Here is a 71,482-nt window from a genome sequence, read left to right as displayed (position 1 = left end):
AAAACAGAAACTTTGTGCTCACGAGATTAGCTGCCATTTTTTACAGAAGAGTGATTTTAAGTTGATTATTTTTGAAGAAGATTAATAGACAAATTCCTCACGTCCACCAATTTATTTCATAATTTTTGGAGTATAAGAAGTATGGTTTCTGTTCAGATCATTACAGACTGTTCTGTTTCTGACAGATTCTGTTTTCATCGCATAGTCTGCTTGTTTTCTAGTTTCTATGGCTTATATTTCTCAATATAAATTGTAGAAATGATATGGTACAGTAGGCATTGTGTGGGAACAACTATGAACCTTGTCTTTGACAGTACCAAAGTGAATGGTTTTCTCTTTATCATACTAACCTATCTCACGAAGTTCCGTTAAGTTTTGTGTGATTGAAGTTTTCAAGCTTTGAGTGAGATATCGATATGAGGAGAATAAGGAGTGGAAAGGCCCTAAGCTTGGGGATGCCCAAGGCACCCCAAGGTAATATTCAAGGAAGACTCAAGCGCCTAAGCTTGGGGATGCCCCGGAAGGCATCCCCTCTTTCGTCTTCAAAACTATCGGTATACCTTACTCGGAGCTATATTTTTATTCGTCACATGATATGTGTTTTGCTTGGAGCGTATTTTCAATTTTACTTGCTGTTTGAATAAAATCATTGGATCTGAATTATTGAATGAAAAATAATCCTCCCATGGCTAGTTAATTATTTGACTACTCAGTGTTCTTCACTTATACCTTTTGGAGTAGTTTGTCATTTACTCATGTGCTTCATGAATATCCTATGAGTAAATGGTTGAATGAATTGAATTTCATAAATCTGAATTTATATATGTTTCATATGCTTATAACATGGGGAGTAATGACTTCACACATAATGAGTATAGGTAGTAAACTTATTGAAAGTTAGCAAATGTAGAATTGCTCACTTGAACAATTCATGAAAGAATATTGAAGGAAGAGATATTTCACATATAAATATACTATCTTGGACATCTTTTGTAATTGTGAGCACTCATTAAAATATGACATGCTAAAAGGTTGATGTTGGACAAGGAAGACAACGTAATGGGTTATGTTTTCTTATATCCGAAATAAAGTATATTGTCATGGATCATCCAACATGCCGAGCTTGCCTTTCCCCCTTATGCTAGCCAAACTCTTTGCACCAAGTGGAGATACTACTTGTGCTTCCAAATATCCCTTAAACTAGTTTTTCCATGAGAGTCCACCATAAATCCTTCAAGTAAGTTGTCATCGGTGCATGCAATAAAAATTGCTCTCTAAATATGTATGATCTATTAGTGTGAAGAAAATAAGCTTTATACGAACTTGTGATAGGGAAGAAATAAAAGCGACGGACTACATAATAAAGGTCTTTATCACAAGAGGCAATATAAAGTGACGTACTTTTGCATTAAGATTTTGTGCATCCAACCATAAAATCGCGTGACAAGCTCTGCTTCCCTCTGCGAAGGGCCTATCTTTTACTTTTATCTTCTACCTTATGCAAGAGTCATGGTGATCATCACCTTTCCTTTTTACACTTTTTTCCTCAAGCACTTTGTGTTGGAGCGATCCGGATATATATATATATATATATACTTGGATGTAGGTTTTCATGAGTTATTATTGTTGACATTACCCTTGAGGTAAAAGGTTGGGAGGCGAAACTATAAGCCCCTATCTTTCTCTGTGTCCGATTAAAACTTTGAACCCATAAATATCACATGAGTGTTAGCAATTGTGAAAGAATAAATGATAGCTGAGTATGTGGAGTTTGCTGAATCAAACCTCTGACATAGACCCTTCCTGAAAATAAGATGAATTGCAATTGTTTGATGACTAAGAGCACTGTTTGTTAGTTTTCAAGAAAGTTTATGATCTATACTTTAACATGTGAATATCTTGTTACTTGATCATGAAAAAGTTTTACGAGATGAGCTACTGTTATGACATGTATTGATGCTAGAAAAAGTGATTGAAATTATCATTGATCAAACTTGTGCACTTGCTAGCAAATCACATTTCATAAATTATTTCTTTTATCATTTACCTACTCGAGGACGGGCAGGAATTAAGCTTGGGGATGCTGATACGTCTCCAACGTATCTATAATTTATGAAGTCTTCATGCTATTGTATTATCAACCTTGGATGTTTTATATGCATTTATATGCTATTTTATATGATTTTTGGGACGAACCTATTAACCTAGAGCCCAGTGCCAGTTTCTGTTTTCTCCTTGTTTTAGAGTATCGCGGAAAAGGAAAACCAAACGGAGTCCAATTGACGTGAAACTTGACGGGGCTTATTTTTGGACCAGAAGAAGGCCACGGAGTCAAAGAGTTGCGCCAGAAGAGTCCCGGGCTGCCCACGAGGGTGGGGGCGCGCCCACCCCCCTGGGGGCGCCTCCCTGCCTCGTGGACAGCCCGGAGACCCCCCTGACTTGTTCTCGATGCCAACACCTCTCATATATACCCAAACTTCCAGAAAGAAACCTAGATCAGAAGTTCCGCCGCCGCAAGCCTCTGTAGCCACGAGAAATCAATCTAGGCCCTCTCTGGCACCCTGCCGGAGGGGGCCATCATCACCGGTGGCCATGGAGGAGGATCCCGGAGAGGCCATCATCGCCATGAAGGCCAAGGACCAGAGGGAGACCCTCTACCTATCCAGGGGAGGCCATGGAGGAGGAAGCACAAGGGGGAGAACCTCTCCTCCTCTCTCTTGGTGGCACTGGAGTGCCATCGAGAGGGGAATCATCGCCGCGGTGATCGTCTTCATCAACATCACCATCCTCATCTCTTTTACGCGGTCCACTCTCCCGCACCCCGCTGTAATCCCTACTTGAACATGGTGCTTTATGCCACATATTATGATCCAATGATGTGTTGCCATCCTATGATGTTTTGAGTAGATATCCTTTGTCTTTGGGGTGATTGGTAATCTAGATTGGTACGCGTTGTATGTTTTATTTTGGTGTTGTCCTATGGTGCCCTCCGTGTCACGCAAGCGTGAGGGATTCCCGCTGTAGGGTGTTGCAATACGTTCATGATTCGCTTATAGTGGGTTGGTGAGTGACTGAAACACAAACCCGAGCAAGGGTGTTGTTGCGTATGGGAATAGAGAGGACTTGATGCTTTAATGCTATGGTTGGGTTTTACCTTAATGATCTTTAGTAGTTGCGGATGCTTGCTAGAGTTCCAATCATAAGTGCATATGATCCAAGTAGAGAAAGTATGTTAGCTTATGCCTCTCCCTCATATGAAATTGCAATGATGACTACCGGTCTTGTTAACAATTTCCTAGGACAATTTCGCACACCGGTCCATCATTATTCCACACTCGCTATTTATAATATTTAGTAATATATTCTAACTTTATGATAACAGCACCTACTTTTATATTTTAGCTCTCTAATATCATACAGTTATCCTCTTCATACCCACAACGTAGTTTTAATTCTCGTTGCTAGTTGGAAGCAAACGTTCGATGTACGTAGAGTCGTATCAGTGGCAGATACGGCTTGAGAGAATATTGATCTTACCTTTAGCTCCTTGTGGGTTCGACACTCCATACTTATCACTTCCACCTTTGGAAATTGCTACGATGATTCCTTGCACTTGGGGATTATCAGATATCCTTCAAAGACTAGAGACTTGTCAGATTCCATTAGAACAAGGCAACGATATTTTCCAAATATCACAATCATGTTCAAATCACAAAGCATTGAGACAGACATTAAGTTGAAACCAAGGGATTCAACAAGCATCACTTTATCCATGTGTTGAACCTTTGAGATTGGAACTCTACCTAGACCCAATACCTTGCTTTTACTAGTGTCAGCAAATGTGATGTGACTCTTGTCAGATGGACGTAAGGTTGAGTCCATGAGAAGACTTCGATCACCAGTCATGTGGTTAGTGCAGACACTATCCATAATCCACTCAGAAGCCTTTGGTATCGTACCCTACAGTGCAGTTAGGGGGATAGGCTTCACCAAGGGAAATCTGAAGCATAAACATTTGATGGACAAGCATATTATGAAAGTTCAGATCCTGGTTAGGGTAGATAGGATGACTGTCAAGGAAACCAGGAACAAAACACATAGTAAGACCATTTGGGCATTTTATCTTGCGCCTCTTAAGATGTTTTAGTTCCCAGCAATAGCATCTGATGCCATTGATTTCTGGCTGGAGACCTTTCCCTGCAAAAGAGAGTTAAGTTTTCTTAACCACCCAGATTTTCACGGGTGGCTTCGAAGCAATGAGTCTAAGTGTAGCATCTGAGAACTTCGGCTTTGGAGCCCTAGCAAATAGCCTTGCAGGAGGTAAATAATACTCATATGAATAAGTAGAATAGTTTTTGGTCTTATGAACATAGCAGTTTAACGAAACACGCTCAAATTCATAAATCTGATTATGATTTCCCTGCAAAACATTGGCATTAGGGTGACTCTGTTGAGTCCTCTGTCTGTATGAGGCCTTTGGACCATATGAAGCCTTTGGTCTGTGGTTTGTCTTCTTCCTTGGTGGTGTCATGATGACATTCACCTGAAGATTCTCAAGACAACTTTTGGGTACCCAGATCTTCTTCAAAGGTGGCCCATTCCTGCAGTTAGTACCAATATACGTGGCAAACACTTCACCATTCTGATTCTTAAACTGTTTATAGTTTGCATCAAAGGATTCATCAATGATAATCGGATTAGCGCAGGTGAAGCCAAATAAGGTGGATGGATCCACTGAAGGTCCCTTTGTAGCAACCCATGTGGTTTTGGGGTACTGCTCAGGCTTCCAGTAAGAACCATCAACATTCATTTTCCTCTCAAACGCAACACCCTCTTTCCTAGGGTTCCGGTTCAGAATCTGCTTATTGAGGACATCACATAGTGTTTGATGCCGTTTGATACTTTTGTACATTCTTGTCTGAAGCAATGTCTTCAGCCTGGCATTTTCATCAGCAATAGTAGTGGCATCCTCAGCAGAGGGGTTAGTTACCACATCAGCAGTCGAAGATATTGCAACAGTAGCAGGAGTAGAACATTCAGCAACAGAATTAGCGTTATCACGCTCAAGGCGTTTTAGACATGGTGGTTCGAATCCTTCTTGAGCGGAACTGATCTGTTGAGCGCGGAGTGACTCATTCTCCTTTTGAAGATCTTCATGACCCGTTCTCAAGTTCTCAAGTTCTTGCTTCCTTTGAAGATAATCGTAGAAAAGCTTTTCATGAGTTGTTGAGAGCATTTCATGATGACTTCCAAGTTCCTCGTACTTAACATGAAGATTTTTTATGTCTTCAATTAAGGACTGAGATCGGGTCATTTCTGCGTCCAACGGGTCATCGCTTTTGTCTAGCAATTTTTGAATATGTTCCATGGCATTCTGTTGTTCAGTTGCAATTTTAGGAAGTGTTTTGTAGCTAGGTTTAGATTCACAATCAGAGTCATCTTCACTTGATGTTTGAAAGTAAGCATCGCGTGAGTTTACCTTGGCACTGCGTTCCATGAAGCAGTAGGTAGGAGCAGAGTCGTCCTTGTCATTAGCATCAGCGTTGGTGACGGAGCCATTGCTTCAGTGTTGAAGATGGACTTGGCAACGTAGGCTGTAGCTAGAGCCATACATGCAACGCCAGAGTCGGACTCCTCCTCAGACTCCACCTCTGCCTCCTCAGAAGCAGACTCCTCCTCTGAATCCATCTCCTTGCGAACAAAAGCACGAGCCTTGCCCAGATGAGCTATTCTTGTATGATGAAGAGTTGGACGAAAACTTGGAAGAAGACTTTGAGGATTTCTTCTTCTTGACATCATAATCATATTCCTTGCTCTTCTTCTTCTTCTTGGTCTCATTGTCCCACTGTCGACACTCAGATATGTAGTGACCGGGTTTCTTGCACTTGTGGCATGTTCTCTTCTTGTGATCACGAGTGGAAGCTTCATCATTTCTTGAGCTGGATCTTGAAGACTTTCTGAAGCCTTTCTTCTTGGTGAACTTCTGGAACTTCTTCACAAGCATAGCAAGCTCCTTTCCAATGTCTTCAGGATCCTCAGAGCAGCTGTCAGATTCTTCTTCAGAAGAGGAAACAACCTTTGCCTTCAAAGCACGAGTTCGGCCATAGTTGGGACCATAGACATCTCTTTTCTCAGATTGCTGGAACTCATGTGTGTTGAGCCTCTCAAGTATGTCAGATGGATCGAGAGTCTTGAAGTCAGGGCATTCTTGAATCATCAGGGCCAGGGTGTCAAATGAACTGTCAAGCGATCTCAGAAGTGTCTTGACGATTTCATGCTTGGTGATCTTAGTGGCGCCGAGTGCGCAAAGCTCATTTGTGATGTCAGTGAGGCGATCAAATGTGAGCTGGACATTCTCATTGTCATTTCTCTTGAAGTGGTTGAAGAGGTTTCGAAGAACACTGATCCTTGAGTCTCTCTGGGTTGAGACGCCTTCGTTGACCTTGGAGAGCCAGTCCCAGACTAGCTTCGAAGTTTCCAGAGGACTCACACGACCATACTGTCCTTTGGTCAGATGACCACAGATGATGTTCTTGGCAGTAGAATCCAGTTGAATGAACTTCTTGACATCAGCAGGGTGACACCTTCACCGGTCTTGGGAACACCATTCTTGACGACATACCAGAGGTCGACATCAATGGCTTCAAGATGCATGCGCATCTTATTCTTCCAGTAGGGGTAATCAGTGCCATCGAAGACAGGGCACGTAGTGGAGACTTTGATTATCCCTGCAGTCGACATAGCTAAAACTCTAGGTGGTTAAACCGAATCACACTGAACAAGGGAGCACCTTGCTCTGATACCAATTGAAAGTGCTAGTTATCGACTAGAGGGGGTGAATAGGCAATTTTTATGAAAATCTTCAAAACATGGGAGTTTCGAAGACAGACAATAGAAATGAACCTATTGGTATGCAGCGGAAGGTAGACTACACTAGACAAGCCATAGTCAAGTAAGCAATGAAGTGAAAGCACGAAGACTATTAGCAGCTAGGTAGTATGGATCAGGATGGAAGAAAGTATGAAGTCAAACAACAACAGTCTTCACACAGTGAAGTCAATCAGATCATGCAGGCAGGCAATGACTTCACGAAGACAAACTGTAAGTAAGGAAAGGTAAGAGATAGAACCAGTTGCTTGGTGAGGACAAGGATTTGTTGGACCAGTTCCAGTTGCTGTGACAACTGTACGTCTGGTTAGGGAGGCTGAGATTCAACTTAGAAGACCGCATCTTCACCTTATTCCCCTTGAGCTAAGGACACTTACTCTCGCCCAATCACTCTGGTAAGTCTTCAAGGTAGACTTCCAAACCTTCACAGTTCACTAGTGATCCACAATGACTCTTGGATGCTCAGAACACGACGCCTAACCGGCTGGAGGATTCACAGTCCTCAAGTGTAATAAGTCTTCAGATCACGCGGACAGAAAGACTTCAGTGATGCCTAACACTCTTTGGCTCTGGGTGTTTTGGGCTTTGTCCTTGCAAGGATCTCTCTCTCTCTCTCAAATGCTTCGGAGGTGGGTTGCTCTCAAATGAAAAAAAGCCGCGCACTAACTCTGAGAAGCCACCAATTTATGGTGTAGGGGTGGGCTATTTATAGCCAGGAGGCAACCCCACCTGATTTGTCCGAAATGACCCTGGGTCACTAAGGAACTAACACGTGTCCAACGGTCAGATTTCAAACACACGCGGCAGCTTGACTTGGGCTACAAGTAAAGCTGACTCATCCAGCTCTGAATAAGATTTCCTCTCATTGTCTTCGCTCGAAGATATAGGATTTGGTTGAGAATCACTCTAGTCACTTTGACTTTGTTCACTTGGACCCCACTTAACAGTGCGGTGGTTCCTATGACTCAACAAAGAAGAAACGAAAACTACGAAACAACTATGTCTTCGCACTCCATAGTTTTCATGTGAATGTCTTCTCGAGTCATAATCTCCGTTGTGAATATCTTCACAGACCACCATTGTCTTCAATGTCTTCACACATTTTTAGGGGTCATCTCTGGTAGGAAAACCGAATCAATGAGGGACTACTACCTGTGTTATCCTGCAATTCTCACAAACACATTAGTCCCTCAACCAAGTTTGTCGTCAATACTCCAAAACCAACTAGGGGTGGCACTAGATGCACTTACAAGTATACAAACAAATAAGCGCATGGCAACCTCTGCTTCCCTCTGCGAAGGTCCTATCTTTTACTTTTATGGAAAGAGTCAAAGTTTTTCTCCTATTCCTTTTTATTTTCTCCTTTAGCAAGCATCATGTGGTGAGGAAAGATCTAGGCACATATGACCAGTTCAATATAGATAGCATGAGTTATTATTGTTGACATCACCCTTGAGGTGAGTACGTTGGGAGGCGAAACTATAAGCCCCTATCTTTCTATGTGTCCGGTTGAAAAGTTTTGCTCATGGGTACGAGGTGAGTGTTAGCAAGCATAGAAGACTATATGATGGTTTGAGTATGTGGACTTGCTTAAAGGCTCCGATACGTGACCCTTCCTGAAAAGATGATGAATTGTAGTTGCAAAGTTGACTGAGAACATAGTTTGTTGGTTTCTAACAGAGTTTTTGCTTTATACTTCGATTGTGTGATGAACTATTACTTATTCATGAGAAGTATATGATAAAAGTCCTATGTTTAACTTTATTGTTGTTATAATAATCAACATGATCCTTCTATGTCCATATTTGTTTTTATCGACACCTCACTCTCAAAGCATGTGGACATGTTTTTCGATTTCGGTTTTTGCTTCAGGACAAGCGAGGTCTAAGCTTGGGGGAGTTGATACGTCCATTTTGCATCATGTTTTCTTACTGTTATTTATGATGTTTTTATCCATAATAATGCTTTTTGGAGTAATTCTAATGCATTTTCTCTCATAATTTGCAAGGTACACACCAAGAGGGAGAATTCCAGCAGCTGGAAATCTGGACCTGGAAAAGCTACGTCAGGCTACCTATTCTGCACAACTCCAAACAAGCTGAAACTTGACGGGGAATTTTTATGGAATATGTAAGAATTACTGGAGAAAATAACTACCAGAGGGGGCCCACCAGGTGGGCACAACCCACCTGGGCACGCCAGGCAGCCCAAGCGCGCCCTGGTGGGTTGTGCTCACCCAGGCCCACCTCCGGTGCCCATCTTCTGGTATATAAGTCATTTTGACCTATAAAAAAGAGAAGAAGGCTTTCAGGACGGAGCGCCCTCGTCTCGAGGCGGAACTTGGGCAGGAGCACTGCTGCCCTCCGGCGGAGCGATTCCGCCGGGGGAACTTCCCTCCCGGAGGGGGAAATCATCATCATCATCATCACCAACAACTCTCCCATCTTGGGGAGGGCAATCTCCATCAACATCTTCAACAGCACCATCTCATATCAAACCCTAGTTCATCTCTTGCGTTCAATCTTGTTACCGGAACTATAGATTGGTGCTTGTGGGTGACTAGTAGTGTTGATTACATCTTGTAGTTGATTACTGTATGGTTTATTTGGTGGAAGATTATATGTTCAGATCCATTATGCTATTTAATACTCCTCTGATCATGAGCATGTTTATCATTTGTGAGTAGTTACCTTTGTTCTTGAGCTGACGGGAGAAATCATGTTGCAAGTAATCATGTGAACTTGATATGTGTTCGATATTTTGATAGTATGTATGTTGTGATTCCCTTAGTGGTGTCATGTGAACGTCGACTACATGACACTTCACCATATTTGGGCCTAAGGGAATGCATTGTGGAGTAGCAACTAGATGATGGGTTGCGAGAGTGACAGAAGCTTAAACCCTAGTTTATGCGCTATTCTGTAATGGACCGATTGGATCCAAAAGTTTAATGCTATGGTTAGAATTTATTCTTAATACTTTTCTCATAGTTGCAGATGCTTGCGGGAGGGTTAATCATAAGTAGGAGGTTTGTTCAAGGAACAACACCTAAGCACCGTCCACCCACATATCAAATTATCAAAGTAGAGAACACAAATCGAACCAACATGACGAAAGTGACTATATGAAATTCCTGTGTACCCTCAAGAACGCTTTGCTTATCATAAGAGACCGTTTTGGCTTGTCCTTTGCCTCAAAAGGATTGGGCTACCTTGCTGCACTTTTGTTACTACTATCGTTACTTGCTCGTTACAAATTATCTTGCTATCAAACAACTCCACTACTTACAACTTCAGTACTTGCAGACATTACCTTACTGAAAACTACTTGTCATTTCCTTCTGCTCCTCGGTGGGTTCGACACTCTTACTTATCGAAAAGAGCTACAATAGATCCCCTATACTTGTGGGTCATCAGCCCCCCCATGGGAGTCCGAATTGGACAAGAGGAGGGGGCGGCGCCCCCCTTTCCTTCTCCTCCTCTCTCTCCCTTCCCTCTTTCCCCCTCCATGTGAAGGAAGGGGGAAACCTACTAGGACTAGGAGTCCTAGTCGGTTTCCCCCTTGGCGCGCCCCCTAGGCCGGCGGCCTCCTCCCCCCTCCTTTATATACGGGGGCAAGGGGCACCCCATAGAACATCGATTGTTCTCTTAGCCGTGTGCGGTGCCCCCCTCCACAGTTTACTCCTCCAGTCATAGCGTTGTAGTGCTTTGGCGAAGCCCTGCGCGGATCAGATCACCATCACTGTCATCACGCTGTCGTGCTGACGAAACTCTCCCTCGACCCTCTACTAGATAAAGAGTTCGTGGGACGTCATCGAGCTGAACGTGTGTTGAACTCGGAGGTGTCGTACATTCGGTACTTGATCGGTTGTATCGCGGAGACGTTCAACTACATCAACCGCGTTAAACTAATGCTTCTGCTTTCGGTATACGAGGGTATGTGGACACACTCTCCCCCTCTCGTTGCTATGCATCTCCTAGATAGATCTGGCGTGATCGTAGGAAAAATATTTGAAATTGCATGCTACGTTCCCCAACAGAGGGCATCTTATGGATCTAGAAATAAAGATGGCAATACTTAGATCTTTGCTTTATGCCTAGCTAGGGGCGTAAAACGATAGCGCTTGTTGGGAGGCAACCCAATGAATAAAAAAATTGTCGTTTTTTCTGTTGTTGAGTGTTTGCAAAATTATGCTACTGTTATGATAGTGTTTTTTATGTTTTAATTAGTGTTTGTGCCAAGCAAAGCCTTTGGGATCATGTTGGGTGATAGTTGCTTTGATCTTGTTGGAAAACAGAAACTTTTGCGTCCGGTAAAATAATTTCAAAAATCACAGAAGCGACGAAAAATTCTGAATTTTTTACACAAGATTTATATTCAAATTGCCCATGTTTTCCTATTTTTTCAGAATTTTTGGAGTTACATAAGTATTCAAAGTTTTCAGATTGCTATAGACTCTTCTGTTTTTTACAGATTCTGTATTCTTTGCGTTGTGTGCTTATTTTGATGAATCTAAGGACTCTATCGGGGGGTATGAGCCATAGCAAAGTTGGAATACAGTACATATAATGCAAGAATAAAATATGAATGGGTTTCCAACAGTAATTAGAGTAGTGATTTGCTTTGTTATACTAACGGATCTCACAAAGGTTTTGTTGAGTTTTGTGTGATTGAAGTTTTCAAGTTTTGGGTGAGATCATGATGGATGAAGGAATAAGGAGTAAGAAGAGCCTAAGCTTGGGGATGCCTGTGTCATCCCAAGCTATTATCTAAAAGAGAAGCAAGCAACCAAGCTTGGGGATGCCCGAGTGGCATCCCCTCTTTCTTCTAACGACCATCGGTATTTTACTCGGAGCTATATTTTTATTCGTCACATTTCATGAGTTTTTCTTGGAGCGTCTTGTATGATATGAGTCTTTGCTTATTTTGCTTTTTATTTTGTGTCATCTATCCTTGCTGGACACACCTATTTGAGAGAGCCAAAATTATGCTATGACTTGTTAGAATTGCTCTCTATGCTTCACTTAAATCTTTATGAGCTATGTAATTGCTCTAGTGCTTCACTTATATCTTTTTTAGCACGATGTGCTTTAGTATTTTTGAAGAAATGCTCTCATGCTTCACTTATATGTATTTGAGAGTTAGTAAATTTTTTAAGACATTCTCTCATGCTTCACTTAAATTATTTTGAGAGAAGAAAATTTTTATGCTCATGTTCTTCACTTAGATTTGTTTGAGCTATCAAAAGCAACATAGGGAATTAGTCCCAAAGTGATAGATATTCAAGAGGGATCTAATAAAAACTTTCATGAAGATCATTGGAAAAAATAAACTTGGTTCTTTGTAATAGTTTTGCGATATGATGATATAATATGTGAGTCATGTTGATGAGTAATTATGCTTTAGTAAGAATATTGATGTTAAGGCTTGTGATTCGCTATGCAAGCATGAAAGTCAATAGTTATGTAATGAAATTACATCCTACTTATGGTGCATTATTCGGTGTTAGTTATGCTTAATGCTCGCTTATGAGATTTTTCATTTCTTGGTTGGATGCTTCTCAATCTTTTGCTAGCCTTCATTTGCACTAAGTATGATCACTACTTGTGCATCCAAAATCCTTAAACCAGTTTTTGCCATATGAGTCCACTATACCTACCTATATGCGGTATTCTTTTGCCATTCTAAGCAAATTTGTATGTGCCATCTCTAATCTTTAAAATAAATTCCTTTTTTGTGTGCTCGTACCGCTCATGAAACGGTAGGGGGTGGCTGATATTTTTCCATACTAGATGTGTTATTCTCAAGATGAGTGTTTATTCACTTGTCATTTGCACGAGAGTACGACAAAGGTGTTAGGGATGCCCGGTCCCGAAATGAAAAATGAATTACTTTATGTTGTCAAATAATAAATTCCTTGGAAAGTGTTGGTATGGACGGCACCCGTGGATTCGGTTAGCCGTGGAATGTGAAAGTATGGTGGAAAAAAGAATAAACTTTTTTTATGGGAACCGCCTATGATATATCTAGCATGGAAAGTATTGGGAACTACTCGATCGTTTTCATTGACAGGAAAGGCATGCCACCCAAAATGTTTTATCTCTATCTTTTTCTCTTTGAGCTCTAGCACCTCTACAAATCCTTACTTCCTTCTGCGAAGGACCTTTCTATTTACTTTATGCATTTTTTATTTGAGTCTCCATCTTCTCTTATAAAGCACCAACTAAGGGGCACTATGATCGTACTTGAGCATTGGGTGTAGCTAATATGCGAGTATGTTTCATGAATGGATCAATGATTGAGCATAATGGGCTAGGGATAACTTGTTTTAGTGTTGATATTTTGAAAGACATGGTTGCTTGTTGGTATGCTTGAGTATTGAAATCTTCATGTCAGAAGTAGACTATTGTGTTGAATCATATAAAAGTCCAAATGTCCATGCTACAAATAAAAGAATATGTGATGAAAATGTTAGGCAACATTTCACATCAAAAATTCTGTTTTTATCATTTACCTAATCGAGGACGAGCAGGAATTAAGCTTGGGGATACTGGTACGTCTCCAACGTATCTATAATTTTTTTAGTGCTCCATGTTGTTATATTATCATTCTTGGATGTTTTACAATCATTTTATAGCAACTTTATATCATTTTTGGGACTAACCTATTGACATAGTGCCTAGTGCCAGTTGTTTTTTGCTTGTTTTTTACTTCGCAGAAAATCAATACCAAACGGAGTCCAAATGTGGCGAAACTTTTTGGAGATTTTTTTCTGGACCAGAAGACACAAGTTGGGCCAAGGAAGTACCAGAGGGGGCCCCCAGGCACACCCTGGTGGTTGTGCCCACCTCGGCTGCCTCCCGCACCGCCTCTTTGCTCTATAAATACCCCAATATTCTAAAAACCCTAGGAGAGTCGACGAAACACAATTTCAACCGCCACAAGTTCCAGCAACCACAGATCCAATCTAGACACCATCACGGAGGGTTCATCATCCTCATTGGTGCCTCTCCGATGATGCGTGAGTAGTTCATTGTAGACCTACGGGTCCGTAGTTAGTAGCTAGATGACTTCCTCTCTCTCTCTTTTGATTCTCAATACAATGGACTCTTGGAGATCTATTTGATGTAACTCTTTTTGCGGTGTGTTTGTTGGGATCCAATGAACTTTGAGTTTATGATCAGATCTATGTTTTTATCCATGGAAGTTATTTGAGTCCATTGATCTCTTATATGCATGATTACTTATAGCCTCGTATTTCTTCTTCGAATCTTTGGTTTAGTTAGGCCGACTAGATCGATTTTTCTTGCCATGGGAAGAGGTGCTTTTTGATGGGTCCGATCTTACGGTGCTCAATCCCAGTGACAGAAGGGGAAATAACACGTATGTATCATTGCTATTAAGGATAACAATACGGGGTCTATTTCTACATGAATAGATCTTGTCTACATCATGTCATCGTTCTTATTGCATTACTCTGTTTCTCCATGAACTTAATACACTAGATGCATGCTGGATAGCGGACGATGTGTGGAGTAATAGTAGTAGATGTAGGCAGGAGTTGGTCTACTAATCTTGGATGTGATGGCTATGTAATGATCATTGCCTGGATGTCGTCATAATTATTTGAAGTTCTATAAATTGCCCAACAGTAATTTGTTCACTCGTCGTATGCTATTTTTCTTGAGAGAAGCCACTAGTGAAATCTACGGCCCCTGGGTCTCTTCCTTCTCATATTTGCCTTCGAGATCTATTTTTATTTGCTTTTATTTTCAGATCTATTAATCCAAAAACCCAAAAATACCTTGCTGCAATTTATTGTTATTTATTTTTTTTCTCGCATTTCCTAGAGATCTATTTATCCAATTTACTACAATTTTATCTATCTTTTGACCCGGGAGGGATTGAAAACCCCTCTTTTACATCGGGTTGCAAGTATTTGTTCTTTGTGTGCAGGTATCGTTTACGTAGTGTTGCGTGGTTCTCCTGCTGGTTCGATAACCTTGGTCCCATCACTGAGGGAAATACCTACCGTAGCTGTGCTGCATCATCCCTTCCCCTTTGGGGAAATACCGACGTAGTTCAGGCCGCATCAAGCCCGCGTGTACGGCGGAGGCATCGCCCTCTCACTCCGGGCTAGGGATGCGCGGGATCCCCGATCTCGTGGATGAGGCCCCGATCTATGGCAACAACTCAGATCTGGCCCACGGCAGTCTCCATGAGTGTGGCGGCATGTCGGCCGTCCGGTTCCTTGGGGCGGCCGTGGCGGTAGCCTGGCTATGCTCTGCCTAATCTAGGGTAGAGGGTGATGGATCTGGGGCGACGGCCCCTAGGCTGGCCTCCTCGTCCGGGCATGGCGGGGCAGGTGGGCTTTCGGGGATCGGATCGGTTGGCTGGTGATCCTCTAGCGGTTTGGTGTCGTGGCGTCAGATCTGGTGGTTCCCCTCCCTCCTGCTGCCTCTCTCGTCGTTCCAATGGTTCGCGGCTGCAGGCTCCGGTGATGGTGAGCTCCGGTGGTGTACTTTGGGTCCGAGGGAAACCTTCGGCGGTCTGGTCGGCCCAGCGGCGGCGGCGTCCATGGGTGTCGCTTTCCTTCATGAAGGCGCAGCTGAGGGCCCAATCTACCCACCCCGATCTCATGCCGGGCAAAAACCTATAATCCTCTTCGAATTTGGCGGCAGCGGTGCTTTCACGTGGTGACCTTCCAGGAGGCGTCGTCAGGGGCTTGGGGCTCGGTTGGGAGTGTAGAGGAACTGCAGGTGGAGGGGATGGGACCAGTGGCAGCCGGTGGTGTTCGCGAAGGAGGTGCGACGTTGCTTCTGACACGTCGACAATGGCAGGTCCCAGTGGCATGGAGCAGCGTGGTCTCGCTGCTGGGCGTGTGTTGATGAACGAGTGCAGGATGGCGGCGTTGTCTGGTGTGGTGGTGGCGTCAACGGCAGCTAGACCGGGCAAGGTTGATGCGTCAGTACAGCTCTGAAGATGTACTGGTGGCAGTTGGCGGCGGTGGCCTCTGAGTGTGCGCCGGACCGGTGGCTGCCCCATACCCGGTAGCTGGCTTGGTTGGGGCCTCAGATCTTACATGTTAGGTTTGGCTGCGAGGTCTATTTGGTATTAGGCCCAGACTATCAGCATCCCTTCATCAACTGGATAGGATTAGCGGCAGATGTTGCCTAGACGGTGGCTTCAGTCTTACTGATGTATTACTTTGTAAGGTCTTTCATGAATAATTAATAAAGTGGCTACATGCATCTCCCAGATGCAGAGGCTGGAGTTTTCCTCCTTTTCCTAAAAAAATACAGATTGCACGACCCAAACAGCACGGCCACATCCCTTACCCTTGACCTTCCTTGGAATCGGAGAGAACAGAGGGAGCTCCAGTCAGATGGAACGAAAGAAAACGCTCGTGCAGAAAAAAGAGGCCAAGCGTCCGAGGGCTGGCTCAGCATCAATGCAAAACGCCCGGCGATCGGAATCTTGTGGCGATCCAATCTCTTCCTTCCTTTCCTTTCCTTAATATACTCCAGTAAGTAGTACTCCAATTGCGTATCCTGGCGAGTGACTTCAACATCCCCGACCTCTTCCCGACGTGGACCACTGTGCTGGCCAAGCTCACCGGCATGAAGCGCAGCCTGCAGGGCATCCACAAGACGATAGACGCCATCCTGCAGGGGATCATCGACAAGAGGAAGGTTGTCCGCATCGAGAAGATCAAGGCCGGCGCCGAGAACGTGGACGAGAGATGGCATGGAAGATGTCGCTTCCTCCTAACATTTTTTTCTCTGGCAGCTTATGCAAGGCCGTCTACCCTTTGGTATCGTGGAAAAACACAGCCACCTATGAGGCCATCAGCCCCTTGTGGTTCGGCAGGAGGAAGAGCACATTGCACAAAGAGCGGAGGGCGCAGAGCAGCACGACAGAGATCACACGGCCAGTTTTTATCCAGCTTCGGGCCGCCGCGAGACGTAAACCCTACTCCTGCTTTCGTGGATTGATGAGGGGATCGTGGAGACGCAGCGCTCTAGCCCGGCAAGGTGGCCTCGGGACGAGAGCAGTTATGCGCGTATGAATGTACAAGGGTCTGAATCATTTCTATGGTTGCCACAACCCTCTTTTTATAGATCAAAGGGTCACCACAATGGCAAATCAGTCATTGTGTACTGATTAGATATCAAACAGTGCTATCATACCTAACTCTGCACGCAGGTCAGGGCGCATTAAATACGCCGCTTAGTGTCACATCGTAGCGCAGCCCGGCAAGCCTTGCCGGGCCGTTCGGCCACCTTCTCGTCTGCCTGCGTGACACGTCTCTGGACTGGTGTCATTTGGAGGTGATTTCCTTAGAAAGTGGCTGCCACGTGCCAAATAGCAGCTACTTAGCCACTTGGGGGGCTCGACACCGCACCGATCGGTGACTTGCGTTGCTGTGAGGTGGAGTAGTGGAGTCTTGGCGGGGTAGTCCGCCCTCATCGTGCCCGACAGGCCTGCCGGGACAGTCTTGAGACTTGCCTTCGGGGCAACTTCGACCTCGCCAGGCTCGCATGTCCGGCAAGGGAGGTTTTTCCTTAGTGGTATCTTGCTCCTTTAGCTTGACTTGGTTTTCTTGATCCGCTGATCTCTTCTGCTTGGTCTGGTCTTGGACGTTGCGACCTTGGTATTAAGCCTGTGTACAGTCTAGGCAACATGCCGGGGTTTGTTGCACCGACATTTGGTGACAAAGTATTGAGACGGCATGGACCGGGAGATGGCCAATGTCCTCTCTGCGAGGTGGCAGAGGACATGAAACTATTTTTTTTTTCTTTGGGGCGTTGTCCGGACGCATATAGTGCCATCGACGCTTGTTCTGGCAGAACAGGAGGTTGATATGGATTTCCATTGGGACGCTAGCTTGGACCCTTTAAAGACATTAAAAATAAGCTTGTTATGGATCATGTTCACCTAGCTCGGGGATTGATGCTATGTATAAAATGTAGGGTTGTAAGCAGCTATGGAAGCCCAACGACTAATGCTATTTATAAAAAATATGTGATGTCATGTAGCTATGAAAGCCCTGGGGAAAAGACGTGACTAGCCGGACATCAACGCGCTAACAAGGAACTTCAAGGCGTTCAGCTTCTCGACTTCAGATTGCTACCGCCTATCCTCCATGAAACCTAGTTTTGCCCCCAACGTAAACTATGTTTGTTTTCCTTTTTCTTTTTTTTAGAACATAGACGTCAGGGATGTCCAGCTTTAAATTAATAAAGCCCTCAGCATAGGCAGCGTGCACAACAAGACTACCAACAACCACAACCAAACTAGTCTTCCGGGGTCCCAGACACACCATAAAAGGAACCGGCGTAGGAATAAAGTGCATTACATGGCGTATCCAGCCAAACAAACGAGCACGCAGGCTCGGAGGAAACACGTCCAAAAGGGGCTACCCATCCCTATGAGGGAGCGGCAGAGGGCGGCGTGGCTCGAGACGCCGAGTAGACGGTGCGAAGGCGTGCAAGAGCATGACGGTGGAGATCAGAGTCCTGTTGTCTTTCCAGCGGGGCCCATTGCTGCAAGAACAAGATGCATTTGAAGATTACGTCAGCGGGTGAGAGGGGAACACTCCATCAATAGTAAACTTGTTACGAATATGCCATAAAGCCCATAACATGGCCACCGCACATGTCCACATGACCCGGCGCAAAGAGCCCTGGACCAAGGACAAGGATGACACGAGCTCAGAGCGGGAGCGTGGATCCCAATCCACACCCGCGGCCTCATGGACCGCGCTCCAAGAAAAGCGCGCCAAAGAGCACCGGAAGAACGCGTGGTCAGCATCTTCCGGGACACCACACAAAGCACAAGGTCCGGAGGCCGGGCCATTGCGCTTGGCTATATTGATAGAAGTAGGGAGGCGATCTTGGCAAAGTTGCCAGAGGAAAACCTTGATCTTGAGAGGAATTCGAGCCTTCCAAAGCCCCGTGGCAGCCATAGGGACATGGCCGCGGGACAGCTCTCTATAAAGGGAATTGACGGTGAACTTGCCAGAGCCCGAAAGTCTCCAGGAGACCGAATCCGCGGTGTTCGACAAGCGCACGTCCGCTATCTTAGCCCGTAGGCGATCCCAATCCTCCATCTCCGGCCCCGAGAGCTCCCTTCTAAAGTAGATAGGAGGCGGGGAGGAACATAGTGCCGAAGCGAGCAGTTGGTTGGGCTCGACAGCGAGTGAGTAAAGTTGGCCAAACTCCGACCAAAGAGGTTGTTGGCCAATCCAAACGTCATGCCAGAAACACGTGGAACGACCATTATTAACCGAGAACCTCGCGCCCCTGGCAAAGAAAGGTTTTAGGGGTTGGATGGAGTTCCAGAAAGGAGACCCATGGGATGCTGCCTCAAAGAAATTCCCATCAGGGAAGTATTTGGCACGTAGGAGGTCCATCCAGAGGCCGGTCTCTCCCTGAGACAACTTCCAGATCCACTTACACATGAGTGCAATGTTCATCAACTTAGAGTTGATGATCCTGAGGCCCCCGGGGGCTTTAGGTCTACAAACGGCCTGCCATTTAACCATATGGTATTTACATTTCGGTCCCGCTCCTTCCCAAAAGAAACGGGCCCGCGGAGTGTCCATTTTGGTGTGGACCCCATCAGCCAGCAAGAATAGCCCCATGGAAAACATAGGTAGGGACGAGAGGCTGGAATTAGTTAAGATAAGTCTAGCCCCTGAAGACATAAATCGACCTCTCCATGGACAAACCCGGCCCGCCACCTTAGTGTTGAGAGGTTCCCAATCGGCAATCGAGCATTTCTTCTCTGCGATCGGGAGGCCGAGGTAGGTGAACAGAAATTTCCCAAGTTTGCAATTAAGCAAATTGGCTACCCGCAGACTTTCGGCCGCGTCCATCCCTATGGACACCACTTCACATTTGTGGAAGTTTATTTTGAGCCCAGACATAAGCTCAAAGCACAGTAGAATGGCCTTAACCGTTGCGATACTGTGTAAGTCCGGCTCGAAAAGGAGGAGTGTGTCATCCGCATACTGTAGGTGTGACACGCCTCCTGGGATCAGATTGCCGACCACTCCCCTGATGTGGCCGGCAATACGAGCTTTGTCTAGCATGGCGCCCAGGGCGTCCGCCACAAAGTTAAAGAGCAACGGCGAGGCTGGGTCCCCTTGACGCAGCCCACGCTTGTTGCGGAAGAAGTTCCCTACTTCTCCATTCACCGCGATCGCCGTTTGGCCCCCCGAGACCAATAGCATCATGCAATGAACCCACACCGACGAAAATCCTCGGTCTAGGAGGACTTGTTGGAGAAACTCCCAGTTCACTCGATCGTACGCCTTCTCAAAATCTAATTTCAAAAGAATGGCAGGCTGTCGAGTGCGTTTGAGCGAGTGAACGATCTCTTGGAGGGCCAACGGCCCCTTCAAAATGTTGCGACCACGAATAAAAGCCGACTGGTTCCTACTAATAATACGATGAGCTATCGGAGACAAGCGCGTAGAACAAGCCTTAGAACAGATTTTAAACGGGACGTTAATAAGCGCAATGGGACAAAATAGTCTAATACAGTCCGCACCCTGTACTTTGGGGATCAGAGAGAGAACCCCAAAGTTCAGGCGAGAGATATCTACACTACCACGCATGAACCCATTACATACATCGAAAAATGGCCCTTTGAGCACTTGCCAAAACCGTTTAAACATCGCCACCGGCCACCCATCCGGACCAGGGGCGGTTTCTGTTTTCATCCCAAGAGCCGCCACATCAATCTCCTGGGGGAGGAAGGCCAGCCCCAGGCCCTCATTTTCCTCGTCCGTGACCCGCAACGCCGGATCCCAAACCTCCAGCCGCAGCCGAGCGCGAGACTGCTCCCTGGAGCCCATCAGTTGGATGTAGAAATCGTAAATGTGACGGACGATGTCCTGTTGGCGCAAAAGGAGCCCCTGCTCGGATTGCAGTCTCAAGATGGCGCACTTACGGCGTCGGCCGTTAGCGTAGGCATGAAAATACTTAGTGTTCGCGTCACCCTTGAGCGTCCACTTGATTCCACCGCGTCTACGCCAGTACTCCTCCTCTGCTCTAAGGAGGGACTCGACTTGGGCTTCTAATGCATAGCGCTGAGCCCAGTCTTGCTCCGAGAAACCCTGCGCATCCGCAACCGCGTCCATACAAGCCAAGTCCGCGGTCAAACGCGATTGGAGCAGCTTATCCTCGCGGCCCTGGTTGGCCCCCCAACCTTTGAGAGCCGCACGCATGCCCGCCCCTGCGGCAATCCAAAACTCCATTGGCCCGCGCGTGTGCCCGATCCGGGCGACGCATGTCTCCCATTTGGAGAGAAAGATTTGCTCAAAGTCCGGAGATTCGAACCACGCGGTTTCAAAGAAAAAACGAGGGCTACGTTTTAACCTTTCCTCCCCTGAGGAAAGGATTAAGGGGATGTGATCCGACCCGATCCTCGTTTCAGCGTGTAGGGAGCACATGGGAAATAGCATTTCCCACTCCGCGGACATAAAAACCCGGTCCAGCACAGACCGCACCGGCGTAAGCTGCTTGTTGGTCCAGGTGTAGCGTGCGCCCACGCGAGCCACTTCCCTAAGGGCCATAGATGCTATCGCATTATTAAACAAGGACACCCTTGTCCAGTTAATGATCCCGTTGTTCTTATCCTCTCCCGAACGTATTTAGTTGAAATCGCCACCCACTAGTAGTGCCAAGTTACGCACACCCAAGGTCGCAACCTTCTCCTGTAGTTCACCCAAAAACTCATGCGAGTGTGAGTGGTCGGCCGGGCCATAAACCACAATAACCTCCCACGCACGAAGGGTCGCGTGGTGGCGCACGTGTGCCGACAAGAAGAATCTACCGGCATCCCAAGACACCACCTCGCAGCAAACTTGGTTAATGCCAAGCAGCAGGCCCCCCGAGTGTCCCACCGCCGGCACCCAATGCCACGCAAAACGTTCGAGCGGGTCGACAGCTAGCAGGTCCCGATGAGAAAAATCAGCCTTGATGGTTTCCTGCAAGCCAACTACGTCGATCCCCTCTTCACGTATGAATTCTTTCAACTGGGTCCGCCTCCCAGCATGGCCGAAGCCTCGGATGTTCCAGAAGATGAAACGCATTATATAATGCGGTTGCGAAGGCGGATACCTCGAGCGGTAACCGCTTTGGCCACACGCCGTGTCTTGACAAGACAACGGGTTGAGGGGGACGGCGCAGCCCCTGCTGCTGTGTCCTCCTGATCGAGCCGCGCAACGGACAACAGAGAAGCCCCTAATTCATCTGCTGCTGGCGCAACGCGGGCCGCCGCTGCCTGGGCGAGCGCGGCCTGCGCGATTTCCTTCGAGCGAATGAGAGAGAAGTGCTGGAAGGTTGCCCTTGGCGCCTTTAGAGCGCGAGCTTGCCCTCTCCTGCGACGCCGGAGTCGCCACCACCGCCTTGGATGTCTTGGTTGTGGATATGGGCACCGTCTTGGTCACCTCTGCCCGAAGCGCATCAGAGGAAGGAGGGGGGACGGTCGTCGAGGTACCGCCAGCCAGACCCCCAGGAGAGGCCAGCGCCATCACCACCGGCCGGTGCGAGGCAGGCGTGCCCGCACGGACCGATGGAGGGCTCGCCGGCGCCACCGGGGGAGTCTTGCGTCCCGCCGTCTTCTTGTGGAGCCGCGTCCCACCGCCATCGAGGCCAATCGCAGGCATGGTTGAGCGCGTCGCGAATGCACGCACCCCACCCACCTCTGCAACCACCGGGGAGACGAGCATCGAGCGTCCCTCCGAGTCACGGGAAGCCGAGACTCCCTTGTCGATGTCGAGGCCGAGCGACATGTTGGAGCCATACTGGTTGAAGTACGTTTCGTTGCTACCCACTACCACTTGACGCTCCTCCTGGTCCTTCGCAGCCCCCGCAGCTGGAGCCGCGGCCTCGAAATCCTTGTCCTTGATACCCAGCTTGTCCCAAGTCGCTGTATCGATTGAGTCATCACCCATGCTCGTGTCACGATCCTTATCCTTACCATCCGGTCCCTTGTCCAAGCTAGCAGGGGGAGGGGGAGGGGGCGCAACACCCTGCAGATCGTCCACCTCGGCCTCCAACTGAATGGTGAAACCCTCACTGTTGAACCACAATTGGACATACCCCCGAAGCTTAACCGGGGAGCGACACGCGAACCGCATCCGCACCGGACCGAGCCCCACTAGCGACGCCTTGTCCACCTCCATAGGGCGCCCAATCATCACGGTCCCGGCCATGAGGCGATCCACGCGGCGGTGCTTGGGCGGCACACCCCACAGCTTGACCCACACATCTGGCATGATCTCGGCCTTGGGCTCCTCCGGGAGAGATTCCTTGATTTCCGCCATGATGTCGTTGAGGGAGAGGTACAGCTTGCCGCTGCGAGTCGCCATCCGCAGCATGGCCTTGTTGGGGAAAACGACCGAGAACATGTTGTCACCGATGGCCGTCACCTGCCAGTCCCACTCCCCCTCGAAGAGGTGGGGGAGCTCCGCCTCCAAGATGGGGTCCGACGGCTTTCCGGGCGCCGCCGAGATGACCGCAGCGTCCGCCACCAGCGGGGCGCGAACCTCCTCGCCCTCCGTCTCCACGAAAGGCAAGTAGAAGAATCCCTCACCGGGGATGGCGTTGCCCATGATCTGGAGCATCAGAGGTCACCCCGCGTGGGGCAGTGCGCTGACGCATGCCCCTCCTCATGGCAGACGACGCAGAGGGGTTTGAAGTGGCACATGTTCTGATAGTGGCCCACCCGGCCACACTTGAAGCACTCCGGCCCGTCGGACTCCTCCACTGGAATTGGGGCATCGGCCGAACCCTTCGAAGCCGACGGCCCGGCCACCAGAGACAGCTACGCCGAGCCCTCCCCCCCTTTTGCTTCTGCTTCTTGGCTAAAGGATCCCCGATCCATTCGCCGCTCGGAGGAAGCCGGGACTCCTTCCTCTTGTGCTCCTTCTTCTGCTCAAAACCCCGACGCCGGTACTCCTTCTTCTTCTTCTTGCGCTCGCGCTCCTCCTGCTTCTTCCTTTCTTCCTCCGCGAGCCACCAAGGAGGCGGTGGGCCCCAGCCCCCCTCCTCCGCGGGGGGCGCCGGCACCTTGGATAGCGCCTTCGCCTGCAGATCTTGCTCCCGCTGGCGCTCAGCCGCCGGGATCGGAGGCGACATGGGGGGCTTCTCCATGCGGCAGGATCCCATCCGCACCGCGGTCGCGAACGAGCAGGTGAGAGGGGGAGGAGGGGCGGAGCGGAGCAGGCGACGAGCGCGATGCCCGAATCGCCGCACTTGCGAGTGGGATGCGGGAAACCCTAGCGAAAGATCTTGGGCACCCTTTGGCAGCCACATCCACTTATAAAGGGGAGGGGGCGGCCGCTCATCCACCACCGCACTGGGCCGGGGCCTAATCACAGGCGTGCACAAGGCCAACGGGCCAGGCAGGTCAGGCCCAAGCACTCGGGAGCGCCCCTGCGCCCCCACTGGCAAAGAAACGGGCGGGTCACCTGCTGGGCCCCCCGGCCCACGCCCTGGTAAACTGGGCCACTCCTCCAGGCCCAGCAGAGGATCAGGCCCGATCGTCGTCGACAGCGGAACCCTAGCCTGGACCCGCGGCTCCCTGGCAGGGGCAACCCCGCCGCCGCCGCCGACCCCTGTCGACGCCGTCGAGCTCACCGAGTCCGAAGGCGGCACAGCCGGCACCAAATCACGGCGCCCCACCTCCAGTAGGACGCACGAGTGGCCCTCTGGGCCCGCATCCACACCCCTTGGCGGTCGCCAGATCTGCGACGCCAGGCGGCGCCCGCCATGCCCACCAGGAGCAAAAGCACGCCGGCGACCAGCCACGAAGGAGCCCCAAGCTCCTCCGCATGAGCGACATAGTCACCCACCGAGCATGCCGCACGCGGCCTCGGCGAACCACCACCACTTACCTGGCTACTTACCTGGTTGGCCTCCTCATCATCGTCGTCGGAGTCGACCCCCGAGCGCCCAAAACCTGCTGCCGGAGGGGGACGGGTCGGGGGACCGCCCACCGGCCAGAGCACACCACCGCGCGCGCCCCTCGGCAGGCCGAACCGCCGTCCAGCCGTCCTCCGCCGCCAAGGGGATCCCCCCGCCGTCGCCACCGGGATCGCCTGGCCGTACGAGAGCCGTTGGGTCACTCTCCATCTAGAGGCCAGACTAATCTCTCGGTGGACGGATCCTGACCACCACACTTTGTTTTGTTTTCCTTTTTCTGTGGACCTTTATCTGTGGGGTTGATCAAACTTTGTATCATTATTATCGTGGCTTTATTTATAAAGCGAGGCTAAAGCCATTTTAGTAATTAAACAGCAGAAACATAGGCCGTTCTTATTATAAGGCTGAAAAGAATTTATGCATCTTATTATCCTTTAGTAGGACACGATATGATACATATACCATTCATCAGGTCTCAATGGCAACACCAGGCACCACGGTCTTCATCACCCCATGCTTGTTGCTACCTCCCACAGCGACTGTGTCCTGCTCGTAGGCTGAGAGATGGACTCCAAGCGCTGCTCTCCCAGAGGGGTCCAGGTTTCCAGACCACTGGGCATCCCACTCTATAGCCTTGGCTGTGCTGCACGCCACGCTTGGCCCGCCTGGCACCGTCAGGATGGCCGAGCTCTGAAACAAGATTGAGCAATCAACATTGCTACAATGGTATTGAACTATTCGTGTTGTTTTTCAACTTGTTCTATTTAGTCACTCACCTGGGGGAAGTACCTCTCGAAGATCATCCTGTAATAGTAGGCCTCTTTAGTTGTTGGGGTGTTGTGTGGGTAGATGAACTTTGCATTGGACATCATCTTATCACTCACCTGCATTCAGTGATTTCATTTCATAGAGGTCAGATATTGCAGTCACATCTTCCTATCAAGGAATGCATTAGTTTTGTCGAAACAAACATCATAAAGAATTCTTCAAAATAAAAAAATTGTTCATTTACATTTGATGCTGCATGATCCTTCAGGCCATCAATCCAGCTATACCCAACACCATCACTAAACTGCTCCTTCTGCCTGTACAGAATATGCTACATGTATAAAAAAAGAACCTGTTAATAACTCCACTACTCCAACTGGATCTGACTGAAGTGTATAAAAATGTTACCTTCGGCAGGAAGGGTTGCTCCTCATCATCGAACGCTTTCCTCAGTATCCATTTCTCAATTCTTCCAAGATCAGGCCGGATCTGTGTCATTAAATTTAGAAAACAATGCAGTCCATTCTTTCTAACTTCCCATTCGTTTGAAATATTTTTTTGACGCGTATTCTTTCGAAATGTTTTGGGCTTTCCCCGTGAAATATATTTTTTGTGCTTACCATCTTCCATTCGGGATCTATGCTCATAGCCTCATCGATGAACTCCTTGTCCAAGAATGGCACACGAACCTCAAGGCCCCATGCAGATGTTGCTTTGTTAGCCCTCAAGCAATCGTACTGATGGAGAGCTTTAATCTGTAGAGCAATTTTATGTCAGAGCAGAGTGTTATTATGGTTATGTCCTATTCTTTCTGCTCCTCTGAAACGCTTCTACTTTAAATACCTTCCGACATGTTTCCTGGTGGAACTCCTCCTTGTTAGGGGCCTTGTGGAAATACAAGTACCCTCCAAAGATTTCGTCGGCACCCTCACCAGAGATGACCATCTTGACACCAAGCGCCTTGATCTTGCGTGACATCTGGAACATCAATGTGCTTGCCCTGATCGTCGTCACATCATATGTCTCAATGTGATATATCACATCTTCAATTGCATCGATGCCGTCCTATAGCAATTTATGCAATTAACATTACTGGTTGCGTATTGTGATCAACAAATAAGCTACGATCGTTATGCCTCTTAGTAGTAATATCGTACCTGAACTGTGAAGTTGAACTCATGGTGCACGGTACCCAGGTGATCCGCGACCTCCTTTGCAGCCTTGAGATCCGGTGAGCCCTACAATATAAATTAAGATAACAGCATGGTTGCAGGTGCTATTACTTTGAAACTTCAATAAACATGCACATGTTCCTTTCAGTTCCAGACCTCAAGCCCAACACAGAAGGAGTGGAGCCTAGTTCCCCAGCGCTTTGCAGCCTTTGTCCCTGCGAAATGACGGGCTGCGACAGCCGCCACCAGTGATGAGTCGAGGCCACCGGAGAGGAGGACACCAAATGGAACATCTGTCATGAGCCTCTTGATTACAGCCTGAATGAAGAGCATGAATTTAGAAGAATCATGACCATGAGTCCTAAATTTGGTCACTTCTCTGTTCTTCCAAGATATTAGTGTGGTTAGTTGAGTCGGGTATAGTTTGCAACCTTTTCAAATGCCGATCTGAGACGCAGTGGGTCATAGGGAACCGAGGGGATGACCTCAGAGAACCAAGGAGGGTTATACCATCTCTTGAAGCACTTTTCTTTGCTGGAGTAAAGATTACCAGGCGGGAAGATCTCGAAGTGCTCACAATCATCGTTTAGTCCTTTCATCTCCGAAGATATCCACACTGAACCTGACAATTTTACAGAGATGTGCATGTTTAGTAACACAGAGCAAATGATAGGTTTGCTTCATGAAAAGATTCCTCAACCACTTTTGATGCTATACCATCAATTCCCCAGCCAATGTAGAGAGGCGTGACACCAATGGCATCACGAGCAGCAATGAAGCTCTTATCTCGTGCGTCAAGCAACACGAAGGAGAAAACACCATCCAACATGTCAATGAATCTTTCTCCGTATTCCTCATACTATATATCAAAAGGGAGAAAATAGTCAGGTCATGCTAAACAAAAAGAATGCCACTAAGAGCTGTACATTTCTCCACCTTTCCAAAGTTCTACTTTCTTTTTAATCATGCAAGAATCTAAAAATGGAGTTCTGGCTCTGGTGTGCACGCACTTACATGATTAGAGAAATCAGGAAAAATAGCAAAAAAAATGATTTTTTTAAACAAACCTGATCGAGTGTCCTACCCACCAAGAAATCACACCCGTGGTTAGGGATGGACCAAAACCTCATAGCTCGCAAGCATAATGAATGCTCAGTAGCTCGGGTCATTAAACTTAATGAGCATAGCTCAGGGCCAATCACCGCTAGTTTCAGCTCGTTAAACTTAATGAGCATAATTTTCCCTTAATGAGCTTAATGAGGAGTTAACGAATTTCACGAGCAGCTCAGCTCGTTAATACAACACAACACATATTCTTAAGTTAAGCGGCAACATTTCATGGCACACCAACCCATCAACTCCATCTAATTGACCCAACTCAACCCATAGGAGACAAGAACTAGTGTACCTCCACATCTGGTCACTTTCTTCTTGCATAAAAAACACACAGTAACTGGAGCAAAAGGGGTTATTGCATGTCAAGTACTTACGAGCCGATCATAGTTTTCTTGTCGTTAAGCTTAACGAGCCGAGCATTTTCAAACCATTTTAGAGCATATGTTTTTTTTTCATTTTATCCCGGTACACAATGGATGTCATTTTTTCATGGAAGTCCACAGTGGATATAGAACACTCATCATATTTGTTTAAAAAATCAGAATTGTTTAATTCTTTGTTATATTTTAAAATCTTACTCGTCATTCAGGTGCACCGATGTATATTCGCCAAGATCTTCCTTTTATTAAAATTGTAATCAACAGATTAGAGATATAATGGTCTAGCACTTAACTTTTATTTCGCTGATTAATATACGAAATTAACCTCAAATTAGGATGTATAGAGATTATCCGGATTATCTTTGTGTTTCTGTGCTAGAAGCTACGGATTCACCAAACTTATTGTTTTATACTGTTGAATTTATCTATACCTATATTTCAATATAAAAAGACCCAAATTGGCAGATTCAATTAATCTCGGCCATCAAACCATGTCAATTCAACGACCTAGATTGCTCTAGTGATGAGCTCTCAACATGTTGAGCGTGCAATTGATAGCATACCAAATATCAACATCTATATTAATCTCATAATTAACACGTAACTGATATCCTACCTATAATTTCATAATTAACACGTAATTGATATCCTACCTAATATTAACATGCAGTTAATTTCCTCCCTAATATCAACATGCAGCACGTGCTCATTTACTAGTATATACGTAGTATCAAGCAGAAGAAAGAATGGTGGTGTGTGCGGTGGGTGACTGACCAGATGGGCGATGACCTCGCAGTCACTGCCGGTCCGGAACCTGTGGCCGGAGAGCCGTGCCCGGAGCTCCTCATGGTTGTAAATCTCCCCGTTCACGGCGACGGAGACGGACTTGTCCTCGTTGTAGAGCGGCTGGTCGCCGGAGGCCGGGTCGATGATGGCCAGGCGCTGGTGGCATAGGTAGTTGTCGGCGACCTGGTGCAGGCCGCTCCAGTCCGGGCCGCGGTGCTTGAGCCTGCGAGAGAGCTCGAGGACGTGGACCCTCTTCCCCTGCGACTCGTCGCCGCACCCCAGCACCGCCAGTATGCCGCACATGCTCCGCTCTCCTCGGTTATGCTGCTCCTCTGGATCGTCGTCGAACGTCGTCTACAGCGAGCAGCGAGGTAGTCGGTCTGAATTGTGTTTGTGTATGGAGGTGTGCAGGAATGGCTTGGCTCTACTTGTAGGTAGATAGATGCCTGGCCGGAGATGGCGGAGAGCGGAGCTACACGTCCTCCATGCACGGCCTCGTCGGATTCTCTCGCGGCCACCGCACCACATCAGACCATGGGTTCGTTTGTCCACTTCTGCCATCATCCATCAGCATCGTGCATGCATGCGTTTCTGCCTGTTACATGTCCATGCATGTACTCCACGTCTTTCTCTTCTCGCATCATCCATTACCAGCTAGTAGTATCGAGTCAATCCTCGACGTTTTTTCCCTCTTCTTCAGGCTCCGACTATGCCCCCCACCCCCACCCACACACACACATTGAACCTACAAGTAAATGGAAGGTAGAACCAATCAACCTATAGTTGGACGGTTAGGTGGACAGTGTATTTCCAGCCTACTAGAGTTTAAGTTCTAAACTTAACATTAATGCTTGCATTTTATTAGATTTTTATCCCTGGTCTTCCGGCGACGTGCGTTCAGCGGGAGGGGACATACCCGTCAAATATAAAGACGTCTATGATGACTTTGTGAATTTCAAGATGATGTGTCGGCTCGGTTTCTCGAAGGTGCTCATAGAGGTATGTAGGGTTTAGGGTGTTTGTGCGTCGTGCATACGGGTGAGTGTATGTGTGTATGTTTGAGTGTCTACGTCCGTACTATATTAAAAAAATGGATGATGGATGGATGTTATATTGTCTTGTGACAATCAAGTTTAATTGCTTATTATTGAAAAATAAAATAAAACAAATGATGATGATGGCTTTCATGTTCTTTGAAGATGTGGAGGAAGGCGAGAATTCACGACAAGTAAGTGTGGACCTGAGTGCCAGCTTTTTATTTTGGCTTCAGATTTAAAAAAATCTTTTAAACAAAATAAATAAATTCAGTTTTGTTTTCATATTCGTGTTTTTCGCTACCAGCACTTTTAAATAAGATCCATCTTGAATATATTTTAACATTTAAAAAAGTATATTAAATTTCAATGTTTGAAACTTAGTACAAGCGAGCGATAAAAATCAATTATTTTGTGTCTAAAACGGACAGAAAAAATTAAAATTATATCTCTGAAACTTGTTGAGACCAGGCATTTTATATGCAAAGTTTTGTCGTTGAAACTTAAAGCTTTTTACAGATTTTATGTTTTTACCGTTTCCTCGTGCGAGATTCAACTACTTCATAAATCGCGAGACACGTTGAGCAGGCTCCAAGGCTTGGCGAGAGAGTGCCTCCGCACTTACGTGCCCCTGCGAATTTTGGAGGGCTTGTATCTAGTAGGTGGAGCGAAGGAAAACGCTGGTGCGGAAAAAAGAGGCCAAGCGCCCGACGGCTGGCTCGGCATCAATGCAAAACGCCCGACGATCGGAATCTTGTGGCGATCCAATCCCTTCTTTCCTTTCCATAATATATATACTCCAGTATATCACTAGAGTCCAGATTAATTGTGCTTGTTCCAATTGCGTACTTGAAGAAAAGAAGCAGGAAATCGATCTTTCCTGTCTGGCTGGCGGTCGGACGATCATAATCTCCACGTCCGGCGGAGGCAACAGGCGGCGGCAACGGCATGTCAGATGCCGCGGCGGCGTCGCTACCTAACGACGTCATCTTCGACATCCTGTCTAGGACGCCCGTGAGGTCCGTCTGCCGGTTCCGATGCGTGTCGAGGGGCTGGCGAGCCCTAATTACATCGGACCCGGCCTTCCACGCCGCGCACAGGTCCCGCCACACCGACCCGTTCCTCGTCGACACCGGAAACTTCCGACGAGGATCGCAACCTTGCATACGGATCCGCGACATGGACGGCAACGTCGTCAGAGTGATCGAGGGCGTCGGCGGCCTTGGGATGCGAAGCACGACGAGCCTCGACGACCTCGTCTGCGTCCACAGCGATTCTGACCAAGACGGCGTCCACGTCGTCGATCCGGCCACCGGGGAGGTGCTCGCGACCAGCCCAGCGCGAGAGGTACTAACAGACGATGATGGCACCGTCACCCGCCTCTACTACCCATGTTTCGCCATCGGCCGTGCCGGTGCCGCCCCGTCCGACGCATACAAGATGGTCCGGCTCAGCCGAGCCGGCGCCACCTGCGACGTCCTCACAATAGGGGATCTCACTGCACGATGGAGGAAGGCACGGGCACATCCGTTCCCAAACTATGCCCCGGATACCTTTGCTCCTCCTGTCGCCATCAATGGTATATCATGTACGTCATGACACACGAAACGCCAAGTGATGGTACCTTGCTTTGCTTCGACCTCGACAAGGAGCAATGGAAGGACGACCCAGTCGAGGGTCCAAGGAGAGTCGTCGGCCAGGAGTTGTGGGAGAGCATCACAGTATCAGCCCACATAACAGAGCTCAACGGTGCCCTTTGCTTCGTTCAACGAGAGCATCATGACATGCGGGAATTTCAGGACGATTTATGCACCAACATCTGGATCCTGGATGATTCTAACAAGAGTAACTGGACCAGGGCATTCAAGATCCCAATGAGTCGGAATCTATACGGATGTTATCATACACCGTTGAGGGTGATGAATAAAGGTGAAAGCTTGCTGCTACAACATGATGATGATACCACGCCATGGTTGTCATGGCTACAAGTTTACGATGTTTGTACCAAGGTATGCACATACTTTCCAGGAACGTCAGCCAGCAACATTGGTCTCTGCAAATTGCACTTAGAGCATTTTGTGGAAACAAGTAAATTTAACGTTTCCAATAGGTAATGGTGGGAAATCCACAGTCCATGCATTTCATCAAGATCAATGCGGTCTGACACAGTATCAACATGTAAATTGATTACCGCTCTTATACCCGCTGAATACAACTGCCAAGCACATACAAATACAGGCGTGGGCCCCATTAGTGTGCAGCTTTTAGCAGGGGAGACAGTTGGTGCGCAGCGCTACATGCATTCTAAAGTACTCTCTCTTTCCTCCCATGCCAAAGACAGTTTGATGGCATGCGCTTGATGATGTAGATAACTTGCATGTGCATATAAATGGAAGGATTACATGTGTGTGACATATATGATTGTGTGTGTGTGGGTGCGCAAGATTGCGTGTTTTTATATATGAGCATGTGTGTGTGGACGTGCGCATGAGAGAGAGAGAAGGAAAATGACACCATTGTTATGAAATATAATTCATCGTATTATAACTTTCCTAAATGACTTCCGTTAGAACATAGTGTATCAGATGTAATTCATCGTATTAGTTTTCCTAAATGACCATTTCTTAGAACATAATTGCCATGCTAGCCTTTCGAAATACTTATTTGCATCTTAGGCCTTTGGGGAATCATGCCAGTTATATTAGCATCTCTGATATCTTATGGATGCCTACGAGAGGATGTGGTACCAATTACGTTAGCATTTACGGACTTGCGACATTCACAATGGCACGTCCTATATACATAGTTATTTCGTATCGTCAATGGGGCTGAACAAGTCGATGATGTGGTAGCAGTATGCCAATTGAAGGGCAAATCCTATTCTGCGCCGATAGTGGATAATAGGACACAAAATCACACACGGCGAGCTATGATGAACGTTTCGGTGATTTTCCTTCACTACTAACAAGACACCATCTTCCACCGGCTTTCAACAGGTGATCCTGGTTTTCTCTTGGCTTTTTCATTATCTCTTCTTTCTTATTATTTTTTACCGTTATTGTCTTTTTCCTCTTTGTTTTATTTTTTTGTTTCTCACGTTTTATTCTTTTAGTTCTTTCTAACACATGAATAAATGCATGAACATTGAACACTTGAACATTTCCCAAATGTAGGAACTTAATTTAAACGCGCGTGCACACACACACACACACACACACACACACACACACACACTTTACAAATTTAAATGATTTTCATAGTATTTTTATCTTTTTTTAGAAAGCATAGTATTTTGATCAACAAAAAGTATCTCCGATGCTAGGATGCGCTACTCACGGTCCATGTATGCAGGCTTCAGGTGATTTGCTTCACATCCTACGCGAAAATCCGGGAACTCCTGTTCAGTTCCCTGGCGCTCACGTGCCCCCGCTCGTGGGCCGGCCCAAAGAAGAAGGCAAGCGCTTGATTGACCTCTCTCGTTCGTTCGCACCCTGTTGCTTCGATTGCATTTGACCGGTCGTAGTTTACCTGTTGAATAGTCAACCGTTGACTTTTCAAAAAAATACAATTTTTTCAAAGAGAAAAGACAAATATCGATCATTTTTGTGAATTAAAAAATGTTCACGGATTTTGGAAAAAACTCTCGAATTTAAGAAAAAAATTCAATGATTTTGTAGAAAGTTCATCGAATATGCAAAAAAATCATCTATTATTAAAAACATTATCGATTTTCACAAAAAATTCTTCGATTCTGAAAAAGGTTCATCAAATTTGAAAAAAGTTTACAAATTTTTAAAAAGTTCATCAATTTTAAAAAAATCACATTTCGAAAAAGTTTCGCCAATTTGTAAAAATAGTTCACCAAATTTGAAAAAAGTTCGTGCAATTTGAAAAAAGAAAAACAAAGAAGGAAATTAAAACGAAAAAAATCGTAGAAAAAAAGGCCAAACAAAACAAAAATACCAGAAAAGAAAACCACATGGATTACATTTGCCACAAAAACACGAGTAAAAGGTATTAGGAGCACAGAAAAGCAACCTGTCACAGTGGTTATCCTTTTAGGACTGAACGTATTTTTTGAAAAAAAATTGAGGGAAAGAAGAAAAACAGCAAATGGGCCGAGTTGCAAAAGGCACTTAACATACGCTTAAGGCGCGGAATAGGGGATGGATGAAAATCCCTTCTTTTTTTTAAACAAACTCGCAAAACTTTATTAATCCGTCACAGTGTTTACAGGGACAAAGAGAAGATCTCCGGGTTGGCCTAACCACATAGGGGCGCAACCCCTAACGAAAGACCATGTTTTGCGAGACTGTGGTCCTCCCATTCAAGGTTCTAAATCCATGTCTAAAAAAGCTAGAAGTAAAATCTAAAAACTAGCTCTAATTTCTGTGATGACAGCTCCATAACTAGCTAAACTTCCTGACTTGATTTCCTCTACGACCGTTTTGCAGTCCGAGGCGACGATGGTATGGTGAGCATAAAGATCTTGGGCCAGAGCTAGACCCTTCCCTACTTGATGCTTTTTGTGACAAGATGTCGCCAATTCTAGCACGTCAACAAGCGCATGGGCCAGCCCAACTCATGGAGCAATGAATGTGAGAGTGTTGGTTTTCTTTTTCGGCCTGTGTGATTTTTTCCGGTTTTCCTTTCCTTGTTTTGTGTATAATTTTGCTTCTTTTTTCTTTCATGTATATTTTTTATTTTCTATTTTAGGTGGTCTTCTTTGGTTTTGTTCCTTTTTCAGCTTACAGTTTCAGATAGTTTTCTTTGGTTGTTCTGGTTTAATCTATGTGGCTTTCCTTTCTTCTTCTTCTTCTATTTTTCCTTTTAAATTCGAGTATATTTTTCAAACCAGAGAAGATTTATTTAAATTTGGGAATATTTTTAAATCAGTGAATATTTTTTAAATTTGAGAATATTTTCGAAACTCGCAAATATTTTTAAATTCAAGCATATTTTCTAAAAAAAATGAAGATTTTTTTAAGTTCTTGAACACATTTTTATCATGCAATAGTTTCTTTTAGTATGTAAAAATAATCTAACAACTGTTTTTCAAAGGAACCCCAATTGAGAAAACTGAAGAAAAGAACAAAGAAAAATTGCTAGAGGAGTGCTCCACGCATGCCACAGTGAGCCGGTCGACAAGCTATCAGTCTGGGCTCCCGTTCTGCACGGCTGCTCCACCCATGCTACTGGGGACAAAATCATCGTTTTGACCCTAGCACAAAATGAACCTCATTGGAAACTTTAGCATGATTTGACCCTTTTTAGAAATGCCCAACATCCTGATGTTTTTTTTAACTAGCATCCTGACATTTCTGCTACACTATGCAACACCGGAGACTGTGGTGTTGCTTTCCCTAAGCCACCATTAGCCACCACTGTAGGGGGGGAGGACGTTAGATACCATGGCGTTGCAAAAAGTTGAAGCGCCATGAACTTCGGCGTTTCTTAGTGACCAGTAACATCGAGTACTTTAGCATTTCAAAAAAGGGTCAGATCGTGCTAAAGTTTCCGACGAGGTTCATTTTGTGCTAAAGTTGCATCAAAGGGTCAAAATAGTGATTTTGACCCACTACTGACGTTCCTCTTGCTAGAACTTCATCATGGCCTGGGTCAGGACTGTCAATCGCTGCATCCTAAGAACACTACTCTATTTGAAGCACGAGCAAAGCAGCCGAAAGAACAAACTTATCATGTGCCTCGGATGGCAACGACACACATGTAATGTAGCCAAACATAACCAAAAGCTATTGAACATAATCAAGACATTATTTTCTAAACCTAGGAGCATCTCCAATAGTTGATGAATGAACATTTTTAATAAAGGAGAGCGAGGGTTTTTGGGCACGAGTTGTTGTTGGTTTAACAAATGATGTAGATGTGGTGCCTAAAGTTTTTTGCCCTTCTTCTCTTATTACTCCATAATTGCATGCATATTGAAAAAAAAATGATATGACAATTAAAACTTTGTCAAATAAAGTGGAAGTAAATAATACTAAATTGTTACATAGTTCATGGAACCATGAGTTCAAATTCAACACACTTGTTTTTTGCGGGTTAATTCAACACACTTGTTCATCACACATAACACAAAGTTCACCACAAATGACAAACATATCGTACAGTTAGTGGTCTTGAAGGCTTTAACCCATCACAATCTACTACTATATCACAACAAAAAAAGGGAGAAATATTTATTTTACCTTGAAGGCTTTTCGTCGAACACATGTTTTACACGAACATGAATTTCGGCCGGCGTAGCACGCCGGGGCCGAGGCAGTCGCTGGGCCGGCTAGGAATGAGATCATGGTTCTCCTGCTGCCGTCGGGTAGCCAGGGATCTTGGCCAGAGCTGCCGTCGCCACGTTGGCCGACAACTGAGAGCTTGGAAGGAGCGGCGGCTCGGCGGTGGGAGCGGTGGTTAAGTGGGGATGGGGCGGCAGCTAATCAACCTCCATGGTGATTCCTAGTGCCGCGGCAGCCATATCTGGCGGCGGAGGGGTGTGGATAGGGATGGCAATGGGTACCCATTACCCGCGTACCCTGTGGGTAAAAACCCTATTAGGGTAAGGGTATGGGACAAAAAATTACCCGTGGGTACTTAAATGGGAAAATATCATACCCATCGGGTAAAGAGGGTATGGGTATGGGACCGTATAACCCATGCCCGCGTACCCATCTAAAATGTTGATAGGTGGGTTTCCGTTAATATCCCAATGTATTCATTTCCCCTCCTAATCACACTAGGTAAAAACTCTAATGTGTATTCAAATTATCTCTGTAATTTATCATGATTTCGTGAACTTAAAGTGTATGCATATGTGTTGTTATTTATGACTATGTGTTCTTGTTTAACATTTTTATATGTCACTTTATAGGCAAATATTTTTGTTTATGAGAATATGCTGTTGTACATTGTTGTTTAAAATGTGTTGCTATTAATAATTTATGATTATATGTTACTTTTTACAACTATTTTCTACTCAATTGATGTGTTCTAAATGCGGGTGTTTTTACCCGCGGGTACCTATATACCTTGTCGGGTGACGGGTATGGGAAAAAATTGTACCCTTGACGGGTATGGGTATGGGTAATGGGTAAACTCAGGCCGGACGGGTAAGGGTATGGGGTAGCTCCACCCGTACCCAAACCCTGCGGGTGCCATCCCTAGGTGTGGAGCTGCTGGAATCGATGCAAATATGAGAGGGGCAAAACTTTGGGCTGCCCAAATACATCGTCATTTACAGATACATCATCTATTGGAGCACTATATATTGTGAACCCAAGTGCCTTAAAAGGTAATTTTTCTTGGCATGGTGATGTTTTCCTTTAAAGACACTCTCAGCCCCACGAATTCCACTTCTTCATTGCAGATCTATTTTTAGTAAAAATAAAAGGTTTCCCCCGATTTCCGTCAATAAAAAGCACAGAGAGGATATCATCTTCGTTGCGGTTTCACAACAACTTCGGCGCCTGAATCGACACGGACTTGACAGGCTGACTGACCTGACCGGCTTATTGGTCTTGTAATTTTCAGTTTTCCTACAGGGATTGCTCTCCTTCTTCCCCCTATTTTCCTTGACGAAGACCCATCAGTGTCATCGTGCGTCTTGACATCAAGTCTTCCTTGTTCCTACTTGGCTAGTACTTCCACATGTTCCAGACCATTTAACTAGGGTCAAGCAATCGAAGATCCGGTGCCGTTCCAGGCAGAGACGTACATGGAAATAATGCATCCCCCGGCATGCTTTCCGGCATGGCGGCTGCGTTCCGTCCCGTCAGTATAATTTCCTGCTACGAGTGGACACATGTGCGACAAAAGCCAAAATAAGGCCATGCTTTCTCCGCTACCGTCGTCATCAGGGGAAGCGTGCGCCGCGAGCTTGCCCTCGTCGAGCTTTTGAAATAAGAGCAAAATGTAACAACCACGGTGTCTTTGCTTGCGTGCCCGCCTATCACTTCCAAGTTGCTGCCATCTCTTTCTTTAGCCATCTCCGTCACGCTATTACTGACGGATGCATGGGAGCAAACATGCCTTTTGCGGTGCGTTTCGTTTTTCCTTGTAAGGGCATCTTGAACCGCGGATCTTATAAACCCCTAAGCTGTCCAACGCGGTACCTCATCGGTTCATGGATGTAGTTTGTCATCCAGTGCATCACCTCATTGGTTCACATATGCGTCTGGTTATCCAAATTGGCGCAAACCGCATGCAAATTGAGTCAAATCCCCCATCCAAACCACTTTTCCTTCACCCCCCCCACCCCCCCTCTGCATCCACACCATCCTCGTCGGACGCTCCCTTGTATCTATTCGGCCGTTGTCCAGGCATTGCTGGACGTCCAAAGCCTCCACCCATGTGTCTGCTCGTCTTGGACTATGCCGGCATCCACTCAGGATCCGCCCATAGCCAGGTACCCTCCACCCCCTGCCGACGCCGGCCATGGCGGACACAGCACCTGGTAGGTGTTCGGTCAAATGTTATTGAGCTTTTTTGTTGAACTTCTTGTTGTTTTATGGAGTAAGCACGATGCCGAGGGTACTCGGTGATGAAGGATGAGTTGTTGTGCGATGCGTGGAAGGTCGTATGTACGGACTTTATAGGCATGAGGCATGGGGGCTCGACCTTTTGTAGTTTACTCTCGGAGCAGGTCCCGCATGTGCTATGTGCATATGGTAGCGACATCGGTTGCATGCCTCTCGCATAGTGAGTTGCATCAAAGCGCGACGCGCGCAGGAATCTCTTTGTCCACAAAGAGCCCTCGTTGACCGATCATCCTCTGCCTTTCCACGGTTCCACCATCGTCTCCTCTGCCAACATATTATACCAACGACAACCCCTTCATCAAAAAAGCACTCGCGAGCGATGCGACGAAGGTGTCATGGCTCTGCCATGCCTTCAAGCAGGAGGCCTCCGGTGACCACGCCCCATGGGACGCTGCGAGCGGCGACATCGACATCGGCGGCGTGGTGATGGACACAGCCATACTCCATGGTCGGCACACGATGGGTCCCACCAGTCAGAACGAACCAGTCAGAACGAGCATCATATCATCTTATGGAGAGATGAGTATATTCTCTAAAAGGAAATATCATGGTGGAAGGTGGTTTTCTGCAAAGTGGACCCGGATTGAGGTGGTCACTGCGAATTCCCCTTCTTGGTTGCGGTTTCATGATAACTTCGCCGTCTGAATTCCCAGGAAACGGACTGACCGACCGATCTGAACACGGCGGCTCCGGTCAGTCCCCTCCACTCTCCGCTCTAGTCGTCTTCCCTCCCGAGCTCCATAAAATAAGGGAGCGTGCAAGCTACTCGTTGCCGGCAGCTTCCTCCACCTCCCTCTCCCCCTCTCCCTCCGCTCCCCACTCCCTCTCTCCGATCCAGCGATCTCTCGGGTCTCGCGGCCGATGGCGGGGCCGATCCGCGTCACCATGGAGGTCGGCGCCGACGGCGTCGCGCTCATCACCATCTGCAACCCGCCGGTCAATGCTCTGCACCCCATCAGTAAGCGACGGCCTCGGTCTTCATTCCTCTTCTGTTGGGCCTCTTCCTGCTAGTCTAATAGTCTAACGCCGTGCGCCGATTCGGCCGGCTCCCCTTCTCCGCGCAGTCATCCAGGGGCTCAAGGAGAAGTACGCCGAGGCCCTTGATCGCGACGACGTCAAGGCCATCGTCCTCACCGGTGAGATTTTCCTTGCTTGACCACGCCCCCTCCCCCTCAAAAAGGATGCAAATGATGGACTTTTGGTCTGTCTAGTGATACTTTTTCATGTGATTGTTGGATGAATTGATGTTAGTAAGTAGCAATTCCTGTTTTGCTCTGTTTTGATGTTGTTCTGTCTGCGCAAATTCGTTGACCACCCAGCTATTTCTTGGTTTGGGGTTATCCTGGTACAGTATTAATTATAGTATGATTGTGGAGCTGTCGGCTGTCACCATTGTATCATTTTATTTGTGCTGATCCCAGTCAGCTTAGTGATTGTGTTGCTTCAGTTTTTATGACGCTAAGCGCTTGGCTGAGACGCTGAAATAGTTAACTCAAGTGCGAAGGGGGCTTCTGTTTGCTATAGATTTTCGACTACATGGGAGCTCCCCTGTTTCTCCACAGGTCAAACAAAATGGGTACCGCCGTACCGGGTGTTAGTTTTTCTACTGGAAGGGCATACCCTCACTAAATCTATATATAGAAGATATATATGGTGCTATGACTAACCTACCACAACAAGAGGCATACTTCTTGTTTTGCCACTACACAGAGGGGGCCTGACAGATTGTGCATTCCAGGGATGTGGGCGGGGGTGTTAAAAATATTCAGTTAACGAAACTTACTATTTCTGATACTTCTTGCTGTTTTGTATTCATATTATTAATTACTTTAAATTTTATAGGCGCGGCGGGCAAGTTTTGTGGAGGCTTCGATATTAATGTATTCTCAAAAGTTCATGAGACTGGTAAGGGGGGTGCCTTCATTTGTATGGTTGACAAACTGATTGTTCAGAGCCTAGCTTTTTAGGCCAATCTGTCCTGTTTTCTTACACATTGAACATGGTTTTGCAGGAGACGTGTCCATTTTGCCTGAGATGTCTTTTGAGCTTGTGTCGAATCTGATGGAAGGTTTGGCATTTTTGTTTTTGTCATGGTTTCTGTTGTCTATGAATGACGGAACTCTTTGGGTATCTCTAATTTGTATCGAGATCATGATATCTAGGCCTGATTGTAAAAACATGTTTACATGCAGATGGCAAAAAGCCTTCTGTCGCTGCAATTCAAGGCCTTGCTCTTGGTGGTGGTCTAGAGTTGACTATGGTCTGTTATTTTTGTTGCTGTTCTGCTAAACATTTTTACAGCTGACTCTTTACCCTGTATCTGAACCTAAGTCATGTTTATCATGTAAATGAACAATTTTTTTTCAGGGTTGTCATGCTCGGATAGCTACCCCTGAAGCTCAACTTGGATTACCAGAGCTAACTCTTGGCGTGATTCCTGGAGCTGGAGGTAGGGAACAAGGGATACGTCTTTTTCCGACAGTTTGAACTACTGCTCTTATTTGCTTGCTTTGTATTGAATTCTGTCATGGATCTGAAACTTTTCTACTTATCATGTAGGAACTCAGCGTCTACCGAGGCTTGTAGGTCTGCCCAAAGCAATAGAAATGATGCTTGTGAGTCTAATCTATCTTCTGTGTTGGTTGTTACGCTGTCCTAGCTGTGGTCAGATAAACTTCATGTCCTAAGTTGATTAACATATGCAAAGTAAATTAGCCAGAAGGCATCTAATAGTGAAAACCAATTTTAAGTGAGTGGCTTGAGTTATATTCATTCATATTCAACCCTGGTAATAATGAGGTTTTCAAAGAACAATGAATGTTGAAAAACTAGAGCATAAATAAGAATCTCATTTCAAACTGTAAATGCCTGGTACATGTATGTAGCACCAAACATATCAGGCACCCAATTTTTTCTGAACAAGGAGCGTATATGTAATGATCATCTGGAAATTAGTATCATCCTATCTTATTTCTTACTCCTATCACACTTAGTTATAATAAATGTATTTATAAAATTTGCTTCAGCAATCGAAGTTCATTACGGCCAAGGAAGGAAAAGAACGTGGTTTTATTGATGCGCTTTGCTCCCCTGATGAGTTGATAAAAATGTCACGCTCTTGGGCTCTGGAGATTGCAAATTACCGTAAACCTTGGATAAGATCTCTTGGCAGAACAGATAGGCTTGGTTCACTGTCTGAAGCTCGTGCTGTATTAAGTATGGCAAGACAGCAAGCAAATAAGGTTGCAGCAAACATGCCACAGCACCAGGCCTGCCTAGATGTTATTGAAGAAGGTGCACTATATGGAGGCCATGCTGGTGTTGTGAAGGTTTGAATTTCCTATTTGTCTTGGTACACACGCTAATATCATCTATGTGTTTCTCTTAGTTAAACAGCTAGCTGGGCACCATATCTCCCCAAGACTTCTAGAGCTTAGACTAGTCTTATTATGTCAATTGAGAACTATACTAGTCCATTGCCAATATGCCCTGATTCAGTAATTGCTGATAAGCATAATGTAATAAAGGCCCTAAGTAGCCATGTCTCTACAGTAACAGTCAGTTTCTCAGAAACATTTAGATTCCTTAGCTCATTTTTGCCCAGAGTAACAAATTAACTTGGCAAAATCTTGGTATCACTGCTATGCATGACTTGGGCTCCATTTGGCATCATGTTGGATTATTATAATACAGCTTATCTACACAGTTTTTATTATTATCTACTTTACTGTTTGTTTAACCAACTCATCGTACTTCCGCGGTTTTTGTAGCAGCAGATTATAAAACAAGTTCAGCACAGCACAATTTAGCAACCGCAGACCAAGCATTAAATATTATAACAAACCTCCATGTAGTATAGTGATGACAATAATTGTTTCTTTGTTCTGTTGTTTATTATTCCTTATGCATGTGTTTGGTGTACCTAAATAATGCAGGAAGCAAAGGTTTTCAAGGAGTTGGTAGTATCAACCACATCAAGGGCACTTGTCCATGCATTCTTCGCCCAGCGTTCCACCACTAAGGTTGTCCCCAAAAGTATAGTATTCTGTTTAACTTTTCTTTTCCTGATTCACTTTTCATGTGTTGCAACTGTCTTAATTTTGCTGCACATAGTTAACTACCATGCAACCAAACTACCTTACAGAATATGATACATGATACTCCCTCCGTCCCAAAATAAGTGTCGCTGCTGATTTAGTACAAAGTTATGATCTTTGTACTAAATCAGCGACACTTATTTTGGGATGGAGGGAGTATTAACTAACCATGCAACCATACTACATTACTTGGTCTTAACTAAGCTTTGCTCAAATTGCAATGCCATATGTGAACAAATCAAAGCTAAATTGCTGCAAGGACGTCATTTGATGTGTAAACTTTTGTTTTGCCCCCTTTGGTTATTTGTAACCTGGTGCGCTGTCTGACTCTTACAGTTGATTCTTGTAGGTACCTGGTGTTACTGATATTCAACTCAAACCTAGGAACATAAGAAAAGTTGCTGTTATTGGTGGTGGTCTTATGGGTTCTGGAATTGCAACAGCCCTTCTTGTTGGCAATATATCTGTTGTCCTCAAGGAAGTAAACCCTCAATTTTTGCAAAGGGGACAAAAAACAATAGCAGGTCAATTTTGTGAAACTACTGTAGCATTTCCTTTTTTTTTCTTTCCAATAGATGTTTGGATTGTGATTTTTGTTGATGTAGTGTTGAAACATCAAGTTACTATAAATGATATTACCGAACAACACTGATTTTCTTTTGCACAGGAAATCTGGAGGGCCTTGTCAAAAGAGGCTCATTGACCAAGGATAAAATGAGCAAGGCCATATCACTTCTCAAGGGTGCATTGGATTATTCAGATTTCAAGGATGTTGATATGGTTATTGAGGTTGTCCTCGTATGACTTATGATTTAAAGAAGACAAAATAGTTGTGTATATATATTAGGGTCCCTCTAGTGTGTGAGGCAGATATTCATGACATTGTAGTGCATTAACGAATCTTACGAAGGTTCCATAAAAATGATTATGGGGAATTTTGATAGATAAGTTTGATATGGTTATACAATCTATTACATAGTCACGCAGCACACTTGGTTGTTAGGTTCTTATGCATATCTTCTTTTCTTGTAGGCTGTTATTGAGAAGGTTCCTTTGAAGCAATCAATTTTTGCTGACATTGAGAAAATCTGCCCACCACATTGCATACTTGCAACGAACACTTCCACCATCGATTTGAATGTTATCGGCGAGAAGACAAATTCTCAAGATAGAATTATTGGGGCTCATTTTTTCAGGTATGTTGTTTCTTGTGGGTTATGGTTTAGCACTTCCTGAAAACTAGCAGTGTTCCAACTTAAGTGCACTAAGGACTTATGAATCAAGGTGCTGGAACACATCATATCAATAAAATTTGTTAACAGGGGCATGTAACTATCAAATTGTTGACACCATACATTACCAATTTAACTCCATGCATCTAAGTCACGGTGCAAAAGAGAACTTGTTCTTCAGAGAAGGGAAATTGATGGTTATGCAAGTTGCTAACAATGAAGTTAGCCATAATTTTAAGTGTCAATGTGGAAACTTTGCATGGAAGTTCCGTAATATTCTGAAGTTAGTTAATATTCTGAACTTGTTCTTGGTGTCAATTTACTACATGATAATTTGTTCTGATTTGTATTCTAATTATTGACTGTTGTTTTTGGAACATCTATATGCAAAAGCATGATTTATAGTTTATGTAGGTTGATTCAAACATAAAAGAGGCAATAACCGAACAAAACCTTTTGACAAGTTTTTTTTTTTTTGCTGAAGGGATATCAAAAGGTAAATCACAAGTCATTCTTCCAAATGGATAACCATCATCAATTCCTGCAGGAAAAAATGTATAAAAAATTGTTCTGCTCTTTAATAAATTGCAAAACTATGTTTGCATGTCCCAAATGACATGTGGCCGATTGCTGTTTGTTTTAGTCCAATTTGAAGCTAGATGCCTATGTCTTCGTAAGGTAGCAGCGGTTGCAATGTTTTCTTATAAGCATCAATTTTGGGGAGTTAGGGAAGCTATTTCTATTTAACTTCGAAACAAATGTCCGGAAAGTATGTTTTGGACATGGGATTATGGAAATAATAGTCCTTCAGTTTTACTGGTTTGGATGATATATTGATCCTTCAAGCTTTACTTGCTTACTGAGAATGCGACGTGCTAATGTTATGTTATTTGCAGCCCTGCTCATATTATGCCCTTGCTTGAAATTGTCCGGACGGAAAAGACATCACCACAAGCTATCCTCGATCTCATTACAGTTGGGAAAATAATAAGGAAAGTCCCCGTTGTTGTTGGCAACTGCACAGGCTTTGCAGTAAATCGTACATTTTTCCCTTACACACAAGGTGCTCAGCTTCTAGTTAGTCTTGGCATTGATCTTTTCAGAATTGATCGAATAATAAGCAACTTTGGCATGCCAATGGGACCTTTTCAGTAAGTTCTTCGACTCTATTTTTATGTCCATGTGAAATAATGGCCAATGGTCTCAAATTAAGTTCTTTTTATGAATGAGCAGGCCAATGTTCCCATTCAACTATGTACATTTTTTTTTCTATTTCTTGATGAAAATATTCCAGTATCATGTATTGTTCTTTCAGTTAGTTATAGGATAAATCAGATGCAACCCACTTCAGAGCAGTTTTAGTACTCCCTCCGTCCCATAATATGAGACGTTTTTTTACACTACACTAGTGTCAAAAAACGTCTTAGATTATGGGACAGGAGTATAATATTATGGTCCACTATGGGCACGTATTTGTGATAATAGTACTCTAGGGGGAAAAGTGATTTATTAGAATGTTAGCAATCAAGTAATACTATTCATCACCCAGGGTGCAGAATAAGTTATTCTTCACCCGAGGTAATCTTACGATCGTTTCATAAATAAATTACATTTGGAATACAAATAGTTCCATTCATATTGATTCACCATGTAAAATTTGGCACAAGAAAACAAAAATATAGGTCATAAAGACTAGAAAAAATGCATTTTATGTATATTTTACACTATGTTTTTACGTTTGTAATTTCACGTAATATAAAATATTTTTTACAGTGATTATATATTTTCTTTACGTATGAAATAAGACAAAATTTAATGAACGTAAAATTACGGTGCATTTATGTTAAAATAGAGGGGGGGTGGGGGGGGTGTGAAGAATAACTATTCCTCACCCAGGGTGACGAATAGTCAATAACATATCAAACATTATTTGCCTTAAATGATATTTTAATATATGTTAAATCGAAATTGATGGTGAAAACTGTGTTCTGCTTTAGAGACCATGTCAGTGTCAAAACAATTAACTGACACACAACCATCTTTGGAATATGCTTGTTGTGCCTTTGCTAGCTTGCTACAATGCACAGTGCAGTGCCCAGGCATCATCCACTGACTGTTTCAATTTTTCTGAACGCGATTCACATGAGTTCTTATGTTTGGCTGTTTCCATTCCCCTACAGACTCCAAGATTTAGCTGGATATGGAGTAGCCTTAGCAGTAAAGGATATCTATGCAGCTGCCTTTGGAACACGGAATTTTAACTCTGTTCTAGTGGATTTGATGGCAGAGACTGGGCGGCAGGGTATGCTTCTGAACCTGCTTTTGCTCCAGCTATGGGTTACAGTCAATAGGATGGGTTGTGACTAGACCAATAGTTACTGCACCATTTCCGCATATGCATTTTCACAACTCAAATTTCCCTATTACTTGACAGGAAAGAGCAATGGAAAAGGTTACTACCTTTATGAGAAGGGTGCGAAGCCAAAGCCTGACCCTAATGTTCAACTTGTGATTGATGAGTACAGAAAGCAGGCAAAGACAATGCCGGCTGGAAAGGTTCCTCTTCCTCTTACTAACTGTCTGTGACATTGTTTCTGCATCTATGAAAAATGTTGTGCTACCTCATTTGCTAATGGAAGGTTTTCCTGATATTGATACATTGATTTGCTTGCAGCCTGTTACTTTATCGGATCAAGATATATTGGAGATGGTTTTCTTCCCAGTCGTTAATGAGGCATGCAGGGTCATGGATGAAAATGTGGTGATCAGGGCTGCTGATCTTGATATTGCATCTGTTCTCGGGATGGGCTTTCCCAAGTACAGGTAGGCAGTTGCTGCTTAAATCTCTGACTGTCCAAAATCCTAGTTAATCAGTGACAATCTGCATTCATTTGAAGTATGATTAAATGAGATATACTGGTTGAGATTCTACTGCTACTTATATGTTGTTACAACTTATGAACCTAATTTAACACTTACGTAGGCTAGCATTGTCTGTCTTTTATCAGAATTGATTTAACACCAATTGATTTTAGCTTAGCACTTGAGGCTAGTGAGTTAGCCCTATAGCTGATTGTTTTTCAAATCGCCATGTTCAGGCCTTCTTCTCAATTCAGTTGATAGCTTTAATGATACTCAAGTAGGAGTAGTTTTTAGTTTAAATAAATTTCTGCAACCTATAGTTCACCCAATGTAGGACACAGTCCCTGTTTGTTGTAGTCCTCTGTGCAATGTGTATTTTTTTCCACTATTATCACTGTTTGTTAAAGGAGTTGTGGTGGTTGCTTTGGAGTATGAGTTCTAATCTAGAGTCTAATAATGAAGGGGTGGCCTCGTCTTTTGGGCTGACACGGTCGGAGCATCTTATATACATTCAAAGCTTAGCAAGTGGGCTGAAGCGTATGGTGATTTCTTCAAACCATCATCATATTTGGAGGAGAGAGCGAAAAGCGGCCGACCACTGGTACACTCTTGCATTCTCCCTCTTTCCGCTGGATCATCTTATCCTAACTATGTTGAACTGTTGCATACAGATTTTGCTATTACATTTTTGTTACAGATAATGATAAACACAAATGTTCAAGATTGTCACATTTATAATCAGTGTATGACTTGCTCAGCATAGACGGCTGTGTCATTGCTGGAGATTATTTATTAACTTACGGTTTGCAACAATTTTCCTTCTGACCACCAAATGTGAATGATATGAAAATGAAGTCTGCGTTCGTTATCCATTGTTCAGTCTTGTGTTGTTAGTTCCTTGCCATTGCATTTAGGGGCATCTTATAAATTGAAAACATTGTGCTTCTCCTTGCTGTTGGGTTTTGTATAGTTAAGCCTACATAAGTTTGTTGGAAATTAAACATGTCATGATATCCGCAGGCCGCGCCACGGACGGCTCACCAAGCTTCGACAAGGTCACGCATGTGAGGCGCTGCATATGACGAGCACTTGGCACAGTGGCTTCTCAAACAGCATCAACACTGCCTGCGGCACATATGTGGTATTCAAAATACCTCCAGGGAAGTGTTACCTGTAGTGTGTGTTGGACATTACATCATGTTCCCAGTTTTTTACCTGGGCTGATATACAACAATAAGAAAAATAAATGTCTTGGCGTACTTTTGTGGTTGTAACTATAATATGGTAATCGTTGTTCTGTTGTAAGTAGAGTTTATGTTGTATATTTGTCGAAGTGTGAATTTGCACATTCACATTTCAGGGGAATGACCTCTTTCTCTTTGAGAAATCACAACACTGCCCAGCAAGGCTATGGGGAGAGAGTTTCTGATCCATGTATCTTGGCCCGAAAACTGTATCCAAGTTCCGTGTCTAGACTTTGGACTTCTCAAACTTTGCGAACGGAAACATCCAAGTAGCCAAGGAAGGAAAATCAATCTAGTCTCCGCTCTTTGGCCTTCTTAAACTTAGCGAATTGAAAATTCTCAATAACTAAAGGAAGGAAAATCAATGATACCCTATAGTAGCGGCGAGGTCCTAATGCTTCCGTCCTAGAGGAGCTGGTATGGGCACAATGTATTCCAGTAAAAAGCGTGCCAACTCCTCTAGAGCATGGCTATAACCTTTGATGGCATTTGGAGAAGCTGCTGAATGTTGTATACAAATTACAGCTTCAGGCTGGTGAGCATAAAAAGTGCCCCTTCCCTCTCTCACTGCACATCTCTGCCTCACATCACATCCCCTGTCCATGTATAATAAACACAACAAACACTTGGATTTATACAACAAATTTCATGCGCGCACACATGATGCTAACAATCCTAAAAGTAAAGAAGAACAACAACACAACATTATAGCCTCGATTTAGGCCCGTCCGCAATCTCTTCATTCTCTGTGCATCCTTTGATGGTCGCGCCTCCTCATGTTCTCCCAAATTGAGACGAGCAGATTCAGGATGTAGTAGTAGATGGTGCTCACGCAGGTCATGACGAAGTTCCAGCAAGAGGAAGGCCAATACCAGGGATAGAGCAGCCGAAAGAACAGACTTATCACGTGCCTTGGATAGCGACCCACCTGTACACGCGTAACAGTAAGCCATTGAACATAATCGACACATTCTTTACTAGCCATTGGGATGGCGATGCAGCACAATTGTGACGGCCCTCCATCACCAATAAATTAGCATTTAACAGTGTTCATCATCACGGTAACTCCAGGATAAGAGTATGTGAACAACTATCATGATTCAAGTAAACGGGTGCGGTACACATTGAAAATAATGGTACGTTGGTTGCAAGGTATATTTTGTGGACATTCTCACTCTGGTCTGCTCTGCATACGCATGAGCTCCCAATCTCAAACTTCACTCCATGTCAAGGGTCTTTAGAAAGAGAATTTCTTGCGAATTTGATTTCTCAAAATTGTCAGAATCCATGTTCCTTTTTCATTCTTGACAAGGTATGAACTTCAGTTAGGTAAAACAAACCATGATCTACATCTACAACAAAATTCGCAATTTCCATGACGTTTTCTAGCTGGATTGCTTATGGCAGAAGCAAAATATGGTAAGATAAATTAGAAGTATAGAACTAAGATTTAAGATAATAAGATGGCACTCACAGGAAAAAGTAAATCCAACGTATTCCAGGCTGCATGCCGGACGGTTCTTGTTGGATAGGCAGGGCCTCCAGGAGATGTGAAGCTATACAGGCATGACTTCAGTCTAGTGCTTGTACTCATCCTCAACTCCCAGCCTGCGCTCATCGATTTCCTTTCAGGATAAAATGTGATCTTCCAGTGGAGAAATATACATATTCACTGAAGATAAATGTTCTGGCTAGCAAATACCTTGAAGTATGGTCATGCGGGAAAGGTAGTGCAGCAGTACTGGCTCCACTTTTAGCTTCTGGAGCTGGATTAACAACAACCAAATATTTAGTCTGCAGAAACGATGTGGCATGTCATATGGAAGGGGAACAACGAATGTTCCATTCAGATGGTAACCTGATCGGTGAGTTCAATCACAAAGTAATCTGCAGCTCCACCAACCAAGAAAGAATTTGGAAAAGCAGGGAAATGCCCAAGAAAACTTGTAAGCAAGTGATCTGCTCATGGAAAATTGCAACAGTTTAGTGGCAAAGAACAAACAACCAGCACCAAAAGTGTGGAGAAAAGGAACCTACCCTGATCATAGAACAGCATGAATCTGGAGAGGAGGCAGAATAGATTTCTACCAGCCTGTACACAATTATCAATCAATATTCATTGATTACTGAACATGCTTACAAGAAAAGGCTAGTACATTTCCGTGCAGAGAGATAGATAGAGAGGTCGACCTGTGGTGATATCTTAATGAGTTGATCTGGAACTAAAGCGACTTCTTCAAGGAGATACTGTTCAAGGAACAAAGGATGTTAGTAGCGGTGTAAAAATGCATGCAGCACAGTTCCAAACAGAGGTACAAAAGCATAAACAGACAAATGCTTACATGATACAATGGGAGGAAGTACCTTGTATTGGTTTGAATGTCAATCCTGCCAGAGATTAAAAAAAATGATTCTATCATATATGGGAGTTTGAGGCAAAAAGGGAAGGGGCATCATTGCACAATCATACCAAAAAACGTTAGTAGCTCCTTGGACAAGAGCAGAGCTGTATCTTAGTGATACCTCCTTCCCCTCAAGAGGGACTTCAAACAACTGCAATGAAGAGCTTGCAATTTACCAAATGAAGTACAATGAGAGCCAATACAACTTGCATCATCTTTATCAACAAGACTAAATAACTAATGGAGGATAAATCAGCATTTTGCCCTCATTTCAAATCACCTTGTTTAGGGTACATGCGGCAACATGGTAACAAGGACAGTAGGTTGCATAAGGTTTGCGATTAGAAAAAAGGTATCTTATCTAAGGCCATCTTGTAGTTTCATTTTGAATCAACGTATAATTATATATATCAGCAGTTTACTCGAAAGTGCTATAGAAAGAAATGAGGTGACACAACACATTCTTCAGGTAGAGTTGAAATGAAATCATCCAAGTCGATATAGAAAACATGACTTTCTGAGAAACATGCAGATAAATAAATAACCCATTGTAATTCCTAATATCTACAAGAACATAAGTTCAGTACATACCCATCTGTGAAAAAGAAGCGCAAATATGTTTGCTGCAAAGGATTGGCTCCAGAGTTGCACTATCAACTCAAGTATACGCCTCCCACTTTGAGGGACTTTCACATAGTGATTTGCAAGAATCTCATAGAAACACAAATGGCCGTCTTCGCGTTCATCTAATGGAGCGATTCCCTCATTATTGGTGCTTAAAATCTTATCTGTTCATCAGAGGCAAGGATTGTTGTAAAGATATCACAGTAGCTTTCTTTCAATTCTTTAAGAGGATACCATACAAAATAATATCCCTCTGTTCCAAATAGATGTCATTTTAGCCTCTCCTACATTGATTTGTTAAATAAATATGGCTGTGAGCTGGCACAAAATTGAGTGGCAACCATTTGAAATGCACCAACAGCGACATCAGAGGCTGATTTGCAGAACAGATACTGTAAATTCAGAGAAATGCTGGCACCTCGAGCGCGGTCGTCGACCTTGAGCGCGATATCGGCGAACAGCTGCTGCAGCAGCTTGAGGCGCTGCGAGTTGGAATTCAGAGCCTGCACACAAAACAAACAACCAATTAAAATTCAGCCTAAAGCTTCCAAGGAATTGCAGCGAAATAAAAAGGAAACAGCCCCCAATTCTAAACCAAGCCAAATTGATCTGGCTGAATCTTTTGAAACAGACCAGCGAAATCCCTCTTTTTTCCCACTATCAATTGTAAGCCCACTTGCAATAGAATCTTTTCCCTATTTTTTTCCTGCCATTTGACATTTGAATCAAACCAGAATCCCACTTTTACTTTTCTATCTAACAATTCCCCACGTGGCAGAACCAATCGATTGACTCCGAAAGAAATCAAATGACCGCTAAGAACCAACGAAGGTGGGCGGAGGGGAAGCACAAGAACTCGACGGGCAGGGACGGCACGATTGTCAAATCGGCGGCACGCACGTCCCACGATTGTCAAATCGGCAAGGAATGAAGAGAGGGACGAGGGGTCGGAACGAATGCGGAGGGAACCTTGTGCAGCTTGCGCTCGATCTCGAGGGAGAGCGCCTCGAGGTGGTCCGCCGTGCGGGCCCGCATCTCCTCTCCGTCCGACCGACCGCCCTCGCCGGGATTTGGGAACGGGGGCGAACCGCCGGCCGCGCTCGGTATCCGATTGTACGGACTCGATGTTGTTTTTTTGCCCCCCTTTTCCTTCCTTCTTTGTGCGTTGCGTACGTGCTGGTGTTTCTTCGGCGGTCGCATCTGGGCCGTGCGTGTTTAGGCGGTCGCATCGGGGCCGTACGCGTGCCGGCTGGATGGATGTCCCCGCCGGTTCGAGGTCGGCTGCCGTGGCGTGCCGTGCTGTCCGGTGGCTCGGACGCGTGTGAAGGGAAGGGACACGCACCCGCCTCGACGTGGATGGATAAGTTATGAACGAGTGTTTAGGCCCCCTTTGATTTGTACGATTCTAAAAATGTGGGAATAGAAAAAAATAAAGAATTAAAGTGGCATGCCCATTTGAATCTTGTAGGATTAGCATAGAGTGTTTGATGCCATAAAAAAAATTGGAAAACAAAGTTGAAATGGATGCTAGATTTTTAATGAAATGTAGTACATGATTCCATAGAAAAAATTCCTATATGATTCAGTCCTATGAATCAAACAACCAATATAGAAAATTTCTAAGGATTCCAACCTTTTCAAAAATCCTATGAAATTCCTTTAAATTAAAGAAGCCCTTAACGTGGATAAGTCATCTTTTAAGGATGTGTTAAATACACCGCGAATCTTAGAACTTGCAAGTGAGGTCAGTTTTGATGCACAAACTTGTAATACACATCATAAGCTTTAGTGGAAAGGAGAGGAGGGCCTCAAGGGGTGGCCCCCCCCTCCTCCATGGGCTGGTCCGAATTGGACTAGGAGGGGGCGGCGCCCCCCTCTTTCCTTCTCCCCCTTCTCCCTTCCCTTCCTTCTCCTACTAGGAATAGGAAAGAGGAGGGGAATCCTAATTGGACTGGGGAGTCCTAGTAGGATTTCCCACACCTGGCGCGCCCCCTAGGGCCGGCCACCTCTTCCCTCCCCTCCTTTATATACGTGGTCAGGGGGCACCCCATAGACACACAAGTTGATTTCTTAGCTGTGTGCGGTGCCCCCCTCCACAGTTTTCCACCTCGGCCATATTGTCGTAGTGCTTAGGCGAAGCCCTGCGTCGGTAACTTCATCATCACCGTCACCACGCCATCGTGCTGACGAAACTCTCCCTCGGCCTCAGCTGGATATAGAGTTCGAGGACATCACCAAGCTGAACGTGTGCAGATTACGGAGGTGCCGTGCGTTCGGTACTTGATCGGTTGGATCGCGAAGACGTTCGAGTACATCAACCGCGTTACTAAACGCTTCCGCTTTCGGTCTACGAGGGTACGTGGACACTCTCCCCGCTCGTTTCTATGCTTCTCCTAGATAGATCTTGCATGATCGTAGGCAAATTTTTAAAATACAACGTTCCCCAACAATGGCATCCGAGCCAGGTCTATGCGTAGATGTTATATGCATGAGTAGAACACAAAGAGTTGTCGGCGATAATAGTCATACTGCTTACCAGCATGTCATACTTTGATTCGGCGGTATTGTTGGACGAAGCGGCTCAGACCGACATTACGCGTACGCTTACGCGAGACTGGTTCTACCGACGTGCTTCGCACACAGGTGGCTAGTGGGTGTCTGTTTATCCAACTTTAGTTGAATCGAGTGTGACTACGCCCGGTCCTTGTTGAAGGTTAAAACAACAAACTTGACAAAAAATCGTTGTGGTTTTGATGCGTAGGTAAGAACGGTTCTTGCTATGCCCGTAGCAGCCACATAAAACTTGCAACAACAAAGTAGAGGACGTCTAACTTGTTTTTGCAGGGCTTGCTGTGATGTGATATGGTCAAGACATGATGATATATAAATTGTTGTATGAGATGATCATGTTTTGTAACAGTTATCGGCAACTGGCAGGATCCATATGGTTGTCGCTTTATTGTATGAAATGCAATCACCATGTAATTGCTTTACTTTATCACTAAGCGGTAGCGATAGTCGTAGAAGCAATAGTTGGCGAGACAACAACGATGCTTCTATGGAGATCAAGGTGTCAAGCCGGTGACGATGGTGATCATGACGGTGATTTGGAGATGGAGATCAAAGGCACAAGATGATGATGGCCATATCATATCACTTATATTGATTGCATGTGATGTTTATCCTTTATGCATCTTATTTTTCTTAGTACGGCGGTAGCATTATAAGATGATCTCTCACTAAAATTTCAAGGTATAAGTGTTTTCCCTGAGTATGCACCGTTGCGACAGTTCTTCGTGCTGAGACATCATGTGATGATCGGGTGTGATAAGCTCTACTTCACATACAACGGGTGCAAACCAGTTTTGCACATGCAGAATACTCGGGTTAAACTTGACGAGCCTAGCATATGAAGATATGGCCTCGGAACACTGAGACTGAAAGGTCGAGCGTGAATCATATAGTAGATATGATCAACATAGTGATGTTCACCATTGAAAACTACTCCATCTCACGTGATGATCGGACATGGTTTAGTTGATATGGATCACGTGATCATTTAGATGACTAGAGGGATGTCTATCTAAGTGGGAGTTCTTAAGTAATATGATTAATTGAACTTTAATTTATCATGAACTTAGTCGTGATAATATTTGCATGACTATGTTGTAGATCAATAGCTCGCGATGCAGCTCCCCGTTTATTTTTTGATATATTCTTAGAGAAAAACTATGTTGAAAGATGATAGTAGTAATGATGCGGACTAGGTCCATGATCTGAGGATTATCCTCATTGCTGCACAGAAGAATTATGTCCTTGATGCACCGCTAGGTGACGGACCTATTGCAGGAGCAGATGCAGACGTTATGAACGTTTGGCAAAGCTCGGTATGATGACTACTTGATATTTTAGTGCACTATGCTTTACGGCTTAGAACCGAGACTTCAAAAACGTTTTGAACGCCATGGAACATATAAGATGTTCCAAGAGCTGAAATTTGTATTTCAGACTCATGCCCGAGTGGAGAGGTATGAGACCCTTGACAAGTACTTTGCCTACAAAATGGAGGAGAATAGCTCAACCAGTGAGCATGTGCTCAGGTTGTCTGAGTACTACAATCGCTTGAATCAAGTGGGAGTTAATCTTCTAGATAAAATAGTGATTGACAGATTTCTCTCGTCACTATCACCAAGTTACTAGAACTTAGTGATGAACTATAATATGCAAGGGATGACGAAATTAATTCCCAAGCTCTTCACGATGCTGAAATCGGCGAAGGTAGAAATTAAGAAATAGCATCAAGTGTTGATGGTTAATAAAACCACTAGTTTCAAGAAAAGGGCAAAGGGAAAGAAATAGGAACTTCAAAGAAGAATAGCAAGCAAGTTGCTGCTCCCATGAAGAAGCCGAAAGCTAGACCCAAGCCTGGAACTGAGTGCTTCTACTGCAAAGGAAATGGTCACTTGAAGTGGAACTGCCCTAGATACTTGGCGGATAAGAAGGATGGCAAAGTGAACAAAACTATATTTGATATACATGTTATTAATGTGTACTTTACTAGTTTTTATAGCAACCCCTCAGTATTTGATACTGGTTTAGTTTCTAAGAGTAGTAACTAAAAACAGGAGTTGCAGAATGAACACATGCTAGTTATGGGCGAAGTGACCATGTGTGTTGGAGATGATTCCAAGGTTGATAAGACCACCATCGCACACTCCCTTTTTCCTTCGGTATTAGTATTGGAACTAAATAAATGTTATTTGGTGTTTGCGTTGAGCATAAATATGATTGGATCATGTTTATTGCGATACGATTATTCATTTAAATCAAAGAATAATTGTTGTTCTGTTTACATGAATAAAACCTTCTATGGTCTTACATCCAATGTAAATGGTTTACTGAATCTCGATCACAGTGATACACATAATATTGATGCCAAATGATGCAAAGTTAATAATGATAGTGCAACTTATTTGTGGCACTGCCGTTTAGGTCATATTGGTGTAAAGCGCATGAAGAAACTCCATACCGATGGGCTTTTGGAATAACTTGATGCTTGCGAACCATGCCTCATGGGCAAGATGACTACGACTCTGTTCTTCGGAACAATGGAGCGAGCACTTGTTGAAAATAATACATACTGATGTGTGCGGTCCAATGAGTATTGAGGCTTGCGGCGGGTATCGTTATTTTCTGACCTTCACAAATGATTTGAGCAGATATAGGTATATATATCTACTTGATGAAATATAAGTCTGAAACATTTGAAAAGTTCAAAGAATTTCAGAGTGAAGTAGAAAATCATCGTAACAAGAAAATAAAATTTCTATGATCTGGTCGCGGAAACGAATATTAGAGTTACGAGTTTGGTCTTCATTTGGAACAATGTGGAATAGTTTCGCAACTCACGCCACCTGGAACACCACAGCGTAATGGTGTGTCCGAACATCATAACCGTACTTTATTAGATATGGTGCAATCTATGATGTCTCTTACCGAATTACCACTATCATTTTGGGGTTATGCATTAGAGACAGCTGCATTCACGTTAAATAGGGCACTGTCTAAAAATCCATTAAGACGACACCGTATGAACTGTGGTTTAGCAAGAAACCTAAGCTGTCATTTCTTAAAGTTTGGGGTTGCGATGCTTATGTGAAAAAGTTTCAATCTGATAAGCTCAAACACAAATCGGAGAAGTGCGTCTTCATAGGATACCCAAAAGAAACTGTTGGGTACACCTTCTATCACAGATCCGAAGGCAAGATCTTTGTTGCTAAGAGTGGATCCTTTCTAGAGAAGAAGTTTCTCTCGAAAGAAGTGAGTGGGAGGAAAGTATAACTTGATGAGGTAATTGTATCTGCTCCCTTATTGGAAAGTAGTTCATCATAGAAATCAGTTTCAGTGATTCCTACACCAATTAGTGAGGAAGTTAATGATGATGATCATGAAACTTCAGATCAAGTTACTACCGAACCTCGTAGGTCAACCAGAGTATGATCCGCACCAAAGTGGTACGGTAATCCTGTTCTGGAAGTCATGTTGCTAGACCATGATGAACCTACGAACTATGAGGAAGCGATGATGAGCCCAGATTCCGACAGATGGCTTGAGGCCATGAAATCTGAGATAGAATCCATGTATAAGAACAAAGTATGGACTTTGGTGGACTTGCCCGATGATCGGCAAGCCATTGAGAATAAATGGATCTTCAAGAGGAAGACGGACGCTGATAGTAGTGTTACTATCTACAAAGCTCGACTTGTCGAAAAGGGTTTTTGAAAAATTCAAGATGTTGACTACGATGAGATTTTCTCACTCGTATCGATGCTTAAAGTCTGTCCGAATCATGTTAGTAATTGCCACATTTTATGAAATCTGACAAATGGATATCAAAACTGCACTCCTTAATGGATTTATTAAAGAAGAGTTGTATATGATACACCATAAGGTTTTATCAATCCTAAAGGTCCTAACAAAATGTGCAAGCTCCAGCGATCCATCTATGGACTGGTGCAAGCATCTCGGAGTTGGAGTATACACTTTGATAAGTTGAGCAAAGAATATAGTTTTATACAGACTTGCGGCGAAGCCTGTATTTACAAGAAAGTGAGTGGGAGCACTACAACCTTTCTGATAAGTATATGTGAATGACATATTGTTGATCAGAAATGATGTAGAATTTTTTGGAAAGCATAAAGGAGGGTTTGAAAGGAGTTTTTCAAAGAAAGACCTCGGTGAAGCTGCTTACATATTGAGCATCAAGATCTATAAAGATAGATCAAGACGCTTGATAAGATTTTTCAATGAGTATATACCTTGACAAGATTTTTGAAGTAGTTCAAAATGGAACAGTCAAAGAAAGAGTTCTTGCCTGTATTGCAAGGTGTAAAGTTGAGTAAGACTCAAAACATGACCACGGCAAAAAATAGAAAGAGAATGAAAGTCATTCCCTATGCCTCAGCCATAGGTTCTATAAAGTATGCTATGCTGTGTACCAAACCTATTGTGTACCTTGCCATGAGTTTGGCAAGGGGGTACGATATTGATCCAGGAGTGGATCACTTGACAGTGATCAAAATTATCCTTAATTTCTCGGTTATGGAGGTGATAAAGAGTTCGTCGTAAAGAGTTGCATCGATGCAAGCTTTTACACCGATCCGGATGACTCTGAGTCTCAATCTGGATACATATTGAAAGTGGTAGCAATTAAGCTAGAGTAGCTCCATGCAGAGCATTGTAGACATAGAAAATTTGCAAAATACATACGGCTCTGAATGTGGCAGACCCATTGACTAAACTTCTCTCGCAAGCAAAACATGATCACACCTTAGTACTCTTTGGGTGTTAATCACATAGCGATGTGAACTAGATTATTGACTCTAGTAAACCCTTTGGGTAGTCACATGGAGATGTGAACTAATCACATAAAGATGTGAACTATTGGTGTGAAATCACATGACGATGTGAACTAGATTATTGACTCTAGTGCAAGTGGGAGACTGAAGGAAATATGCCCTAGAGGCAATAATAAAGTTGTTATTTATATTTCCTTATATCATGATAATGTTTATTATTCATGCTATAATTGTATTAACCGGAAACTTAGCACATGTGTGAATACATAGACAAACAGAGTGTCCCTAGTATGCCTCTACTTGACTAGCTCGTTAATCAAAGATGGTTAAGTTTCCTAGCCATAGACATGTGTTGTCATTTGATGAACGGGGTCACATCATTAGAGAATGATGTGATGGACAAGACCCAAGCATTAGCTTAGCATAATGATCGTTTAGTTTTATTGCTATTGCTTTCTTCATGACTTATACATGTTCCTCAGACTATGAGATTACGCAACTCCCGAATACCGGAGGAACACCTTGTGTGCTATCAAATGACACAACATAACTGGGTGATTATAAAGATGCTCTACAAGTGTCTTCGATGGTGTTTGTTGAGTTGGCATAGATCTACATTAGGATTTTGTCACTCTGTGTATCGGAGAGGTATCTCTGGGCCTTCTCGGTAATACACATCATAAGCTTTAGTGGAAAGGAGAGGAGGGCCTCAAGGGGTGGCCGCCCCCCCCTTCATGGGCTGGTCCGAATTGGACTAGGAGGGGGCGGCGCCCCCCTCTTTCCTTCTCCCCCCTTCTCCCTTCCCTTCCTTCTCCTACTAGGAATAGGAAAGAGGAGGGGAATCCTACTTGGACTGGGGAGTCCTAGTAGGATTTCCCACACCTGGCGCGCCCCCTAGTGCCGGCCACCTCTTCCCTCCCCTCCTTTATATACGTGGTCAGGGGGCACCCCATAGACACACAAGTTGATTTCTTAGCTGTGTGCGGTGCCCCCCTCCACAGTTTTCCACCTCGGTCATATTGTCGTAGTGCTTAGGCGAAGCCCTGCATCGGTAACTTCATCATCACCGTGACCACGCCGTCGTGCTGAAGAAACTCTCCCTCGGCCTCAGCTGGATCTAAAGTTCGAGGGGCGTCACCGAGCTGAACGTGTGTAGATCGCGGAGGTGCCGTGCGTTCGGTACTTGATCGGTTGGATCGCGAAGACGTTCGACTACATCAACCGCGTTACTAAACGCTTCCGCTTTCGGTCTACGAGGGTACATGGACACACTCTCCCCGGTCGTTGCTATTCTTCTCCTAGATAGATCTTGCATGATCGTAGGCAAAATTTTGAAATACTACGTTCCCCAACATTTTGTTCATTCTTTTTTGTTTCCTGGTAATGTTTTGCCATGTCATTTTCTGAACATGCTTATTTTTCAATGGCAATTCTGGAATTTTTTAAAAATGGCATAGATTTTAGTATTGAGCGAATGACATAGTAAAGTTTTATCTCCTTACTATTTGTTTCCATGGGAATTTTATCATGCATGATTTTTTTTATTGTATTAGACGTTCACAAATTGATTTTAATATAAGATACGCAATTATTACTGCACACTACATGTCAAAATACTCACTGCATATGGTCTTTTTGTTAATTTTTAGTTTTTAGTTTTGTTTTGGGCCAGGAGGCCCAGGAAGGTCCTTTCTGGCATCAGGTGGTTCTACTGGAGGATGATTCCAATTCGGTGAAAGCTCGACACCTAACCTTTGTTCATCAGGCTCAGGAGAGTTTTGTGGGAGCTCCGATGCAGCGTTGCAGGCGCCAGCTCTGCTAGCTCTCCTCTAGCTGGTGCTCACAACTGCCTGCTCAAGATGGAAAGGGGAAGAACGGGTTACCTCAGCTCCTGTTCGTGCTTGCCGCCATCTCTGGAGATTGAGGAGAAGTTAGCGGCCGCCGATTTGTTTGGAGGAGGATTGGCAGCTGTAACGCCCATGATGCAGCTATATCTCCCACGTGTCGAGGCACAACTTAGAGGCATAACCGCATAGTGGTTCTGTCGCAAGAAGGGTCATCTTCACACAATCCCATGTAATGAACAAGAATGGGATAAAGAGTTGGCTTACAATCGCCACTTCACACATATAGACCGACTACGGTCAAGATCCAGATGAAAATAAGATAACCCCAAATGCTAGATCCCCGATCGTTCCAACTGGGCTCCACTACTGATCATCAGGAAAAGACACATAGTAACGACCACGTTCCTCGTCGAACTCCCACTTGAGATCGACCCCATCATCTGCACTGGCATCGTCGGCACCTGCAACTGTTTTGGTAGAATCTGTGAGTCACAGGGACTCAGCAATCTCACACCCGCGAGATCAAAACTATTTAAGCTTATAGGGAAGGATGGTGTAATGAGGTGGAGCTGCAGCGGCAATAAGCATATATGGTGGCTAGCGTACGCAAAAGAGAGCGAGAAGAGAAGCAACGGAACGGTCGTCATCTAGCAATGACCAAGAAGTGATCCTGAACCCCTACTTACGTCATTCATAACTCAAACCGTGTTCACTTCCCGGACTCCGCCGAGAAGAGACCATCACGGCTACACACACAGTTGATGTATTTTAACTGGGTCAAGTGACAAGTTCTCTACAACCGGACATTAACAAATTCCCATCTGCCTCATAACCGCGGGCACGGCTTTCGAAAGATAATACCCTGCAGGGGTGTTCCAACTTAGCCCATCATAAGCTCTCACGGTCAACGAAGGATAAACCTTCTCCCGAAAATACCCGATCAGTCTCGAAATCCCGGTTTACAAGACATTTCGACAATGGTAAAACAAGACCAGCAAAGCCGCCCGAATGTGCCGACAAATCCCGATAGGAGCTGCATATATCTCGTTCTCAGGGCACACCGGATAAGTCAAGCTACGAGTAAAACCAGACCTCGAGTTTCCCCGAGGTGGCCCCGCAGGCTGCTCGGTTCGGACCAACACTCGAAGGAGCACTGGCCCGGGGGGGTTAAAATAAAGATGACCCTCGGGCTCGCGAAAACCCAGGGGAAAAGGCTTAGGCGGCAAATGGTAAAACCAAAGTTGGGCCTTGCTGGAGGAGTTTTATTCAAGGCGAACTGTCAAGGGGGTCCCATAAATCACCCGACCGTGTAAGGAACGCAAACTCAAGGAACATAATACCGGTAAGACAGAAACTAGGGCGGCAAGAGTGGAACAAAACACCAGGCATAAGGCCGAGCCTTCCACCCTTTACCAAAAATATATAGATGCATTAATTAAATAAGAGATATTGTGATATCCCAACATATCCATGTTCCAACATGGAACAAATTTCAACTTCACCTACAACTAGCAACGCTATAAGAGGGGCTGAGCAAAAGCGGTAACATAGCCAAACAACGGTTTGCTAAGAAAGGATGGTTAGAGGCTGACATGGCAATATGGGAGGCATGAAATAGCAAGTGATAGGTAGCGCAGCATGGCAATAGAGCGAACAACTAGCAAAGCAAAGATAGAAGTGATTTCGAGGGGTGGTCATCTTGCCTGCAAGGTTCTCAAACTTGTCGAAAGCTTGATCCTCATAAGCGTACTCAACAGGTTCCTCGTTCACGAACTCGTCTCCCGGCTCTACCCAAGACAAGAACACAAGCAAACGGAACCACAATCAATCACGAGAAATGCACAAGCAACATGATGCAAAACATGTATGATATGCGAGATATGATATGCGATGCATATGCGTGCTCCGGAAGGAAAATGATGAACAAGGCAGTAACTTGGCAAACCAAGCATGCCACTGGAAATATGAGATGATTTCGGTCGAAATCGATATAAAGATCACCGGAAACGGATGCACGGTTTGCAAATGGCAAGCAAAACAAGAATGACACGAATCTGTGATTAACAGCATGATAGCACTTAAAATGCAATAAGCAACAATGCTACAGCACTCCAACATAGCAACAAAGCATATGACAGTAAACTACAGGAGATGCTTGATAAAAGATGAACACTGAGCTACGGCTAGATCACAACATATCAAGCTCAAACAAGCATGGCAAAAGTGCAAAAGATAACAGAATCACAGACTTAGTAAAAAACTGGACATGGCAGAAAACAGCATCAGGTAGCAATGTTCAGAGCATGAAATCAACATGCTACAGGAACTTAACATAGAAAAACAAGGCATGGCAGTATTCTACTAAATGCATATGACAAAAGTCCCTTACTGACCATAAGCCAAAAAGGACCAGAAGATATGATGGCAAGCATGTGAACATAGCAAGTTTCGTTATTAGGTTTCAGACTTGGCAGAAAACAGAGCATGGCAGAAATAATAATATGTAGGCCTCTTTGTAAGCTTGATGCACTCACTACAGAGCAATGCATGATAAAACTAGCATACCTACAGCAAGATGGGATGTTTATGAAGCTATTCATGGCAAGAACAAAAGCATAGCATGTAAGGATCAACTACAATAAGCTTGGCAAAAATGAATATCATGTTAAGAATCTGCCAGAAATATTTTATAGCAAAAGTAGAGCAAGATTGAGTCATGCTATGGCACCCCAAAATTTCAAAAAATTGCAGGAATGGATCAATTACAACTATATCTACAAAACATCCTTAATGAACATCTCCAAAATATGCATGGATCTCTCTGTAGCATCAAGTTTACATGGCAACAAAATAACAGCAGACAAGGACTTAGAGAAATTACTAAGTCCCTGAAATCAGAAACATTACGGGGCCTAGTTTGCATGCTTGTGCTAGTCACCACAGGGATCACAAAAATACATGGCATACACCGTTGGAAAGATGGCATGGCATACAACAAAACACATGTAGAGGTTATGCCCATAAGATGCACAGATTTAAAGATACAAAAATAACAAATCTCCAAGTTCTGATAAGAACCAGAGGATAACAGCAACTAGCCCTCTTGCAACAGAGATTTGGGCATCAAAATGACCTCTAAAGAACATGGTGCAATTGAACAAAATGAAGAGCATCACGAGACGAACATGACATATTACATGCGCGAATCGGAGCTAGATGCAAGGAGTTATGCAACGAGGAACATGAGCAAATGCTGTTACAGAAAAAGACGGGAAAAATCGGAAACGGGGAAAGTCAACGCACACAGTAACTCGTCCAGATCCGATCGGGCCTGGGCTTCGATGGCGCTCGCCGGCGACGGGAGAGGAAGAAGGAGGCGGGCGGCGGCCGTAGGAGAAGAGGAGGCGTGGCCGGAGGGAGGAGGAGGCGAGGTGGCGCCGGCGGCGGCGGACGGCGGCGAGGTCGTCGAGGTCCGGCGGCGGCGACCGCGGCGGCGCGCTGCGGCGGCGCGGGAGGCGGGGAAGGACGGCGGGGGCGCGGGCGCTCGGGCCCGGGAGGGCCGCGGGCGGGCCCCGACGGGCCGGCGCGGTACGGGCGGCGGCGGGACACGTGTCGGCCCCGGATTGGCTGCGGGCGCGGTGGCGATTTCGTCCGGCGGCGCGGGACGCGTCCGGCGCGGCGCGAGGGGATCTTTTAGGGTTTCGTCTGCGAATGTAATCTCGGGGTCTCACTTATAAATAGGCAGAGGGAGCTAGGAGGCTCCAAATGAGGTGCGGTTTTCGCCTACACGATCGTGATCGAACGACCTAGAGCATGAAAGAGAGTTTGGTGGGTTTTGGGCTGGTTTTTGAGGGGGTTTTGCTGCACACACAAATGGCCTTTGCGGATGCCCGGTTAACCGTTGGAGTACCAAACGACCTCCAAATGGAACGAAACTTGACCGGTGGTCTCCGGGTGGTATAAAAAGGCCACTTGACAAGCCTTGGTCCATTCCGAGAAAGTTAGACACCCGCACGCGAAAGAAAACAAGAGGGGTGCAACGGAGGAGATAGGAGCTCCGGATTGCAAAACGGACAACGGGGAAAATGCTCGGATGCAAGAGACGAACACGTATGCAAATGAAATGCACATGATGACATGATATAAAATGCATGACATGAACAAAATGCAAAACGACAAACAAAACCCGACCACGAAGGGAATATCATAACGCATAGCCGAAAATGGCAAGAGTCGAAGTTACAAATATGGAAAGTTATATCCGGGGTGTTACAGCAGCGCTGCTAAATAGGGGTCATTAGCTAGGATTTTACCGCGCTATCGCTGGGATTTTCGCGCCTTTTCCCTTTCGCCGCGGGACGTGAGGAACAACTTGAGTTTTTTTATGTCTACTCCCAATCCCACGCCGTTACCAGGGTCCCCCCCAAGGAAGAGTTATACGGGAGTTGGACCTCCTAATTCCTCTTACCCTTCCCCTCTTAATTCCCTTGTCCCTGAGCCAATCAAAGGAAGTTAATTCCCATGGGCCTTAAACTCCCATTCCTCACATCCAAATCCCCCAAACAAACATGATTTTGGGTAGCTTAAGGGACTGGGAATGGGAGTTTAGGAGGGGGAGTTTGTGAAGGGATTAGACTCTGGAAGAAGACTATTAGTCCCAATCCCATGTTTGGTGTTGTGGGAATTATCAGTGGAATTTAACAGGGAGTTATTTTCCTTTGTTTGATTCATGGGTATGGGAATGGGAATTGTTTTATGAGATGGGCATCAGTGTTGCCATCAAACAGGTCTACAATAAGAAAATACTCATATTTTGAATTTATTTGTTCCACACCGAAGAAAGAGAGAACATGCTGGAAGCAAAAACATACATACATACGTACGTACGTATACGTACGTACGTACATACATACATACATACATACATACGTACATACATACATACATACATACGTACGTACGTACGTACGTACATACGTACCAGGTCAGGAAGGAGATACCAGATAATACACAAGTCTCATGCTCGCTGGATGTATTTAGTCCATCAAGCAAATCATCAACATTCAATCCCAGCAAATGAGAGCAAAGACATGAAGCAGGTATTTTAACTAGCAGATGAACAGATGAAAGTATCCTTTCCAAGAGTATAAGACGAGATTATATAAAAAATGAATGGTGACACACTAAATGTTGCAAGGGATGAGTTTAAAGAAACCAACTACTTAGTCCTGAACAAAAAAAATATATATAAACTGCTAATCTGGAAGTTCAAATCTGGATATTCACTTATTTTTTGGCCGCCTCAACCTCCTGGTGAATGAACACTACTTTGAAATCATCACACAAATGTATGAAAAGCTCAGCCTTTCCAGCGCCACTACCAATGACACAAACAACCATAACAACTTCTTCTTTACTGAGATCTTTAAGATTCTGCAAAATGTCAAGTAACTTGGTTCTGTTGGCTGATGTGTGCTCATGAACTTGAGCTTCATGCATAAACACCCTTTGTAAACCGTTCATGGTTTTGCATTCTCCTATTTTGATTCCAAGAACTTTGCAATTGTGTTGGACACATTTATAAGGCCCGATTCCAGTGCATCATCATCAGATATGTTCTCTTACGACCAGGACTAGAACTACCAGATGGGTTGGTGTTCTCATGTGCTTGAGGAGAATTCTCCTTGGCTGGTTGGCTAGTAGGTTCTGCATCTGTTGCTCGTTCAACTTCTACAACTTCCTCTTCTTCGGGACCTTTAGGGCTCCCTCCTTTAGCCAAATCGCTAGCATAAACCTCACATAGCTTGTCAAAATTAACCATAGGCTTCATGTACAGAGGACCTGCTCCTTAACGGACTACAAAGAGAGCATGAGTTTCCATTAGATTTTTTTTCTAATGCACAGAAATGAAATATAATAGATTACTTTGTCTATTTAATTAATACAGTGTACCTTCGCCCAACCCATATAGGTCTCTCTATATCCAATTACCATCTTCTTCTCATCGTCCCATCCAAATCCACTACCATTTTGCATAATTTCTAGAACATAAGAAAGTTACTTCTTCAAAATCTTAACTTTTGACCTGATATGTGGACCAGCTTTGAGATCAGCATGTGGCAGTACTTCAACCATTTCCTTCTCAATATATGTAAGATAGCCGGACTTGTGACCGGTGTCTACTTTTCATGTCACATAGAATGCCAATAAGTAACTTTTCCTCCTCCGCTGTCCATGTTCTCTTGTCTCTCTTTTTGGATGTCAATTTGCTCTCCTTTGGCTTGGTATTCTGGTAGATTTTCATATAATGATAAAAAATGAATATACAAATGATAAAGAATATAGATGGTCATAAATGAAATATGATGTTTACACATTAACCAATCTCTCCTATCATTACAGAAAAGTGGATGAAAAGAAACCTAAGCAACTATGACATATGGGAAAAAACAAATATCAATGAAGAATGCTTCGACACTCATAGGGTGTTGAATAAACATTTAAGATCCTACACCTAACATCTACTAGCATGTATCAGCAATCTCGTCTTTTCTCTGTCCAAGCTTTCCACATTTCATCAGCTAATTTATCTCTTTTCTCAGTCCATTGTGATGATGTTTCGGTGGACTGAATGACATCCTCATTTACTTGTTGCTGTTGAAGGCGTACCATGTACTCATCTGGATATTGTTCATAGGGATCAACACACATTTGTTGTCGTATAAGATTATGAATATAGCAGCATGCCAAAATTATGTCAACTTGTGTATCAAAAGGAAAATGAGAGGGATTCCTAATGATAGCCCATCGCATCAATCTGAAAGTCCTCTTAATCACATTTCTTGCTGATTAATGCCACATGTTAAACAATTCCTCTTTTTTTGTTGGTTTTTTCCAATCATTGAGATGGTACCGCTGTCCTCTGTATGGAGTAAGAAACCCTTCACAGTTCTTGTATCCAGCATCGACTAGATAATAGCACCCTATGTAATAGGAACATGTGTATGGGTTCGTTAACTATGTATACAATATATACATCTAACTAAGATGGACCATTTTAATATTATCTCTTACCACGAGGAACCTTAAGGCCATTTGATCTTGATAAAGCATCTCGAAGCACCCTCCCATCAGCCGCTGATCCTTCCCAACCCGGTAATACATAAATGAGTTGCAAAGTTGTGTCCGAACGCGGTCTTGGATTTGGATTACCCGAAGCACTTTCATGGTCTTTATGCTTAAAATATATCTCGGCAAAGTTGTGTTTCTTTGCGAAGTTCAACATCTTAAGAACATAATTATCATCGTGAACTAGATCAATTCCTTCATCAAGGCTACACCCAGGAACTGTATAATATAACTCATCGCCATCCTTGAAACCTACGTCTTTAGCCATGCGAACTAGACAAAAATAGGATGTACGCTCATCGTCACAATCTCGAAAAATAGATACTTCGCCTCCATCATAAGTAAGTGGACCTTCCATTGAAAAAGAACCCTGGTGATGCATTTTGATATGGATCAAATCCCTCTCCATTCTTTATGTATAAGGCATTCAAATACATATTTCAAATCCATGGTTATTACTTAAACCAGTATTGTTATTTGACTACTGCTACAGTACCAAGGAATTTTTGTACAAGTAAACTAAGAAACAAATTATGCACATGCGGGCTAGCTGCTTGTTTAACCTTTGTTACAAGATCCGCAAAGGAGGTTCTGATGTGATGAAGTGACTTAGCCAAACAAGCGACGCTTGATACCCACGAATGGAATTTGACATCAATCTACTTCCTAGTTCTATATAATATATACCCCCCACGTATGAAGCAATATTGTCAGTATATCATGGCAAATATGCAATGTCTGTATGACTGAAAGTTAGAACTTGGAAGTCATCAAATCTGTAGTAGCTATCAAGACTTGTTTGTGTGTACATTTGACACTTAATTTTGTATGTAAAACTGAACTTAGAAAGTACAGGAAGCATGAAGCTTAAAGGTACACAAATACAAGTGCTATAGGACATATACATATTGTTCTCTACATGCAGCCACAGCGGCAAGTTAGAGCCATTGTGGCTTGCCATTTTTCATGTATATGTCAGGTGGAGTCATGAACAATCTTGGTCCTTTACATGTACAAGTATCAGGCACAACGGCAAGCCAGCGATGACCAACAAACTACAGCCGTAGACTAGCAAATAAATTTATACAAGTACAAGAGAAATCATCCAGTAATTATTCACATCGATGTCCCATGTATGCTTCTAAAAAGGACATGACGAACTAATCAAGACAGAGACCGATGTACAGTATTTTTATGAATCAAACAAGGGAACAAATGAAATACTAAATCAAAGTAGTAATCCGCACCTCTGGCCTTTTGGTGACTCTTGCTCGTGAACTGCAAAGGGGAACAAAAGTGATGGAACAAATCTGTGACCTGTGAATCAGGGAAAAAATGGAAAGAAGAATATATCTGCATCAGTTTGTGAAGGGAAAAGAAACAAATCCAACTTTGTTAGAAAAACCAGATGGGATACAGCTAGATGTGTATGTAACAAGGTTGGATTGGCAGCAAAATTTCCCGAAATCAAGATGGAAAGGGGAAGAACGTGTTACCTCAGCTCTTCTTTGTGCTTGCCGCCATCTCTGGAGATTGGGGAGAAGTTAGCGGCCGCTGATTTGTTTGGAGGAAGATTGGCAGCGCTGCTAAATAGGGGTCATTAGGTAGGATTTTACGGCGCTATCGCTGGGATTTTCACGCCTTTTCCCCTTCCGTAGTAAGACGTGAGGAACAACTTGAGTTTTTTTTTTGCGTCAACTCCCAATCCCACGCTGAATTACCAGGGTCCCCAAGGAAGAGTTTTACGGAAGTTGGTCCTCCTAATTCCTCTTCCCCTTCACCTCTTAATTCCCTTGTCCCCGAGCGAATAATCAAAGGGAGTTAATTCTCATGGGCCTTAAACTCCCATTCCTCACATCCAAATCCCCAAACAAACATGCTATAAAGGACAGTCCAATCGTGCCGACCCAAATGGACGTGTGTTTTATCCGCTTTCTGTCCGTTTGGGTCGGCCGCCTGTTCATCGTATTCCCTCTTTTGCGTTTGGGTCGGCCAACACGCAAACCCATCTTATGTCCACACATAAATTTTAAAAGGCCCGCGGCTAAAGATTATGGCAGTGACCATGTCATCGCCTAGAGTTCATGCTGGCGCCATGCCAGCGACTGACATACATGCCAGCCTCTAAAAAACCCACCATAATTCATGTTGGTGCACTTGTCAGCGGCCGACACACATGCCAGCACACAAAAGGGGCGGGAGTTCAACCACGCTATCTTGACCGTGGTCATGCCAGCACACTTGCCGACATACAAAAAAGGATGGCGCTCCGCCATAGATCACTCGTCATCAAACTTGTGCATGTCGGTCTGCATCCTCTCGAACCAAGGCATCTTACTTGGTGACACCGTGCTCAAGTCCACCTTCATGATCTCCACCCCCGCCATCATGCTAACGAGCGCCACGTCTTTTGCCATGGTCTTGGGATTGGCCACTATAAAAAAATACACTTCCGTGATGATACGTGTTTCTCACAGTAGGTCACGTTTTTTATCATGCATGTACATCCATGACGATTTTATGACAGAATCAAGATAGTCATACCTGTGCTGTCGCAGAAGTGTTCCATGACATTACCAAAATTATCATCACGGAAGTGTCCACTTCCATGACGATAAATCGCGCGTCACAGAAGAGCTTTCGTCAAGGGTGACCGACACGTGGCATCCACCGTAACGGAACGCCGTTAAGCTATCGGGTCCGGTTTTGGATCCGATAACTCGTTAACAGCCCCGACCAATGAGGATTTTCCACGTGTAAAATCATCATTGGCTGAAGGAAACACATGTTGGCTCACCGTTGGGACAGATGTCATCCACTCATTGGACCCAAGGCGCCCATGATACGTCGACACGTGGCACAGCCCAAGAGAGGCCCATTCCTGTGAAAAGGCCGGCCCGTTTGACTTGGTCAAAAGGTGGCGGGCCGGCCCACGGAAAGCCTGTTAACGGTCTGTTCGAATATAGCCCATTTACAGCCCGCTAACCCAGAGCCCGTTACGACCTCTCCGAATTAGGCCCAGTACCATCATCTGGGCCGTCCAATATGATTCCAGCCCGTTTTAACTTTCGGCCCATGTATGGCCCATGACGTCTTTCGGCCCATATGAGACCCTTTATAACTCTTGGCCCATTAACGGCCCGTGGTGAAACTGGCCCGTAATGAACAGTGTATCACTTCATACCCATTAATGGCCCATTATTCCATTGGGCCGTTTCTAGCCCATGTTATCTTTCGGCCTTCTCAGGGCCCATTTATTCTTGGGCTCATTTCCAGCATTCGGTTACTTACGGCCCGTTACTGTCATTTTCTGCTTGTGGACCAAATTCAGCCCGTGGTTATAGTCGGCCCGTTTGTGGCCCGTTAATACGTTGGGCCGTTTTCATGTCAAAAAAACCCGTTGGGCTATTTTCATAGAGTTATGAAATACGACCTATTAACGGCCCGTTATGGTCCACGAATAGTACGGCCCATGATTGGCGAAATGATGATACGCCCCGTAGAAGGCCCATGGATCGTACGGCCCGTAGAAGGCCCATGGATCCTACGGCCCCGTAGAAGGCCCATGGATCCTATGGCCCGTACAAGGCCCATGGATCATACGGCCCGCAGGAGGCCCATGGTTACAACAGTCCATGTGTTGCCATGATTATTTTGGCCTAGTTTCCAAAAATAGGTTATTGTGGCCACTAGAAAAACACAGAAAAAGAACTGCAGTGACTACAAGCAAACAAATAAACAAGACAATAAGGAAATAAATAAGCAAGCAATTAACGCTAGCCTATTACCGCTATTACACATATTACATCCACTGGGCATCAAAGTTCGCCACCAGTGCAAATATAGGGAACAAAGCAGCATATTACATACACTGGCCGTCAAAATTGGCCACCAGTGCAAATAAATGCGGCAGCAAAACAAGAGCATAACTGAAACAACTTCAGAAGAGCTCAAGAAATATTATCCTGGGTATCCACCATGCTGGCAATAAGCTTAGCAAGCTTATAGCTTTGCCCTATTTGGCGCTAAAATCCTCCAACGCTTGCTGTTGCACCA

The 71,482-nt window shown here is 44.7% G+C and overlaps 3 protein-coding genes across 4 annotated transcripts; 1 reads left to right on the top strand and 2 right to left on the bottom strand.

The window, feature by feature from the left end:
- Nucleotides 1–18,104: 18,104 nt before the first annotated feature.
- On the bottom strand, nt 18,105–29,460 carry LOC123077176 (asparagine synthetase [glutamine-hydrolyzing]-like). 2 transcript variants are annotated; one of them, XM_044499391.1, is made up of 12 exons: nt 29,038–29,460; nt 27,485–27,626; nt 27,199–27,389; nt 26,924–27,085; nt 26,753–26,833; nt 26,439–26,660; nt 26,216–26,350; nt 26,004–26,084; nt 25,840–25,926; nt 25,604–25,711; nt 25,290–25,517; nt 18,105–18,434 (listed from the first exon to the last, which is right to left on the bottom strand). In XM_044499391.1, exons 1-11 carry the CDS (start codon nt 29,350–29,352, stop codon nt 25,296–25,298), a joined length of 1,746 nt encoding a protein of 581 aa, XP_044355326.1. In that variant the 5' UTR covers nt 29,353–29,460; the 3' UTR covers nt 18,105–18,434; nt 25,290–25,295. The 2 variants fall into 2 exon arrangements, with proteins under 2 accessions (XP_044355326.1, XP_044355325.1); XM_044499390.1 differs by lacking the exon at nt 18,105–18,434 and having other exon boundaries at nt 25,224–25,517.
- A 9,816-nt stretch (nt 29,461–39,276) lies between these two features.
- LOC123077174 (peroxisomal fatty acid beta-oxidation multifunctional protein) lies at nt 39,277–48,254 on the top strand. The gene is made up of 18 exons (XM_044499388.1): nt 39,277–39,590; nt 39,697–39,768; nt 40,475–40,537; nt 40,644–40,700; nt 40,825–40,892; nt 41,000–41,081; nt 41,192–41,247; nt 41,659–41,961; nt 42,568–42,654; nt 43,079–43,253; nt 43,397–43,518; nt 43,762–43,925; nt 44,858–45,112; nt 46,142–46,263; nt 46,396–46,517; nt 46,636–46,784; nt 47,286–47,424; nt 47,844–48,254. Exons 1-18 carry the CDS (start codon nt 39,494–39,496, stop codon nt 47,889–47,891), a joined length of 2,181 nt encoding a protein of 726 aa, XP_044355323.1. The 5' UTR covers nt 39,277–39,493; the 3' UTR covers nt 47,892–48,254.
- Nucleotides 48,255–48,505: 251 nt separating this feature from the next.
- Nucleotides 48,506–52,277, bottom strand: LOC123077175 (uncharacterized). Its single transcript, XM_044499389.1, has 11 exons — nt 52,063–52,277; nt 51,512–51,596; nt 51,061–51,257; nt 50,538–50,620; nt 50,410–50,455; nt 50,258–50,314; nt 50,105–50,159; nt 49,926–50,026; nt 49,770–49,833; nt 49,542–49,675; nt 48,506–48,995 (listed from the first exon to the last, which is right to left on the bottom strand). Exons 1-11 carry the CDS (start codon nt 52,126–52,128, stop codon nt 48,807–48,809), a joined length of 1,077 nt encoding a protein of 358 aa, XP_044355324.1. The 5' UTR covers nt 52,129–52,277; the 3' UTR covers nt 48,506–48,806.
- Between the last annotated feature and the right edge of the window lie 19,205 nt (nt 52,278–71,482).

The sequence above is a fragment of the Triticum aestivum genome, chromosome 3D (assembly GCF_018294505.1).
Source record: "Triticum aestivum cultivar Chinese Spring chromosome 3D, IWGSC CS RefSeq v2.1, whole genome shotgun sequence".
In the NCBI taxonomy this organism is placed as follows: Eukaryota; Viridiplantae; Streptophyta; class Magnoliopsida; order Poales; family Poaceae; genus Triticum; species Triticum aestivum.
The sequence above is the reverse complement of the archived record's forward strand: the minus strand, read 5'-3'. Positions and strand labels throughout refer to the sequence as shown.

What these genes read in the sequence shown, in the direction of transcription:
- LOC123077176 (XM_044499391.1), bottom strand. Translation starts at nt 29,352, where the DNA reads ATGTGCGGCATACTGGCGGTGCTGGGGTGCGGCGACGAGTCGCAGGGG. An exon ending in CCTTCTGTGTTGGGCTTGAG is followed by an intron (nt 26,834 to 26,923) that starts GTCTGGAACTGA and finishes TTTATATTGTAG; the next exon opens with GGCTCACCGGATCTCAAGGC. An exon ending in TCGAGAGGTACTTCCCCCAG is followed by an intron (nt 25,518 to 25,603) that starts GTGAGTGACTAA and finishes ATCTTGTTTCAG; the next exon opens with AGCTCGGCCATCCTGACGGT.
- LOC123077174 (XM_044499388.1), top strand. Translation starts at nt 39,494, where the DNA reads ATGGCGGGGCCGATCCGCGTCACCATGGAGGTCGGCGCCGACGGCGTC. An exon ending in GCCATGCTGGTGTTGTGAAG is followed by an intron (nt 41,962 to 42,567) that starts GTTTGAATTTCC and finishes TAAATAATGCAG; the next exon opens with GAAGCAAAGGTTTTCAAGGA. An exon ending in ATGTTGATATGGTTATTGAG is followed by an intron (nt 43,519 to 43,761) that starts GTTGTCCTCGTA and finishes CTTTTCTTGTAG; the next exon opens with GCTGTTATTGAGAAGGTTCC.
- LOC123077175 (XM_044499389.1), bottom strand. Translation starts at nt 52,128, where the DNA reads ATGCGGGCCCGCACGGCGGACCACCTCGAGGCGCTCTCCCTCGAGATC. An exon ending in TGATTGAACTCACCGATCAG is followed by an intron (nt 49,834 to 49,925) that starts GTTACCATCTGA and finishes TTGTTAATCCAG; the next exon opens with CTCCAGAAGCTAAAAGTGGA. An exon ending in CGTTGGATTTACTTTTTCCT is followed by an intron (nt 48,996 to 49,541) that starts GTGAGTGCCATC and finishes ACGCGTGTACAG; the next exon opens with GTGGGTCGCTATCCAAGGCA.